The sequence below is a fragment of the Pyrus communis genome, chromosome 2, assembly GCF_041283825.1.
Source record: "Pyrus communis isolate YQ-2024b chromosome 2, ASM4128382v1, whole genome shotgun sequence".
Classification (NCBI taxonomy): Eukaryota; Viridiplantae; Streptophyta; class Magnoliopsida; order Rosales; family Rosaceae; genus Pyrus; species Pyrus communis.
The window spans coordinates 7,258,238-7,330,326 of NC_142566.1; the positions used below are offsets into that span (position 1 = coordinate 7,258,238).

A 72,089-nucleotide genomic window follows, 5' to 3' on the forward strand; every position below is an offset into this window, starting at 1 on the left:
GGAAAAGTTTAATGAGGCAGAGCTTGGTACCTTTGGGGCAACCTGCTTTGGTCACCTTCAAGGTGTGGATGAATTGGCCTTCAGTGGGCAATTGGCCATGACATGTCTCTCCGTAAAGTGGCAAATCAAGGGGTTAAAGACGGGCTGATCTATTTAATATGTTGTGAATTGACCCCAATTCACAAAGCAGGACTTCTGCCTCATTACCAATCTACTATGTGACGAACCTTATGACATAAAGATAGAGCCACAAAGGATTAGACTGCTAAGTGAGTAGCCACAAAGGATTAGGCTGTTGAGGGAGTATTTTCCAGAGACAGCAACAGTTACAATAACAACGGTAACTCCCAGTAATATATGGTTCTTATATATATTATGATTCTGTTCTAGTATGCTATTCAAGCATTTGGACATCTTAATCTTGTTGTATACGAGTAAAAGCTTATTAACAAGCACAGTTGTCAAATGACTCTTCTTTTGATGACTCGTGAATAAAAGCAACGCGAAAGTACTTTTTTTTTTTTTTTTTTTTCATTTTACTTTTTATTTACCAGTTGATGGTGCTTTGATGCCATATTAAATCCATAATATGGAGGGCGGCGGAATGAGTTATGATTAGACAGGTCCAGGGTTCCATTTGACGTTGAACTTGAAACTGTGATCACGAGGGTGGATTCGGTCATTCAGTCTAAAAAATATTGTGTTTGATTGCAACACCAGTTGAAAACTGATGCTCCAACTCTTATTTCAAAAACGTCAATTGACACAAGGACCAAAGGATGTGGCTTAGAAACTTGATTCTCGCTTGAGCAAATCGCAGCAATTGTTTGTGCTGCAGCTTTATGGAATACTTTCCAAAATAAATTTAGGAATTTGAGTGATTTTACCGTTACCAGTCTCGCCAACCAAAATCAAAGATTGGTTGGCTTTGAGAGCTTGCAAGAAGTTTCTTTTTGTTGCGCAAAGTCTTCATCTTCTCAAGAATTTCTTAGTACCTCTAGAGTAAGAACTTCCGGTCCACCTATTGATCACATTGCTCACCGCAGTGCAGCTCCTCTAGAGGTAGTATGAAATTCTTGAGAAGAACTTTTCTAGTTTGGCACCAGAGAGAACCAATCTTCGACTTTAGTTGGTGAGACTGGTAGTGTTAAAACAACCCAAACTCCTAGATTTGTTTTATAAACTGTTCCAATAATCTACAGGACAACTAGTTGTTTGTGAAGAAAGACAAGTGGTCGGTTGCTCGAGTGAGAATCAAGTTTCTAGGGTACATCATTAAGCTTGGTGGCATCTGAACGGATCTAGAGAAGATAAGGGGCATTCAAGAATGGCACACACCCATGAACATGAAAGAACATGAAAAAACTTAAGTTTCATCCATCCTCAAATTCACATAAGACGCCTCCTCTATTTCCCTTTTGTTTATTATTTTAAAGGATACTTTGGATGTGATCCTTAGTCCCTAACATTCTTTGACTAAAACCTTAATAGTATTCAAAGTTTGATCAAAGTCCCTTGATTTTGTACACATCATTATATTGCTATTAATATTTATATTTTTATAGTTTTGACATTACTTGTTTGATATTTTATGAGATTTATAATCCTATAAATTTAAAATCCCTCATTATAATAGTATTATAAACGACTACAATAAAAAAAATTCAAACATTTGGATTGAATAAATGGATAAAAACTATGTAACAATAAGAAATAATAAATGGCAAAAGAATATATCTATAGTGTTAAAAAAATTGGTACATTTTACAAAAAAAATTGGTACAATTCACGTATAACAAAGTGGTACATTAATAAATAAGAATGGGTACATTATAAATAAATTAGGGTCCAAATGAAAGATTAAAAAAATTATGAGTACAAATGAAATTTTAAAATATATGGGCGCAAAAAGAAATTAATACATGGGTACAAATAAAAACTAAAAAGAAAATACTACAAATTAAAAATAAAAAAAAAATAAAAAAGGTTGCAAATTAAAAGTTGGTACAAACTAAAAATATAAATATATGATACAAAGTTTAGCCGTAAAACATAAATATACCATATGTAATTTGACACACCCCGACCGGAATCAAGGTGTGATGGTCGTCACGTGACAGTGACGTAGCCATGTGCACAGTGCGTAAGCAAAAGATAAATAATAAACGTAAGAATAAATAAAAAAACCAAACTACTAAGTAAGCTAGTTAAGGTAACACACTAAAGCGAGACTAAGTGTGATAAAAATAATCAGAGCACAGAAAGCCAAAGCGCAGTCCAGAAGAACGAATACTAATTACACAACACCCAAAGGTGATCCTACATTTGTGATGTTCTGTCAGAACCACCGTCAAGTCCTCGTGAACCACCAAAGCTGCTTCTAACTAGAACCTGGAGGGGCGCAAAACAGAAAGTGTGAGTGGGCAAAAACAAAGCTTTTCAAAATCATTTCATTCTCAAAAGTTCTAACCCATCTCCGTAAAACCTGTATAATTTCCCAGAAAATAGAATATACACATATATAGAAAACATGTTCAAAAGTATGCTATGTTGAATGCCTCCACATAAACTGTAAGTAACCCAGGTAATGTCAATCAATGCAAGTAACATGTCAGCCGGAGTCACCTAACGTGACTTGTATGGCTGAATCTAGAGCTCAAATCCTTAACTCACTAACTATACCTGCACACGAGTTGGAACCACCTAAAGTGGTCTGTACAACAGAACTGAGTGTAAATAAATACGCTCAAGTGCTACGATCACGTGAAGACTGGGCGAATAATCGCAGGTCACCTACGAGTTGAAACCACCTATAGTCTGTACGACAGGACTGTGCACCTAACTTGGATCCAAGATAAGCGTGTGGTGCGGGAGGTGAACATCACGTGAAGGACTATGCCCTACTCTGGGCGGGAGCACTAACACCGGGGGTGCAAGTTATGAGCTCTCTATGCATATCACATAACCACTACGTCATAACCATAAACTATAACTTACCTGTGCATCCGCAGCACCAAACATACATATATGCAACTACTCATGCATAAATAAATAGGCAAACGCTATGCATGGCATTTAAAACATATAAACATTCCATTTCATTTTTTGGGAAAAACCACAAGTATATAGGTATATACGGAAAACCAAAAGCCCACTCACTGGTATGTGGAAGGGTTGTAACCCCCTTGCCTCGAGTGACTACGCTTGTCCTCAGGGTGGGTCTCACCTATATGCGAAACAACTATAAAAACGTCAATTTAAAGCACATAACCAAAACTAGGTAATAACTTCTCATACAATCCTCAAATGGGGTGTTTGGATATACCAACGTGATCTACTCAACCTCACGAACAACCTATATTTTTAAAATAATTTTCTGACCTCCCATGCGCCAGCCACACACGGGCAAGTGCATGGCACACGTGTGGTAACCCTAACGGCGTTAGGGAATATTCCGTCCAAAAATGAAATATACCGTTACATATACCTAATGCCTTTAGTATATTCCATCAAAGTTGACAGAATATTTGTTATCTTCTCTGGTGAGTCTCGCCGGCCGCCGCCGTCAGCCCCGCCGTCTGCAACTCGAATTCTCGTCAGAAACACTTTCAAGCCCTGAAATTCACAGAATCTCACCGGAGAAACTTCGCAAAATCCGGCCAACCTTAGAACTTGCTATCCCGACGTCCAAAATCCTTCAAACTTGTTCCCCGAGCTTCGTACGAGTATTCTAAAGCTCCCTAAGACCTTAAAATCTACTGAAACATTCGCAATGATTAGTGCATGAAAATTGGGTTCTCGGGTTTTCGAGGGTTTCAAGTTCTAAAAATGGTATAGATGAACTCAGGAGCTTGCAAGGAGTTCGAATCTTACCTTCTAGACGTCGATCCGTGCGTGAAAGGTTGGTTTTGAAGTTCGTCCGTACACTTGCAAAGGAAATGGGAGAAAATCCAGGAGAAAGAAGAAAGAGGGAGTCACGAGAGTGTGTGGTATGGGTGTGTGTGTGTCCTGTAGAGTCAACCACCAAAAACAACCAAACAACACACCAAAATGGCAAATACCCACCAAGGGCAAAATCGTCATTTCACACCTCCGGTACAATTAATTCGGGATGAGCTGTCACATAATTTTTCTATCATTGATTAATTATACAATGTCACATGATAATAAACACATGGGCACAAATATAAATAAAACTTTAAAAAATATGGGCACAAAAAGAAATTAATATATGGGTACAAATTAAAACTGAAAAGAAAATTGGTACAAATTAACAAAGGTTTGCAAATTAAAAATGGGTACAAACTAAAAATAAAAATATAAGATAAAAAATTTAGTCATAAATATAAATATACTAATTGTAACATTTTTAACACTAAGGGAATATATTGAAAAATAAAAAATATCTATTATTGAAATAATTAATGATGTTATTAATACCTAAGGACCTTGATAAAAATTTGAAAAGGAATAGGGTTTTAATCAATGGTGTAGCAAAAAAATGGATGGGAACCTAATTTCTCCTTTTTTAAATATCTATACTTCTATCCTAACCTTCCTCGTAGATCTGTTAAACATGTCTTGTTTGTTGTGCTCATGTCGTTTTTGTATCATATATGTTATCTTAACGAGTCGTGCGATGTCAAACTTGTTATCTTAATAGATGATCTGATAACGACCCAATTTTCTCACGGGTCGTGTCATTGCGTAACGGGTGAACGGATCATGCAAAAAATAACCATATCTAATGTCTAGATATAGCAAACAATATATTATCGGGTTCTTATCGGGTCACCCGATACTGGCCCAACTTGTTAATAGGTTATTAATGGGTGACCCCATAATGATTAGACTCATTAATGGGTTGAGCTGAAACTTAATTTTCATATTATTTTGTGTCGAGTTAATAAGATTGTGCAAGAAATTCTTAGGCCTACTTCCTTATCAAATGTCTTAAAAATATTAAACCTCACGATTATTCACATACGTAGTGTGCGTGCAATGCCAATATAAATTTAAATATGCATAGATATACATGGGTTAAGATTTGAAGACAAACACAAACTGTCTGTATTTTGGAACATTATTTATAGATCGTCTTTACAAAAATTAGACAAAATGACGAATACAGATTTCTATAAAGAGTTACTAAATTTAATTCAAAATAATCATATGATTTCAAATTTGTGCTATTTTTTGTAAACATGTCTTTTGAGCTAAAACATAAAAATAGACGGTTGAATATTGTTGAAATACATTACAGAATGAAGCCTACAAAAACATGTGTCTTCAAATCTAAATATTATATATTTATATATTTAAATTTCATAAAATCATATCAAAAAAATCTCTATGACAAATATCTTTTTCACCCACGAGCTTGTAATAACAAATGAATTTCTGATGACTTCTTTTTCTAATTAGAATTGCGTGATACTTTTTGAGTCATCAGCAGTACATGCATAAAATATTTTTCCTATGGTATACTGTATATGGGAATCATCCCAACTTTACTTTGCTTGTTTATATATGTTGTGTTTCATAAATTAATATAATAACAACAATAACAAGTAACTTCATTATTTTCAAAACATAATAATGCATCCTGGTTAAGATATTGGAGAAACTATATCTATATAAGTATTATTACTTTAGTTTAAAGTAGGAAAAAAATTGCACTATTCATCTTTGCTATGAAATGAGACTTCAATTTTAACTTATTCACCCTTTTGTCATCAACCATTTTTGGATTGGTCCTTTCTTCATAACAACTCTAAAGTAATTGAGTTGCATGTTGGGCCTGGTATGGTAGTGAAATGACCTTTTAGCTGGCTTGATTCCAAATGCAACGGCCACCAAATGTGGGCAATTTGGTCATTGTCTCCTTAGAAGGTGGGGTGGTTCCTCTGTCTCAATTGGTTGGGTTGAGAGGGTGGGTTAGCAAAATATCAAGGAAGGATTTGGACATTGGAGTAGACAAAGTGATTTTAGGGAGGGGTTTGGGTTGATCGAGAGCTTCCAAAAATCTCTCTCTAACCTTGAGCCCAAGGCCACCCTGCTTTCCATTTTTCATCTCTTGCATACTCAAACCTAGTTGCTCCACCTCTTTTTATAAAAAAGAATAGCAATAGTGACCGTTACAATATAAAGGAAGTGCCCAACTCGTGCAAAGCACGTGCAACAAAATGCCAACTGAATCCTAAATTTAGGGAATTTTAACGAAAAGCTACTGTTCATTTTAACGAAAAACTACATTTTTACACTAAAAAGTCAATTCTGATACTATTCACTTTACCTTTTATTTTGTTCATATCGTTAAAACTCAAAAGTTTTCAAATCCTTTTCATTAGTTTTCCTTACCTTTTATTTAATCTTAAAGCCCAATAGTTCTTGCCACTTTCCTCCCTTACTACTTCTTCAACTCCGATTCCAATCAAAACTTTTGCTCCAAATTTCGGTAGCGCCTTCCCCTCAACCTTCTGCCAACATTGCAAGGTTTTGATGATTCCGACTGTGTTTCAAAATTGGAAGGATACACAACATTGGGTCTTGACTAAACAAAGTTTTCACTGCTTTCTATTTTTTAAGAGATTTTCAAGGTTTACTTTATCTGTTTTAGTTAAACTCTCATACTCTTATGTTTGTATCTCAGCCACCAATTTAATTTCCCTTCCCACACCTTTGCATGTTGAAGTCCACTTCAACATAATCTCCCTAGAACCTGCGCGATTGGTTTGGGTTCTAGTTTTCCACGTCAACCCGACGAATCCGCCAACACCCGGCATTGAGGTTGGCCTCAAACCATTCATCATCATCTCAGTCCCTTAATAGATTTGCCGCTGCTTATGCAATTAATGATGTTTCTCAGTTCTATTAAAGGCCCAATTGAACATGGAATTTCATTCAGTCGCTCTTCCATGCATCCTTTGCTTTTTCGGTATTCTAATGCTGATTGGGTTGAGTGTCGAATTTCTTGCTATTTCATGGGCCAAATCATGTCTCTTGAAGCTCCACCAAACAACCCACCCGCCCAAGTGCCCACTCTTGCTTGTGCCGAATCTTTGTGGCTTATATTTGTTCTTCGTGAACTTCGGTATCACGTCTCTACTTCAAGTTTATTGTTTTGTGATAACTACCTCTTACTGTTGGATTACGGTTCAAAGTTAGGATGATGCAAAAACTGTTGGATTACGGTTCAAAGTTAGGATGATGCAAAAATTAGGTTTGTGTTGCTTGTTTTTTTTTTTGGCGTCCTAATTGGGTTTGGATTTGACATTTTGGTTGAATTCCTTACCTGATTGAGAGATTGTGTTAATTACCTATTTGATTAGGATTTAGATTTACTTCCAATTAGGATTAGTATTCTCATTGTAACCTAAGTCCTATGCATTATAAATAGGGCCGCAGGTTTAGTGTATTTTGTGTGCCTCACCATTAGTTTAGAGAGTTTTCTTTAGTTCAGTTTTCGATCGAGGTCATAGTTTGGAATCATGAGTAGAAAATTCATGGCTTATTCGTTTGGTAATTCAGTGAAAATCAATTTGTGAGTTAGAGAACAATTTGAGAGAATCTTCTCCATTTGTTGAGTTCTCTACTTGTTTGGTTTAGGGCTATAATTTGTAAGATTTGAGTTGTGAGAGTTAAACACTCTTTTGTAACCTCTGTTTGTTTAGTGAAATTCCTCACCATGCTTCGCCCGTGGACATAGACTTTGAGCCAAACCACGTTAAATCTCATGTTCAAGTTTTAAGATTGTTTGCTTTAGCTTTTGCATGACGTTGATATTTGGTACTTTGTTAGAATTCGCTTCCCTCTGTGCATAAAAGTAAAACACTTACATGGCCAGCAATTCGGTGTTTCATAATCGGACTAAGAATTAAGACTATATGTCACTCTACTAATTTACATGGCGGGAATCAAAAAAAAAAAAAAAAAAAGCAGGTAGTTTTGCCACGACAGTCTACCCTATCAGTGGCCGAAAAGACTCACAAAAACATTTCAGCCTCTTCCTGACCACCATCCTATAATTCATCGGTGCCATGAATCGAACCCAGAACGTGTTATGTGGAATACAAGCTTGTAATTCATCTCCAACTACTATTCCACCCTGTGATGGTTGGAGGGAATCCCTTGAGTTAGCATAATTCTTTTAAGTAAGGGAATTTGACGCTCGTTTATTATCCCCCGAGCCCCGAATAAATCTAATGGAAACAACAAACTTGAATAAACAAGAATGAATAAGAAGCTAAAAAAAAATGTGTTTTATCAATTCTCATCGGTTAATGACAACAATGTTGGCAAAATCTGTCACCCAGCTTCGTTTCCGTCTCTAAACTTTCTTTTTAGATGTGACTAAATCTGGCGAGGTGATTTGATGTAAAGTGGGCATATTCATATGCATTTCCCCTTTTTTTCTGGTCGTGCATATCCATTTCTTCCACATCCCTCACCACCCTTTCTTCCCATTCTTCATACTATTCTCTCTTGTATTTTCCCTCTATCTCCCCCAAAAAAAAAAAACTGATAGCGAAATAGGCATTAAAAGGGCACTGAGTTTTTATAAATCAAGTCTAAAAACAAAATAATATCTCTTGAAACTAAAAAGGATACGAATAGCAAAGGGTCAGCTTTTATTGATTGAGCTTTCAAACGTACAACAAAAACATGATTTGAAGTTAAGATAGAGCAGGATCACCATATTTCACTAGGATGTCCCTGTGCCAGAACACTATACTACACAAGTACAGCATGGTTATTTATCTAGAAATTTAGAAGCTTACACCTTTTGCTACTTTATCATTGTTCTTTGTCATTGCATTTCGAGTTGTAAGCGTTGTTACTCCGCCTTCTTCACAATCTCTTCCAGTGCTTCCCACAATTTTGGGTCATCAAAATCTTTAATAACAAAGGAGGCTCCGGCATTAATCAATGCTTCCTCGGGGTTCCTTGTGCCTAAACCCACTACCGGCATTCCAGCTGCTACTCCAGCTTTCACTCCCGAAACAGAATCCTTGACAACCAAAAGTAGAACAGAGATGAGTGCAATGTATGTCAAAATTTTACTGAAGATCGAATGCTATTGTTGATTGCACAGCACAAAGTTCTGAGAGACAAACCTCAAAGATGAAAGCATGCTCATTTGACAGGTTAAGCTTTTCAAGAGCCGTCAAGTAAGGATCAGGAAATGGTTTTGCTCGTACGCATTCCTCTCCAAGAACAACAATTTCAAAGAAATCCGTGAGCTTCAACTTTGATAATATTAGCTCGGCATTTAGTTTTGGAGCATTTGTTACCGCAGCCCGTCTCAAGCCTTGTTTTTCAATCCATTGGCGCAACCTAGGTAGGCCCTTAAGAGGTTCTATCTTTTCAGATATCAATCTGCAACATCACACTCAGTAAATCAAGTTGAGACAAGAGATAGGGTCCTTATATAATTGAAAGAGATAATTCCACAACTTGATACAGAAATAGAATTCCCCATTAGTCAAGGAAGATTGTAGTTGATACAGTTTAAGATAATTTCCTTCCATCCACAGAAGAAGTCTAACTAATAATACCAATGTGTTATATACCCGAAATGTATTTGATATCAAGCATGCAGTTTCTTGACAGATTTTTGAAGTTACCTTCGGAACATGGCTTCCTTATCTACCAAAAACTGTCTTGCTCTTTCGATATCCCAATCAGGAAAGAGGATACTACAAAGATACTCATTATGTCCTCCAGTTATCTTCTCACTGAAGAATTCCTCAGTGATAGGAACCCCACCATTAAAACCTACCTGTGGTACACCAAAGCGTGAGTCTGAGAAAAATGCTGTGTTTGTGCATATGTCTGCGTGAGAGAGAGAGAGAGAGAGAGAGAGAGAGAGAGAAGCCTACTTCTTGAAGCATTTCACGGAAAGCATAATAATGGAAGGGATCTGAATCACACAATGTTCCATCAATATCAAATAGAATTGCTTCTAGAGGTGCAACACAAGCTAGAGAAGATTTTCTGTCGTCACAAAATGGAAGGTGATTAAAGCAAGCAATCAGTCACAAAAACTGAAAGTATATGAAGGTGACAAAACTAAGATGCTATGTCTAGTGGCTTGGCCCAATGAAGCACAACAGTTTGTTCTAAAATAAATATTACTTTAGGTAAACATATATCACAGTTAAAAATCTTTAAATGCTAGATAAGATACCATACTTTCTTGTCAATTGTGGTGAGTCTTAACATTTTACAAAATGCATGCACAAAGATCTCTTAATAAAACTACCAATATTATAGGATGCAGAAAATTATCGCAGTGCTAAGAAAGATTATGAGCTTCGGCCTTTTGTCCCGCTTAGTGTTTTCTCGAGTTTAAGCTATACTAAGTTGGCAAAGTCAAGCTGATAACAAGTAACCAGAAGACAAATAACTTTGCTAATTTATCACTGTGCACACAAGGCAAATAGATTTGCAATCAAAATCCCCTTAGTCCCAGCATCAATGTCTGAAGGGTTGAACCCTTTGAGCTAATAAGAATGAACATATTTGTTAAGGCAGGATAAGGATCAAACTTTTTCAACTGTCCATTATATCAACCATTGATCCCCGACCCAAACCACAAGCAAGGGGAAAAGAAAGGTTTTTAATTAGACAGAACACAACTTTTCCCGAAGTCGACAAGGAGCGGATTTCCGCTTAGTATGCGGGTTGCCAAATGTTAACTAGGGCTCAAACACATACAGCTTTACATTAAAGGTCTAGTGGATCGCCGGCGAAAAGGCTGGCCTGTTCAACTTAAGCAATTTGCCAGCGATCCCACACAAAATTAAGAAAGAACAAATTGACAATTTTGTTTGTTTGCTTGTTCAGAATCAAGATCGGAATTCATAAGAACAATGCTATTCTCAAACATGCCGATTCCTGTAAACCGGAATTCAGACTAAATCACTCAAATTATTTTCATCACATAAAATGTTCATAGCTAATGAACAAGGACAGCAACGCTCTTCTAAATATATAATTTTTGCCCAACAATTATACTTTCCATGCAATACAACGAAAACTCGAACAAACACTGATTCCTACAAAATTTACCATTTATGAAATAAAATAACAAAATCAGCAGGAAATTTTGCTTTGGAGAACCAAAAATAATTTTTTTTTTAAAAAAGCAAGAAAATAAAAGAAATACCTATCGAGTGCGTGAGCATTTGATGAGAGGGACGCCATTGTTAGCGAGGGAGATCCGGATTTAGTGGGGTTGCGTGTGTGAGTTTTCTGGAGATGGGTTTTGGGAAAGTGGTGAGAAGGAACAAGACGAGAAGAAGGGAGAGCGAGCATGGTATGGAACGTTGGCCGACCTCTCCACTTTTATGGGGTTGTCGATTTTTTTTTAGCTTCTCTTTTCTTCTTTTGAAATGGAATATTCTATCTAAGAGTTGAAAAATGCCATTTTAATTTGAAAGAAGAAGAAGAATAAATGGCTTGAGCCCAAAAAAAAAAAAAAAAAAAAAAAAAAGAATAAATGCTTTTTATTTGGAAAAGAAGAATAAATGCCATCTTATTTCGAGAGGAAGAATTAGTGCCATTTTATTTGATAGAAAAATAAGGATAATACTACATATCCAATCCACTCCTTCTAAGTAATACGGTTTTATCTTTCAACTGAAAAATTATTTAAACAGTTTATTTTGAATATTTTACTTGGCATTCATATCTATTTTATACATTCGAATAATTCTACAAACTTTAGTTACAATGATTTTTTAAAAGATAGTCCGATGAAAATTCTAAAATTTGTACGATGAAAATACGCTATAAACTTTAAAATTAAATTTAAATAAAATACCATTTTATTTGATAGAAGAAAACTTCAATTTTAGTATTTTTTTTTTAATCTTATTTACAATAAATTTTAACAATACCTCTAATTGCAATTTGTAGGCTTTATTACACTTTTTTGCACTCTAAACTTTCAATTAATTTTGAATTTCCTAACTTTTACTTTGTGCGAAAAGTCTTCGCCCTGTTAGTTTACCAATTGAAACTCGTGCATGTAAGAATTTAAACCTAAATTAAGTTGAAATTGTGAATGTTGGATTAGGGGTTTTGGATGGTTTTAAAATGAACCACGTGTATTTCAGTTTTAGAAATTTACATGAGTTCTTAAAATTGTATTGGTGTAAACTTTTTGTCAAATTGATTTTTCAGTCCACCGTAACTAAATAATATGATAATTATCGATACTATTCTATATACTGATGTGGCTATGTGATGTCCACATTACCTTATTAAGAGTAAATGAGTGAAATTTTTGATGGTAAAGTCGACAATATTTTATTTTAAAAATGGTAGTTATTGTTTAATGTCGTAAAAGCAGTATGAATGTTCACTATAAAAGTAGTGAGATGACCTACATGAAAACTTTGTAAGATGGATGATTGAATTTCACTACTCATTTTTAGACTTTGTGAATAATGTTTCGCTTTCCTATTTAGGTGTGCCACTGTTTACTGTATAATGTCAAATGAAAAACCTCTATCTAAAGAAGTGAGATTGCATTAGTGGATACACTGAAACAACTTCATTTTTTCCTTGCAAAAAAACAAAAGCTCAAAAGTCAAAACAGAAAGCAGGAAGAAATTATACAAATTTCTCTCACTTATTTTCTTATGTATTCTTCTCCCTTTATCCAACATAAGTAAAGAAAACAAGACAGGGCGACTTATCATGTTCCACTTCGTTCTCTAGTAAATGTTCTCTCCTTTTGTTTTTTTTTTTTTTTGTTTTTGCCTATTTTTAACACATTATCTAGCACGGCGACCTAATCCTAACTAGTTTTGATCTCCTTTGCCAAAAATTGTTTCCCATAATTCGACATTGGAAAAGAGTCAAAGATGTTTAATGATATCTTCATGAGACAACATACATGGTCCTACTCTACTCCGAGAAACCCATAAATGACCAGAATTTTGTTGGATATGCATATATTGTTTTTCTCTTTGATTTACCTAAAGCCCACTCACAAATTGGATGCGTTCACTTATCGAAATACAACAATCTGGAAATACTTGCTCTCCATGAAGTCAATTGTGAATGTTTTTTTTGTTAAGATCAATGATTCATCACATCCAAAATTCATAACTTAAAAAGCACACTCATGTATTGCTCAAATGAAGAAAGGATTCATTAAACACGATAAGACCAAACATATATCTCCAAAGTTTTTCAACACACATAAGCTTTAGAAAGCTAAAGTTATTAAAGTCAAACAGTCAAACAAATTCAATCCAACAATAATCTAGCAGACTTGTTCAACAAATCTCTACCAAAGTGTACATTCTAGAAGCAGGTGCATGGTATCAGATTACGTCGATTTATTAATCAGTCAGATTGAAGTGTGGAATCAGGGGAAGCACCTGAGACATGTGTGTTGTACTCTTTTTTCTTTGACTAGAATTTTTCCCATTGTGTTTTTCATAGCAATGTTTTAATGAGGCAACAAAAGCACACTCAAAACTACATAAATGATCCAAGCAAAGTTGTATTCTTTTCCCTCAACTACGATTTTTCTCACTGAGTTTTTTTTTAGCAAGGTTTCAATGAGACAATCGATATTGATATATAGGCATCCAAAGAAGAGTGTTGTAAAAGTAGTATGAATGTCCACTATAAAACTAGTGGGATAGCCTACACAAAAGCTTTGGAAGATGGAAGATGGAAGATGGATGATTGAAATTCACTATTCATTTTTAGACTTTGTGAATAATGTTTTGCTTACCTATTTAGGTGTGCCATTTTTTACTATATAATGTCAGACGAAAAATGACACACCCCGACCAAAATCAAGGTGTGACCATTTCAATTATCAAAGGTAGTAACCCCTTGCCGTAAAACCTGTATAATTTCCCAGAAATTAGAATACATATATATATATATATATATCACAACCATGCTCAGAATAGGAAAATCCACAAGTATACCATGCCAAAAATCTCAGTATAACAAATTAGGTAAACTAGGTGACGTAAGTCAATGACAAGTAACATATCAGCCGGAGTCAGCTAATATGACATGTATGGCTGAGTCTATAGCTCATCCATCCAGTCGAGAGTCACCTAATGCGACCTGTACAACTTAACCAATAACTCAACAAGTATGCATGTGCACGAGTCAGAACCACCTAAAGTGGGCTGTACGACAGGACTGGGTGTAAATAAATACGCTCAAGTGCTATGATCACGTGAAGACTGTGTGAATGATCGCGGGTCATCTACGAGTCGGAACCACCTATAGTGGTCTGTACGACAGGACTGTGCACCTAACTTGGATCCAAGGTGAGCGTATGGTGCGGAAGGTGAACATCACGTGAATGACTGTGCCCTGACCACGGGCGGGAGCACTGACACCAGGGTGCATGTTATGAGCTATAGATACATCTCAGCATAATTGTGCAACTCACATCCACAATCTATAAACTCACCTGGAACTTACATGAACGCTCGCAGCATCAAACATAAATATGTGCAACTACTAAATGCATATTCTAAACATAAAACATTTGGCATGGCATTTTAAAACACAAGTCCATTTAAACACATTTTCTGGGAAAATACCAAGCATATATATATATATATATGTATACTGAAAACCAAAAGCCCACTCATATTTTCTGTTTTGCGCCCCTCCAGGTTTTAGGTAAGAGTGCTTGTTGGTGGCTTACGAGGAATTGACGACAGTTCTGACATATTATCACTAATGTAGGACAACCTCTGGTATTGTATAATTAGTATTTGTCCTACTAGACTGCACTTATGCTACCTATGCTCTGATACCAAACTGACACTTCCCGACCAAATTTAAAACTTGATGGGCAGCACACCTTGATTTTTGTCGGGATGTGTCAAAAAACCTCCAAATAAAGAGGTGAATTTGTGCCATTGTTACACTGAAACAACTTCAGTTTTTTCTTGCAAACAACAAAAGCTCAAAGCAGAAAGTAAGAAGAAATTATACAAGTTTCACTCACTTATTTTCTTCTGTATTCATCTCTCTTATCCAACAAAAGTAAAGAAAACAAGACAAAGTGATATTTATCATGTTCCATTTTGATCTCTAGCAAAGATTCTCTCTTTTGACTATTTATAACATTTAAACTAATTTTTATATTTTCTATGTTTACACCGTATAAAATACTTATTTTCTTTATAAAAAAAAATATTCTTTTATAGTTTATCTCTATTATTATATATATTTAATTCTACTTATACTCTAGAAGATTTTAACAACCACTAATTTTTTCGTTATTACTGTCTGCAAAATTTTTACGTACTTATTTATTTATTTTTCATGGCAAAACTATAACGATTTTATTAGCATTTTAAGAAAAAGTACAAACTTCAAATAGTGCATTATGGATTAAATTTGAAGGATCCTCGAACAAAAAGGACTCAAAACAAAAAATAACAACAACTTGACCATTCTATTAGCCACCATATCAATTTTTTGGGTGTGACAAGAACGAGAACACATCCAACACCAAAGCCAAAGAAACTTGAATTCTTACAACTAGAAATTCGATCACTTTATACTCCGTCACCTGGAAAACTATGCGCACAAAATTGCCAACAAAACGGGTAAGGGAACACTTTTTGCATACAAGCAACACCGACTTTGAAGACAAACTGTGAAAAAAAAAAATGGTGATCACTACCATTAAGATTCTACACACAAAATCACTAAGAAAGCTATCGGTTGCATCAGAATAAACTGCACCATGAGACAATTATAGACACCGTCATATGTGCACTTATATATTTTATTTGAGTGTTCATCAACAATTAAGCGCCTTAAGAAATTTTTTTTTTCAAACGCCTAAATTTCAAATGAAAAATATTTAGCGGTTGAATAAAGAAAAATGTTCATACATGGGTCTTTTAATAATTTCCTAATTTCCCAAATAAACAAAATAATGCCTTTATTGATACACTTCAAAATAAGTTCACCCAACAAAAAATTTTGTGACTGAACTTGCAAACTTGCCCTTAATTCTTATAGTAAGACCAACTCCAACAGTTTTTCTCATTAATTGGTTTTCGCTCAAAAGTTTAGCTAGATATTATTAAAAAATAGATTAGGCTACTTTTTTTCCTCGTAACTTATAAATTAAAATTTATGTAGATTATCTTAACATATTTTATGAATATTTTAACTAAAAAATATTTAGATTCCAATAAATAGTAAAATTACTAAACTACCCCATGAAACGTGAAAGCATGGAACAACGTGGTGTTAGCCTTTCTTTGTAATAAAATTATCTGTGTTTGATTTAAATACTTTTTTTTTAAAATTGTTTTAGCTGTCAAATTAAATTTTAGATCGTTAAATTTTTCTTATGATTAAATTTAATCATATTCGATCATAGTGTTGGATTTAATGTATCTATAAATCAATTTTTTTTTTTTTTTAAAAATTGACTATGAATCATTTAATTAGGGGTGTGCAATCCACACACTCCAAATTACTTCTCGCACATTCCTTCTTAATTTCTATCCGTTGATCTTCTTTAATTCATACAATCCGATTGCTGAAAAGTAGAAAGGTATGTGAAAAGTAAAATGGGGTGTGTAGATATCACACCCCTTTAATTAACCAACCATCCATTATTTCCAGTCGTTTGATCACAAAAAAAAGGCGTTGGGTCCCAGAGCTGACTGCCCTGCCGCCCATGTCACGTGGAAAAGCGTTGGGCGCGTTAGTGTGCCGAGTCTAGACTTGTGTTTGCCGCGTCCGCGTGCAGTGATGGGCTAGAAAATAAGCTTGGCCGGTTCTTTGGGCTAAAGCTGCCCAAACTTTAAGTTTTATCACAAGATTTGTTTTAGGCCCAATGATAAAAGATGGTCTACCTTTTAAACAATTTTTGACAAAGAAAAACAAATTAAAGAAAAAATATCAGAAATCCATCGGGGCCGCTGCCTCCCACTCCTCCGGTCATCCCCTCTCTCTCTCTCCCTTTTTCCGTCTCTCCCTCTCTCAACCCAGTCGATCAGAGACAAAGGAGTGCTAGCATGCTGGAGTGGACCATGACGACGAAGACGTTGGCGAACACCACCATGGTTGCTTTTTGGCTTTGGGTGGCCAATCTCAATTCGTAATCTTTTAGTGAAGGGAGAGAAATTGAGGTTTCGGATTTGGTTTTTGATCGTGGAGATGATGGAGTTGGAATTGAGAAAGTTGGAGATGGTAGTTTTTGAATTTTTCTTTCTCCCAAATTATTATTTCAAGGGTTAAAATCGACATATTACAGATTAACAAATTTTGTTGGGTGAACTTATTGAAAAGTTGGAGTGATCGTATCTTTTCACCACCTTTTAATTAATATTTTAATTACAAATTTGTTCAATCGTAAAATAATTAGTAAGGACATTAATTATCTGTTTTTATCTTATTTTTTATAATCAAAAGATTGGATGACACCCATGCTCTGTTTAGAGACAATTTGTTTATCTTAAGTTAATGGAATTGTTATTAACATTCCAAAAATCTAATTCTACACTCCAAATTCTCCATATTAGGAAAGAAAAATACACTTGTGAGGAGTTTAGAATGAGATTTTTGGAGTGCCAATATGTGACAGCCTGTCTCGAATTATTTGTACCGTAGGTGTGAAATGACGATTTTTCTCTTCGTGGGTATTTGCCATTTTGGGGTGTTTAATTGTTTTTGGAGGGTTGACTCTACATGACACACACACACACACACCCATCCCTTTTTTCTTTCCCCCGTGACTCTCTCTCTCTTTCTCACTTGTACGAACGGGACTCAAAACCCTTGCAAACGTGACGGATTGAAGTGGAAAATGGTACCTTTGTGTTCATGAGGACCATACGAGTTCAATCATACCAAATTCAGGTAAGGAATCCTTCGATTTCATGTCAAACCATGAACCTCCGATTTTGTCACTGTTCATGCACACTTGAAATATTGATTTGTAGGGAATTTGAAGTTTTTAGGAAGCTTAGTGAGGTCCTCAAGAAGTTCGGAGTGGTTCGTTGGGTGAAAGTGGACGTTGGGAAAGCTAGTTTTGAGGTTGGCCGGGTTTTCTCGAATTTCTCCAGCGAGATCCCATGATCTTTGAGGTTTCAAATAGGTATAACGTTGTTCTACTCATCTCCAGCTTTCCATTGGTGCAAATTTCATAGAAAATGGAAAAAGAAAAAAAAAACGAGTGAGAAACGAAGGTTTTAAAGATTTTCCAGTTTCCGACGACCGGCGACTCGCCGGAGACAAAGATGGAATATTCCATTAGTTTGGACGGAATATGCTAACGTCGTCAATCAGTTTTAATGGAATCCGTTAGGGTTTAACGGAATATTTCTGACGGCGTTAACTAACACTGTCAGTGTGACTATCATGTGGCCACGCGTGGGGGGCGCGTAGGTCCGTGCACTCACTGGCGTGTGGGGCCTCGGAAAATTATTTTAAAAATATGGAGATGTTCGTGAGGTTGAGTAGATCATGTTGGTATATCCAAACACCCCATTTGAACATTGTATGAGAAGTTATTACCTAATTTTGGCTATGTGCTTTAAATTGATGTTTTTATAGTTGTTTCGCATATAGGTGAGACCTATCCTGAGGACAAGCACAGTCACTCAAGGCTCGGGGGTTACGATCCTTCCACATATCAGTGAGTGGACTTTTGGTTTTCCGTATATACCTATACACTTGTGGTTTTTTCCAGAAAATGAAATTGATTGTTTATATGTTTTAAATGCCATGCATAGTCTTTGTCTATTTTAATTATGCATTAGTAGTTGCATATATTTTTTATTGGTGCTGTGGACGTACAGGTAAGTGCCAGATAAGTTTATAGATTATGGTTGTGAATTAGTGGTTATGCGAGATGCATTGAGAGCTCATAAACCTGCACCCCGATATTAGTGCTCCCGCCCAGAGTAGGGCACAGTCATTCACATGATGTTCACCTCCCGCACCACACACTCATCTTGGATTCAAGTTAGGTGCACAGTCCTGTCGTACAGACCACTTTACGTGGTTCCGACTCGTAGGTGACCCGCGATTATTCGCACAGTCTTCACATGATCGTAGCACTTCAGCGTATTTATTTACACACAGTCCTGTCGTACAGACCACTTTAGGTGGTTCCAACTCGTGTGCAGGTGTAGTGATTGAGTTGTGGATTTGAGCTCTAGATTTAGCCATACAGGTCACGTTAGGTGACTCCGGTTGACATATTTTCTGCATTGATTGACATTACCTGGGTTACTTACATCATGTGCTGAGTTAGTTGACATGGCTTATATACATACATATTTGTGAATGTTGTTACTCTGAGCATGGTTATGATATATTTATATATTCTATTTTCTGGGAAATTATACAGGTTTTACGGAGAGGGGTTAGAACTTTTGAGAATGAAATGATTTTGAAAAGCTTTGTTTTTCCCCACTCACACTTTCTGTTTTGCGCCCCTCCAGGTTCTAGTTAGAAATGCTTTGGTGTCTCACGAGGACTTGACGGTGGTTCTGACAGAACATCACAAATGTAGGATCATCTTTGGGTGTTGTGTAATTAGTATTCATTCTTCTGGATTGCACTTAGGCTTTCTGTGCTCTGATTATGTTTATCACACTTAGTCTCACACTAGTGTGTTACTTTAACTAGTTTATTTAGTAGTTTGGTTTTTATTTATTCATACTTTTATTATTATCTTTTGGTTCCGCACTGTGCATCTGGTCGACGGCCAGCGCGCCTTGATTTCAATTGAGGTGTGTCAGTTTGGTATCAGAGCATGGTTTGGCAGTCCTGCATATTTTGTGAGTGTTCTAATTGTTTTGGTGTCTTCTGTGAGAACTATGCCGCCTCATAGGGAACCACATCGCTTAGCTAATCCTAGTTTTCCCGATATAGCTCAGTTGGGGGAAGCTATTGCTACCGCTATTCAGTCTGCGCTCTGCCCTCCTCAAATGACTCCTCTGGAGACCATGTATAATTTAAAGCTGGATAAGTTTGAGGGTCATGAAGGATATGAGGGTGCAAAGCGATGGCTTGAGCATATTGAAAATACCTTTCGAGTGTTGCAGAGTCAAGGGAATCTTCTTTCTGAAAGGTGGGTAGAGACGACTTCTTGGTTCTTAGGTAAAGAATCGGCATCCTGGTGGGGATATGAGGTTCGCCATTTCACCCCAGAGGAAGTGGCTGACTGGGAAGTGTTTAAATAGGTATTTCGGAAAAAGTTTGTTCCCCTTGAGTATATTGATCGCAAGAAGCAATAATTTACCGAATTGAAATAGGGGAAGTTGACGGCGAATGAGTATTATCGGAGATTCATTGATTTGTCTCGTTATCATCTGGAGGTTGCTGCTAATCCGGTTGAGATGCTTTGTCGTTTCAGATTGGGTACTAAGAAGAAGTGGCGTTCTATGGCGACCATTACTCCTTACGATACTTATCAGGAGTTCTATGAGATTTTGTTGAGGATTGAGGATTATGAGAATATGCCTAGCGAGAGTGAGGAAGAAGAAAAGGATGGCAATCAAAGAAAAGACAATAAGGGCAAAGGTCAAGCATCTCAAGGACCTTGCAAGACTCAGAGTTTTAAGTGAAGTGAAGCCAGTTCCAGTTCTTCTAGCGTGCCACTGGTCAGGGAAGAGGTGGTAGATTTTCTGGGGGTCCTAGAGGCCAAAGACAAAAGGATACTGGTAGAGGAAGAGCTCCGTTGTGCTGCAGGTGTAACAATAGGCATTTTGGAGAGTGTAGGAGAGGCAGTAGTGGATGTTTTACTTGTGGGCAAGTGGGACATAGAGCTGTAAATTGTCTTCAGAATCAGCAGAGGCCCCATCAGTCTTTATTACCACCACCAGCGCCGATCCAGCAAGTTCCAAGGCCTGGTAGTTATGGTCAGATGGGTCGTGGTGGTGCTTACCATTATCAGAGTGGCGCTGTTCCTTATGCTCCAGGGCAGTATCCGTATCCCCATGATCTTTATTCTCGGAGTGGGTATCCTCAGTACTCTGGAGGTTATATGTCATATCCTCTCATTCCAGCGAGTGGATCTCAGTTGTACCAGGAAGGACAGCCTCAACAGGGAGAGATTGTTACTAGTAGTGTGGGATCTTCAAGGCTGTCTGGTCAGCCTAGTCAGAGACGTACTATGCAGGGTCGAGTTGGTCAGACTAATAAAGGTCGTGGTGAACGGCAGCAGACCCAGGGGCGCATCCACAATATTTCTCTACAGGATGCTCAAAATGGTCCTGATTTGATTATGGGTAAGTTAAATATTCTTGGTTATTTGCTAGAGTATTGATTGATTGTGGTGCGACACATTCTGTTATTTCTCATACATTTGCTCAAGTGATGCAACCTCACCTTACACCTCTAGGGTATGATTTAGAGTTTGCTATGCCTAGAAAGGAGAATTGTTATGTTGATTATGTGTATCCAGGATGTCTAGTGATGGTGGAGGATGTAGTTATGCCAGCTAACCTTATCCCATTAAATATTGTTGATTTTGATGTGATTTTGGGCACAGATTGGTTGCATTTTAATCGTGCCAATATAGATTACTACGGGGAAACAGTTACCTTCCATCGTCCTGGATTACTTTTTGTTACTTTTGTGGGCGAGCAAAATGGGGTGAGACATGACGTTATTTCTATTATGAGAGCAAAAAGGTTGTTATCAAAAGGTTGCCAAGGATACTTAGCTCATGTGGTGTTGAATGATGTTGCTCCTTGTAGCGTGGAGGATGTAAGGGTAGTCAGGCATTTTCCTGATGTTTTCCCTGATGATTTACCTGGATTGCCACCAGACCGAGATGTGGAGTTCACTATTGATTTTCTTCTAGGTATTAATCTTATATCCTTAACTCATTATCGAATGGCTCCTGCTGAGTTGAGGGAATTGAAAATCCAGTTGCAGGAATTAGTGAATAAAGGTTTTATTCAGCCTAGTACTTCACCCTAAAAAGCTCCAGTGTTGTTTGTGAGGAAGAAAGACGGGACTTTGAGGCTATGCATTGATTACCGGTAATTGAATCGGGTAACAATTAAAAACCGTTATCCATTGCCGCGTATAGATGAATTGTTTGATCAGCTTCGAGGCACCTGCGTATTTTCTAAGATTGATTTGAGGTCTGATTATTACCTGTTGAAGATCAGTTGTGAGGATGTCCCTAAGACAACTTTCAGGACTTGTTATGGTCATTACGAGTTTCTGGTAATGCCATTTGGATTAACGAATGCACCAGCAGCTTTTATGGATTTGATGAACCGAGTATTCCAGCCGTATTTGTATAGGTTTGTCATTGTCTTTATTGACGATATCCTGGTATACTTTAAGTCTACATCTGAACATGTTCGACATCTTACTTTGGTGTTGAAAAGATTGAGGGAACACCAACTATATGCTAAGTTTAGCAAGTGCCAATTTTGGTTAGATCAAGTGGCATTTTTGGGACACGTCATATCTGCTTAAGGTATTTTGGTGGATCCTCAAAGGTAGCAGCAGTGGAGAATTGGGAGCAACCACGAACCGTCACTGAGGTACGAACCGTCACTGAGGTACCATGGTGTTCCAGTGAGTATTGTCTTGGATCGTGACCCTAGATTTACTTCTAAATTTTGGGTGGCTTTTCAGGAAGCTTTGGGTACAAGATTACTCTATAGTACAACATATCATCCTTAGACAGACGAATAATCAGAGATGACCATTCAGACATTTGAGGATATGTTGAGATCTTTGGTGTTGCAGTTTGGCGACGCTTGGCATAAGCAGTTGGATTTAATGGAATTTGCCTACAATAACAGCTTTCAATCGAGTATCGACATGTCACCATTTGAGGTACTGTATGGTAAATCTTGTCGTACACCCTTATGTTGGTCAGAGGTCGGAGAAAGAGTTTTGGTGGGCCCTGAGATTGTAGATGAGACTACTCAAAATGTTCAGGTAATTAAGTCTAACTTGAAGGCGGCACAGGATCGACAAAAGAGCTTAGCGGATAGGCATGCCACTGACAGGGTGTATAAAGTTGGTGATTCGATGTTTCTGAAGCTTTCACCGTGGAGAGGTGTTGTGCGGTTCGGAAAGAAAGGCAAGCTAAGTCCTAGGTATATTGAACCACATCTGATCACCGAGCGAGGTGGTGAACTTGCTTATAGGCTTGAGTTGCCTTCTGAGCTAGCTAAAGTACATAATGTTTTTCATGTGTCTATGCTTTGTTATTACGTTGCGGATCCGTCGCATGTGATACCTCCTCAACCATTGGAAATAAATCAGGATTTGACATATGACGAGGAACCAGTAACGATTCTGGATTGGAAGGAAAAGGTTCTGAGGAACAAGACTGTGAGTTTAGTGAAAGTTTTGTGGAAGAATCACTCAGCGAATGAGGCTACTTGGGAGACAGAAGACCGGATGAGAGATTTGTATCCTTGTTTGTTCTATGGTTACTAGTGGTTTGTTTTGTTGTGTAATTTCGAGGAAGAAATCTTCTTAAGGTGGGTAAGTTGTGACAGTCTATCCCGAATTATTCGTACTGTAAGTGTGAAATGATAATTTTGCCCTTGTTAGGTATTTGCCATTTTGGGGTGTTTAATTGTTTTTGGGGGGTTGACTCTACAGGACACACACATACACACACACACACACACACACACACACACACACCTATTTTTCTTTCCCCCGTGACTCTCTCTCTCTCATTCTCACTTGTACGGATGGGACTCAAAACCTTTGCAACGTGACGGATCGAAGTGGAAAATGGTACCTTTGCGTTCGTGAGGACCATACGAGTTCAATCATACCAAATTCAGGTAAGGAATCTTTCAAATTCACGTCGAACCATGAACCTCCGATTTTGTCACTGTTCATGCACACGTGAAATATTGATTTGTAGGGAATTTGAAGCTTTTAGGAAGCTTAGTGAGGTCCTCAGGAAGCTCTGAGTAGTTCGTTGGGTGAAAGTAGATGTTGGGAAAGCTAGTTTTGAAGTTGGCTGGGTTTTCTCGAATTTCTCTGGCGAGATCATGTGATCTTTGAGGTTTCAAATAGGTATAACGTTGTTATACTCATCTCTAGTTTCCATTGGTGCAAATTTCATAGAAAATGAAAAAAAAAAAAAAAAAAAAAAAAAAAAAAAACGAGTGAGAAATGAAGGTTTTAAAGATTTTCCAGTTTCTGGCGACCGGCGACTCGCCGAAGACGAAGATGGAATATTCCGTCAGTTTAGACGGAATATACTGACGCCGTCAGTCAGTTTTAATGGAATCCGTTAGGGTTTAATGGAATATTCCTGACGGAGTTAACTGACGCCGTCAGTGTGACTGTCACGTGGCCACGCCTGGAGGACGCGTAGGTCTATGCACTCGCCTGCCCATGGAGGCGCGTGGGGCCTCAAAAAATTATTTTAAAAATATGGGGATGTTTGTAAGGTTGAGTAGATCACGTTGGTATATCCAAACACCCTATTTGTGCATTGTATGAGAAGTTATTACCTAGTTTTCGTTATGTGCTTTAAATTGACGTTTTTATAGTTGTTTCACATATAGGTGAGACCTATCCTAAGGACGAGCGCAGTCACTCAAGGCTCGGGGGTTACGACCCTTCCACATATTAGTGAGTGAGCTTTTGGTTTTCCGTATATACCTATATACCTGTGGTTTTTCCTAGAAAATGAAATTGAATGTTTATATATTTTAAATGCCATGCATAGTCTTTGCCTATTTTAATTATGCATTAGTAGTTGCATATATTTTTGATTCGTGCTGTGGATGCACAGGTAAGTGCCAAGTAAGTTTATATATTATGGTTGTGAATTAGTGGTTATGTGAGATGCATTGAGAGCTCATAAACCTGCACCCCGGTGTTAGTGCTCCTGCCCAGAGTAGGGCACAATCCTTCACGTGATGTTCACCTCCCGCACCACACGCTTATCTTAGATCCAAGTTAGGTGCACAATCCTGTCGTACAGACCATTTTACGTTGTTCCGACTCGTAGGTGACCCGCGATTATTCGCACAGTCTTCACATGATCGTAGCACTTGAGCGTATTTATTTACACCTAGTCCTATCGTACAGATCACTTTAGGTGGTTCCGACTCGTGTGCAGGTGTAGTGATTGAGTTATGGATTTGAGCTCTAGATTCAGCCGTATGGATCACATTAGGTGACAGCAGCTGACATATTTTCTGCATTGATTGACATTACCTGGGTTACTTACATCATGTGCTGAGTTAGTTGACATGACTTACATACATACATATTTGTGAATGTTGCTACTTTGAGCATGGTTGTGATATATTTATGTATCATATGTTCTGGGAAATTATACAGGTTTTACAGAAAGGGGTTAGAACTTTTGAGAATGAAATGATTTTGAAAAACTTTGTTTTTGCCCATTCACACTTTCTGTTTTGCGTCCCTCCAGGTTCTAGTTAGAAGTGCTTTGGTGTCTCACGAGGACTTGATGGTGGTTCTGACAGAACATCACAAATGTGGGATCACCTTTGGGTGTTGTGTAATTAGTATTCGTTCTTCTGGACTGCACTTAGGCTTTTTGTGCTCTGATTATGTTTATCACACTTAGTCTCACGCTAGTGTGTTACTTTAACTAGTTTATTTAGTAGTTTGGTTTTTATTTATTCGTACTTTTATTATTATCTTTTGCTTCCGCACTGTGCATATGGTTGACGGCCAGCACGCCTTGATTTCGGTCGGGGTGTGTCATAATAACACTTCCCTAAGTTAAACTTTAACTCATCTTTTCATCTCCTTTCATTCAAAAAAAAAAAAAAAAGAAAGACTTTTTCATTAAAGAGGTAGAAGATGATGCCTCTATGGAAGAGATAGAAGATAACGCTTTTACGGAAGACGTTGAAGATTATGTTTTAGATGAAAGGGTAGAAAAATAATTTTGGGTGTGATCATTTGACTTTGTCGCACTAGATATTTGAATTTGTCGTCGTCGAAGTTTTTCTTTATGATTAGTATTAGCACAAATTTGTGCCATCATACTTTTTTATTTGAATTTGCATACTTATGTTCTTATTCGAACAAATTTATAATTCATATGTACATGTATTAAAAGTTATTTTGGAAATAAAAGTAGGTAAGAAAATAACATTTTAATTTTTTAACTTTTTAAGGTGGGTGAAATTATAAAATAAGGTTTATTTTTATTTTTTTAGTGCATCAATATTTTTATACTAAGAAAATAAGTAGTTTAGCTAAACCACACAATGGACAATATAATTTGATATCTAATTCATCATTAACGAGTTTTGAACCTAAAATCTCAAAAAGGTTCAAATTCGCCTAAAAATAAGACAACGGGTTGGTTTAGCTGCTCTCCAAGTTTGGGTGCCAATAAACAAAAAGTAGTTGATAAACCTCAAAAACCTCTCTTATCAGTTGGCCATTGTTTTTCGTGGAACAAATACTTGAGAAGGTGGATTGATTGAGCAGGGAAAAGGATGAGCAGGGCTTGCAGTCTCTTCCAATTGTGGCAGACCCCTAACAGTTTACCACTCACACTCTCCAAACTTTCAAAAGGTTCTCTCTCTCTCTCTCTCTCTCTCTCTCTCTCTCTCTCTCAAAAGGTTTTCTTTATTGGCTATGGAATCCATGCTTGCTTCTTGATTACTGCCGTTAATTAGTTATTTTCTGCAACTCTTTTTTTTTTTTGCCATTACTGTTTTCTGAAATTATTTGAATCCTAGTGCAGGTCCGCACTTGATACCGAGTGCCCGAAATTATCCGGTTCTGTGCTTCTGCAAGGAAATACAAACTAGCACATACGAAGTTGTCAAGGGAAGCTATGTACCGTCAGCCGTTGTAAAACCGGAAAGCAGGCCGAAGGTATTTTTCCTTGCTCTCTGTATTTGTTTGATCTCATGGAATGGGCACATTTAACCGCACATAAGGATGAATTACTAGCGAGTGAAGCAAAGCAAGAAATGATATGAAATTATAAATTGGTCCGGAAAAGGGAAAAGAATGAGGAAGCAAAGGTTTAACATTATGTAATTATTACTTTCTAGTTTCATGGAAATAGTATAATTTCAAGAGCATTGCGTTATTAATTGGTTTGCTTTTGTGTTCTTATTACAAACTATATGTCTTTGACATTATGTATGAATACCTTCCCTCATTACTTCTACTACTACCATTTTCTTATTGGACGATAAGAGTACGAGAGGTTGGAGAGACCCTATGAATAAGTATCAGGGTATAGTGCAAATTAACATGAAATTCAGGATTTAAGCATAAATGATTGACTGCGAAAAGGGTATGACCTTCTGGAGCAGTCAACGAGGGAGTTGGGTTTTGTTGATCAATAACCACCATGAACAACGTCTTTGAAGTTTGGGATTTAGAAATTTCTGACTGTTGTTATTGGGTGTGCATCTCATACGATAGGTTGCAGGAATAGCTTCAAGGATGAGTTCGTTTGAGTAAATGATCGATCTTGTTCACAACTTGAGCAAGTTGATGTTGACGACTTGAGCTAGTTTGATATCTTAATGCTGTATGTTAGTGGATTGTTGTCAATTTGTTTACTTGGTATTCTAATGTGACAGAATAGGAAGGGCATTGTTCTCTCAAGTTTAAATAAGTTTCACGCTTATTTCAAATTTTATTTTATTTTTGTGATGAATACCTTCTTGCATCATTTACCACTCATTTCTTTTGGGACAAAAATATTGGAGGAAGTAATGATGGTACCATGGTTCCCAATATTGTAATTTTAGGAAAAATCACCCGAAAATCTTGAAGATGTTGGTGCATTCCAAAAGCTACCCATGGTGATGCCATCTGTTGACATTCTGTATTCGGCACTAAGGAAGGCTAAGAGGATTACACCAACAAAGGGTATTTGCAATGCGAATTTATATTATATCAATTTTAACAAAAATACATTAGATCGGAATTGCAGGGAACTTGGTTTGTAGGTCCCCTACTGCTAGTCTGCTGCCCATGATTTTATTATCTTATTTTCAGGTATTGCCAATATTGCAAAGCGAGAAAGAAATAGAGGTGCAAAGCAACTTGATGCATTGATGAAAGTTTGTTCTTAACTTAAGTTTGACATTTTATTATATTTTCTTTTGTACTGTTTTTATATGAAAGACTGTTCAATGATGACTGACTAGCTTTTTGTTTTCTTCTGCAGGAACTGGCAATTCCATTGAGAACTTATTCGGAGAATTTTCCAAATAAAAAGTGTCTTCACCCTTATGAACGGTCTCTTATTGAATTAACCCTTGGGGATGGAAATTATGAACAGGTACATACGGAGCAAATCATGGCCAATTTTCAATGCAGAATAAATCAAGGATGTTATTGCTGTAAAAAGTTTTTTGGAATAACATCTTGATATTCTATAATCATGTGGAAAACATGCTCTCTCCTTGTCTTTGTGAATGATTTTAATGTATACCTTTCAAACTAGTTTTCCAATTGTTTCTCCATGAGGACTGAATTATACTATTTTGTGACACTAAGAGAATGCAGACAGGTATTAGACTCTCATCAACTGGTTGGTCTTCAACTTTTTTATTTGATAATTACAGGTGTTGGGAAAGGTGGATGCTTTGAGGAAGAAGGTTGTGTCTATTGGAAAGGAACATGCATCTCTTTGTGCTAAGGTGGATACAATTCCCAATTCGAGCTTTCAGTGTGGAAATTTATGACCTTTGACTGAATTCCTTCACATTGTCCATCATGATTGCATATGATGCACTTATAGTTGGCAGCTTATGCTTCTTTCTGTCTATTCTCACACCTCCTTAATTTTTATGTTTATGCTCCATTGTATATAGCATTGAAACGTTAGTCAAAATTTAAGTGGTATTTTATGGTGTGTTGCATTATTCTTCCATGCCTGTTTCATATTGGCTTCCATTTGTTAACTGCTTAGCATTCTTGAAATTTCTCACCTACTTGTCCTTTATTAGCCTTATGAGGATTACCTGCATCTTCTCTTACCAGAAACACAAGCAATGCGTTCTGTAACTACTGTATGGATTTTACTCCACCATCCCCAGTCCATTTTTAATCTCTTATCACTGTTGGAATTTCGCATATGCAAAATGCTCGGGATCCTAGCCAAGATTAGAACATAAGAAAAAAAATAAAAAATTTGGAACTAATTTATTAATTCTAGAAGACAATATTTAACAAAGGCTTGTATATTTTGTGGCAGTCAACGACGAAGAAGGAAGCAGAGGCAAGACTAACTGAGGTCATTTCTATTCTTTACCCAAAAAAGAAAAACTCCATTTCAGCTGTGCAGATAGATATTTACTCTGTTACAACTATTTCTCCAGGGTATAAAGAAAGTTGAAGAGACATTTAATCGTGAAGGAAAACATGTTGATGATTTGTTACACATAGCCAAGGTACTTTGCTTTCTGAACTTGGTTCTATAGTGGTTCTTGTTTTGGGTTATTCATTTTTCATTTGAACTTAAGGAAGGCATGACATGTATAGTGTATTATGATAGTTAATTAACTATTTAATTGTTTCAATACACATCATATCTATCTTTTTGATATTTTATAGATATGGCGTCTGAGAATCTGATCTTGCACCACAAGATTTTCAATATTCTATAAAAATTTATGTCAGGAAAAATCTGTATCATTCAGTTTCCTTTAATTTAATGCACTGTGGAAGAAAAAAGTAAGTGTAGCCTATCATTTTTATCACTAAATTCTGTACCATTTTTAGTTGTCTAATTTGTTTTTTTGGTAAACAACAGGGGTGAAACACCCCAAAAGAAACTGCACAACATCAGAATTACAAATGTTCCAAGGCCTAGAAACCCCAAATAAGTCATCCATCAGCACAGAACTAATCCACATAGGAGGGTCATTAATCCAACAAATGCCCAAATCAAGGTTATAACTCCAGTTCTCCAGACTTGTCTAATTTTCCATACTAGTTCTCTAAGAAAGAAGAAGGAAAAGAAATCATACTACCTGGTTGCATCATACTTTCAATTATAATTAAAAACGTTTTCTCTGTGGATCCATGCCTTGTTTAGGAATGCATTTTAGAACCTTTATTGGGTTGATTTATGCAATTCTGGTTTGTCGAGTCATGGTGCTTTTTTCCCCCTTTTTGGAAGCCTGTCTGTTTTAACCATTTATACTTGCAGACTCTGCGAGCAATGCCGGTAGTTGATCTAGAAGCACCAACACTTTGTCTTGTTGGAGCTCCTAATGTTGGGAAGTCATCTTTGGTTCGTATACTCTCCACTGGGAAGCCTGAGGTATCCACAATTTCCATGACAAATATGATGTTCTTTTTGCAGAAAAATAGCCACTAAAGGTGTTAATGAGACAAGTTGAATGAATGGTGGCTAGATTGGTCAATTGTATCATTCAATTTCCTTCAGCAATTAGGAACCTTGAATATTGCTATTGGAGTTGGTATTTTTTTATATTTCCAGAAGGATATTTCGAATGGGTCTCCATTGGTGGTGTGTTGAAACCCATTAATAATCAAAATGCATGAATAGAAATCCGAAAAAAGAGAAATGCAAAGGAACACCAAAAGTGGAGTGGCCGAGAGAAAATTATCAAAATGATTTCTTTCTTAATAAAACTTATGGTGATCATCTGTAGGATTCAAGCTGGTTGCATTATATTATATATTATTATTCAGTGTCCCTAGAGGGGAAAAGCTTTTTCCCATTGACACTTCACTTCTATAAGTACGTATGATCTTTATCATCGAAGAAATTTGCATATTATGTTTAAAACTTTTGACGTGGTAGTGGTAACTAGAATGGAGACTAATGATTTAAATCCTTTTACCTTTCTTTTCGGAGAGGATTAGAAGTTAATCGTGTTGAAGGCAAATGCGTTTCAGAGGGCAGGGGTTTTCTTATTCGGTGTTCTGTGTACAATGTTATTCTACATTCCTTTAGTTTAGTATCTTTTGGTTCGGGGTATACTAGGGTGAGGTTGGGTTTGGTTTTTGGGATGTTGACTTAGTACCATGGAAGTTGTACTGCGAATCTAGAGTCTGTTGAGCAGCTCCTGTATGCATCGTATGATATTTGTGGCTGGCCCAATTGAGCATCTGTTTCTGTATGAAGTATGAAAATCTTATTTTTCAATTATTATTACTATCAAATTTCATCGTCTTTATCTCACCTTTTTCTTTCCTTTACTTTTAGGTCTGCAACTACCCGTTCACAACAAGGGGAATACTGATGGGTCATATTATATCAAACCATCAAACTTTTCAGGTCGGACAATTTCTCTAATATTTAGAATGATATATATTCTTGATTTTCAGTCTTAATTTATATCTAGAAGTTGACTACAGGTGACAGACACTCCTGGCCTGCTGAAGAGATGTGATGGTAAGTGACTGGCATTTGCTAGTTGTAGGTATCTTATAGTGTGGTTATGTTTAATTGTTGCACTCATTGATCCAAAATGCAAAATGTCAACGTTAAATGCCAAAATTTAATATAGTTGGTTGACACACTGGCCCATTCTGAAAACACAAGCAATTATGGTACATTGCTGAATGAACTGTTATGACGTATTTATAACCATTGCTGACTTGTTTGAGTAAATGGAACTTGGTTTAGAGTCTGATCAAATATATCAGGTCCGACAGGATTTTGGTTCAAATATGACTAGTAACTTTGAGGATAATTCCAACAGAGCATAGGGAAACCAATTTCTTTCTTTTTACTCTGCTTACATATAATTTTCAAGTCATTACAACACTCCAAATTTATGCAATCATTTAATTCATTTTCTCTCTAAGTTAACCCTATCTGGCGAACTTGACTTGAGCTTGTTCAGAACTGTCTCATTTCAGTTTTGTACAAGTTAATTTGTATATGAAAAACGCAGGAACTTGTGCTTCTAATGCAAATCCTTTGTGGACCATATATATGCAATAATATGATTTGACAACACATGATCAAAGAATAATAAGTTTTCTTCGCCTCTAATGGTTGGCATACAAGTTTTGTTTTCCACTAGATAGGCTTTTGGACAATATCAAAAGTTGGAAACTGGTAATACATACTAGTATATTTGACACTGCATCGGAGGAAAGGTATACTACTGGAAATTCTTGTCACTGTTATCCTACTCCGGTTAAAGCACCACTTGGGTGTAGTGTGTGTATATATATGCTATTGGAAATTCTTGTCACTGTTATCCTACTCCGGTTAAAGCACCACTTGGGTGTCGTGTGTGTGTGTGTGTGTGTGTGTGTGTGTGTGTGTGTGTATGGAAATTCTTGTCCTGTGTATGCCCTGGTTTCCTTTCCATTGAGGTTAGTTTTCAGTATAATGACATAGGTTATTTGGGTTCGGTAAGAAGAAAATGTTTCTTCACCACTCATTGGTACATTTTTTTTCAGTTATGTGACTGATTGTGGTCAAGATATGTTATGATAAATTTTTTATTTTCAGCTTGTCTGTGGTTGTGGTTGGTGCTTATATTTTTTGTTGCTCGATTGGTTTGTCATTGCATTTCCATTTTTTTTTTTTTCTTGCATCTTTCAGAGGACAGAAATAATTTGGAAAAATTGACACTTGCTGTCCTCTCACATTTACCAACCGCAATTCTCTATGTCCATGACCTCTCTGGGGAATGCGGGACCTCACCTTCTGACCAGGTATTGCATGGTTTTACGTACGACTACTGGATTCATTACAAGACGTGAAACATAGTTTTAATGGCATTAAATTGAATTAATTAAAATGGAAGGGATTCATCTCACAACAGATTGAGCGATGTTTGAGAAATAAGTCAGTATAGATACTTTTTTATGGTAATTCACCTCTGTAGAAAGTATTCCCCTTTACTGTTGTGCTTTTGTTCTTCCTTTCCAGTATATTAAATTCATGATTTTCTATGACGACCATGCAGTTTGTCATATACAAAGAAATAAAGGAGAGGTTTGGTGAGCATTTGTGGCTTGATGTTGTGTCCAAATGTGATCTGTTGCAAAAGTCTCCTGTGCTATTTGCCACTGATAATGGATATGATTCTGATCTTAAGCTGGAAAGGTACCGGAAATTGGGTCCCGATGGAGCTATTCATGTGTCAGTGACGAATGAAGTAGGGCTCACCGAGGTAATCTTTATATCATAAGTTCCCTCTCCAAATATGGTGTTGAGCGTTCAAGCCTTGAGCTCGGTTGTTTTTGAACTTTCCAAAAAGGGATAAAGAAGCTTTATACCCGGCCTTTCGAAACTTAAATTGGCCATCTCTTGTATTATGCGATTATGTGGTCTACTTCGTTATGAACTTCTTTCTCGGTGTTTGTAGTTTCATACCAAGTAAATAGGAAACAGAAGTATTTTCTTGTCAACTAACAATTCGCACTTGGATGTTTGCGCTGCAGTTGAAGATTAGAGTGCATGAGATGCTAGATTCACAGATGACGAGGATCCAAGTTCAAGAAAGCAACCAAGAAAAGCTTGAAGTTGGTACTTGAGAGAAAATTCTGAAGTTGAAAAATATCGGTGGTTGCTTCTCGTGGAGTGACAATTCGTTTACGAATGTGAGCCATCCCCAAGAAAGAGAAGCAAATTGTCAGTATTCTGCTTCCGAACAAGCGGAAGTCTGAAGACCTGCAGCATCCAAGGCAAGTGCTTGTATATATACACACACTGCTGACTTTTCGGATTGTTTGGTCCACTTCTGATCGTGATGATCCATTTAGGCAGCCAAGATGATTCGGAGAAGCTGAGTTAAATTCCTTGAATACGTATGTTAGAAAGGAGTACTGAAACGTTACACGTTTTCTTGGACAGCAACTAAGAGCATGTTAGTACGAAAGCTCGGTTTATTTATCAGTTTTGCTAACTTATCTTTCATGTACATGATAAATTACATGTTAATCTCGCCGGCTTAATTGTTAAGTCCTGTTTTAATATTGTCGTACGGATTACATGTAATTTCCGAGTTGGGTTTTCCTTGCTAAGGAAATATAGTTGGACGACGCTATTGCACTAAAAAAAAATTCTCAATCACAGTAATGGATGCATACTTTGCCAAAGCCTCTCTTGTAACGCTGAATGCATATAGAATTTCTCTTGTTCATGCCTTGTCTCTTCAAACTTGGCGATAAATTTGACGATACAATTGGGAATCAATTTCATTTGTGACCAAGATAGCAAAAATGAATGAAATTATACGCAAGCGCATTCACCCGGGGAAAAAATGAGTTGCGTCGTATCGATCCTTTTCACCAGTAAAATCATGCGTAATCACAATATGAGGTAGAACATTGCATTTAGCTATTTAAGTGCCGCGCTTCTTTGTGCTTGAGAGTATGTTCTCTTCATTGTATATTGAAAACATATTCTCTGTATTCACCGAGCCCTAGCCGGTTGCAGCTAAACTCTGTTTTCTAGTTTTTCCTGTTCCATTAGGCGTATTCCTCTGCTGTAAGCAATGGACTGCCTTTTGCTCAACCAAAGAATCAATTAATTCGAAAGCAATACAGCACCTGGGTAAAATATTAGAGAGTTGGGTACAGGTTGCCATTCCCTCCAAGGTTGCTCATGTTATTTAAACATGGAACGATTGACTCTGTCGATGCTGATATCGGATATGGGTTCAATGGGCTGATCATCGTCACCAATTGGAGCAGAGCTCAAAGGATCCCTACTGAATTCATCTGCAAAAGAAAATGGAAGGTCACACATAGCTAGATCAAAACAATGAACTGAAAGCCTGGAACCACGACCCAAAATTCTGATCACAAAAGGGAAGGCAATCAACTCTCACCGTAAACAGTATATAAGGAAGAAGGGGGAGGGGTGGACATGAAGTTGAGGCCACAGTAAAACCCCAGAGCTAATACCAAAGTCATCATAGCGTAAGCTGGCACGGCCAATGCCCAATACCTGAAAATAGCACCATAAATTCAAAAGAGCAATCTTGTTACTTTGTTAGGAAGTGCTTTTCTAATGGTTAAATCTGCTTCTGACTGTTTGGCAACAAAAAGTAAAAAAATGCTTGTGGGTTACAACAGCATAGTGCTATCTAGAAGAAGCACTTCAAATTGCTTTTTCAGTTATTTTTTAACAGACAGCAACTTCTTTGAAAAGCCAGGAAGCTAAAGCCACAAGGAACAGAAAAAGAGAAAACAGACGATAAAGGTGGGCAAGATAGAAGACGTTGTAATATGCTAAGACATCAACCCCAAAAAACTACTGGACTAGACAGTGCTCAACGGTGGACATGGCAAACGATTCCTTAACAAAACATGAACCAAGGAGGAAGGGGGTCGATTTAACCAAACGTCATAGTGCATCCTCCTTTTTCCATCGATGCAAAAACACTTCCAAGAGCTTTTTCAGTAAACACTTGGAATTTTTATAAACAATTTCATCTTGCTTTCAATATTAGCGCTCCTAACCAAAGCGCTTATAACGAATTCCCCAAAAGACCCTAATTTCTGATCCATAGCGCAAAGTTCTTGTTACTGACCCAAATGACTAAATTTCTCAAACTATGACAAATATTCTCGAAGTTGCAAGAAGCTAATCATCTAACCATTTGGACAAACAAAACAATGGAATCGATGGAGGATAACAATCTTGAACGAAAACTTAATAAACACGAACGATTGAAAGTGAAACCAGAGGGCACTGACCTGCTGGGATAGTAAAAGATCCCAATGGAATGCAGCCAAGACTCTGGAACATATGCCCACACCAAGAATATAACTGCTAACACAACAGCACAACACACAATATACCCAAAATAAATACATATATTAAAACAAGTATTTGTTTTCCGAACCGAAAAAGAATGAAGATTGGAAGCAGTGTTTGAAATTTTCACAAATTTGCGTTATTTCCACAAATTTGCATACCGATGTTTCCACTGATACCGATATTTAAACACTGTTTGGAAGATGAAGAAGGGGACCTGTAGCCACAACAGTAGTGATGGAACCAACAAAGCCATAGACTTCAGAAGGCTTGGGGCCATGAAACCCAGAAGCCTTATCATCTGGATCCACAAATGACACAGTTGCCCTCCTCTTCTTTGACACACTTAGGATTCTTCTGGGGCTGCACACAGAATATGAATCCTCCATTCCCTTCAATTCTTCTTCTTCTGGGTTTCCACCCAATTCTTAAAAATCTTGAAATTACAAGGAAAAATAAAAAGCATAAGATTGAAGAGAGAAGACCCAAAATTTAGACAGACAAACAGAGAGAGAGAGGGGGGTACCTGGAAAGGGAAAATTACAGATTCCCAACTTGTCTCAGCAAGCTGAGTTTTTGTGGGGCTGGGATTCGAACTGAACTCAGTTCTCAAAATTTTGGAAAGCAAATCTGAAAGCTTGAAAGATTTTCATGGAGGATTTCTGAAATTTATCAACCGAATTATGCATTTGACAGACGGACACGACGGAGGGAGGGAGGTGGGGCTCACGGCGTTGGGGAGTGGAAATTTTGATAACTAGCCATATTTTGTCCCGCAAAATGATTTTTAGCCTATCTTTTGCAATTTTACAAATTTAACCAAAAATCCATACAAAAGTTCGAAGTTGCCCCTCCATTCTTCTTTGTCTCTTCTACCCGCTCTTCCGACTCCCACCACCCCATTCCACCCCACCCTACCTGTCTTTTCTCCAAATCCACCACCACCGCGCATCCACTGTGACCGACACCACCAACATATCTCACTCTCTCCGTACGATAGAAGATTTCCAAAAATAAGAACCATAGGTTGTTCTACTTTGCTTCCATTAAAGCATTTCTACGTATTTTGAGAGCTCATTTTTTGTAAACCATTTCATTTTTGTTTCCGTCTTTCTTCAATTAGAAAAGCAGTCATATTCTACTATTATGATGCCACTTATTAGCTGCATGTCATATTTTTTACATACTGCGCAGCCGGTGAAGTTCTAGTTTCATGTTATTGGTGCACACAAGAGCTTGCTAATTAAGGCAGTAATCCACAAGTTGTTGAGAAACAACTAGTTTGCAAATTGTAACAGTGTAGCAGCAATTTTCTTTTGTCTGCAGGAAACTTTCAGATTACAAGTTACTTGACTACCATTGCCAATCTCAGGTATGCCACTTATGTTTCTTTACATCAGTTTTGAGTGCCTAACTGGATTTGGGAGAAGAGACGGTGGGGTGGGGCTATGGTGGACTGGTGGGAGTCGAAGAGAGGGGGGAAAGAGACAAGAGAGGAGAGGGGGCAATTTAGAAATTTTACATGGATTTTTGGTTAAATTTGTATGAATTGTAAAAGGTTGGCTAACATTGAATTCGTGGTACCAAATAATAATATGACTAGTTATCACAATTTCCTGTTGGAGAGAGAGAGTCGCACGTCGTTGCACTTGAAGCCTATTAAAAATACAGAGGGTTAATTACATTAACACCACGTGAAATTTATCGTGTTCTTAGAAAAACCCCTGACATTTGAACAATTACTCTAACAACTGCTGCAGTTTTACTTTACCTTCATATTACCAATTAAAAACGAATTTACCCTTGCATTTAATACTTGAAAATAAAAACGAAATGCTAGGAAAACCATATTTTAAAACCAAATGGATGTGTCATCAATAAGAAACGAACACGTTAATCGATACTTAATTAATAGTCAAATCATCTACAACTACATCATTTAATTTATAAATTTGATTTAAAAAATTTAGTTCCCAAGCATTACCCAATAAAAAGAAGTCCAAAAAAATGTCAAATTAAAAAATTACATGAAACACCATTAATTTCTTTTCTTGTTTATTATAAGTATTTTTTTTTATTTTCAATAATTAACTATAAGGGTAAATTTGTCTTTAAGGAGGTGATGTTAAAGTACAGTATAATTTCTCAAACTTGAGGGGATTTTGCGAAAACACGGTTAATCTCAAAGGGTGTTTAGTGTAATTAGCCCAAAATGTAATTTATTTTGAGTTGCAGGATTTACGTAAATGGCTGAATTATTTGGTTCGAAAAAGTTTTTGATTATTATTTTTTTAGAGTTCGGAAGAGTTTTGTATAGACATAGATTTGTTGGGCTAAATTAGTTTTTATTCGAACTCAAGGGCGCATTGTAAAGGGATTCAAACTAGCTTTTGATCAAATTACATTTAGGACATCTCCAACCGAAGGAGGGCCAAAGGGCCATGTTTAGCCTTATAACCTTGCAAGAAATTATATTTTAATGAACAATGCCATGCCATATTTTATACCATCTCCAACCGAGGGGGCCAAAGGGTCATAGGCCAAACATAATCCTTTGACAAAAAACTCATCTCCAATTGAGGGGGCCAAAAGGCCATAAGCCAAACATAACCTCCTCAATAATAATTATTTTAATTGAATTAATATGGTTAATTAAATTAAGGGAACTTTAACGAAAAGCTCCCGATATTATTCACTTTAACAAAAAACCACATTTTTACACTAAAAAGTCAATCCTGGTACTATTCACTTTACCCTTTATTTTGTCTTCATCATTAAAACTCCAAGTTTTCAAGCTCTTTTCATTAGTTTTCCTTTAAATTAAACTACCACATTAAATTAAGGTTTTCAGACTTATTTTGAGTGTCACCTGTCGCTAAATGAATAAGCCTCGAGATTTCTTATCTTTATATAATCTCAATAATTTTTCGGATAAGATTTCGAGTGACACATGTCGCTAAAGTGAGTAACTCTCCAAATTTCTTATCTTTATGTAATTTCAATAATTTTTCGGATATGATTTCGAGTGACACGTGTCACTAAAGTGAGTAACTCTCCAGATTACTTCTCTTTCTCCTTCATCTCTTTTGTTTGATCTTCCATTGCAGTTCGTCTTGAGTTAGAACATGGTCCATTGAAACACCCTTTGGCATAAAGAAAGCACAATAACGACGAAAGTGTGGTATTCTTACACCTACCACAAACCCATGCTTGACATTCTGACATTAGGTAGTCGTTGGAGGCTGGAGGGCTAGTTGGCTGGAAATGGCCAGCCCGTTAGCCTAATTTGGGGATTTTGGCTCAGTGAGGACACAAGCCCTTTGGCCGAGCCCTCGGTTGGAGACGATTTTCTTGTCATTCTGAGCTATTTTTAGCCCTATGGTCGGGTTGCTTGGAGATGGCATTACTATCTCAAAGTTAAAAGAGAGTCTTTACAATTTGTTGGAGTATCGTATACTTCAAATTTTTTAATAGATAGATCTTTGGTCAAAAATACAAAAATCAAGATTTAATGGTTAAAATACCTAGAGTATCATATACTGCCGAACATCAAAGAATCTTTGTAAAATAGAAGATACTTTACGTTGCTCAAGAGTATTTGATACTCCTAATCTTGTACCATAAGATAGGATGTGAATCATGAAAGGCTCATTAGCATGACGTACTTCTCCAATTCGTACTGAATTTGAAACCAAACTTCTACCCACCCCAGGATCCAGAAAAGGTAATAACATCAAATCTTATATATATATATATATATATATATATATGTATATTGTCAAAGGTAAAATTTTATTACCAACAAAGTAAATGTACACAAGTAGAGGCCCAATTACAAGATAAGCACAAAACAAATAAATGGACCACCAAAACAAAACAAAACAAAAAAATGCAAAAACGCAAACCCTAGCAGCTTGCAATCTCTATGTCGCCGTAGCACCATAGATCTACCAACACGAACCAGCCTGAGATCCAACCAAATGGCACCCTAGAAGTGATGGAACTAAAAGAAAATAAGGCTCCATCTTTCTCCAACGAGCACCACCAAAAAGATTGCAGCCATTAATCAAGGGAAGCCTGTGGAAATTCACATCTTGCGAGCAACAATGCCAAAAGGCGAACAAAGGGAAGGTGGTGGTGTGAACATCTGAGCCGAAACTCAACACACCTTCTGATAAACCCGCGACTAATCAGGTAAAGAAAAGTGATTGCAGATCAAGATTGATGTTGGATCAAGGAGTGAGGAAGCCAAGTGTGAAGGGTATGAATTGGATTGATGGGAAAATGGAAGTGAATGGGCATCAGGCAGTGGAGGGAAGTGGAGGACGGAGTTTGGGGCTATGGACGCTGAGATCGAAGGCAAGAGGGGTGTAAAATGGAAGATCAAGATAGTAGAATAGAATGAGCAGGGAGCTACCACAGACCTTAGCCACAACTAGGGTCGGCGGCCGCCGAGAAGTTATCAGTAGAAGATCACCCACCCAGTGGTGAGAAAAGCTCTCAGTGAGAGAGAATGACTCTCACCAAACAGGAGATAATACCTTTTCTACATCAAATTTCCCCTATATTCTTTCATCACAAGTTTCAAGCCAATTTAACAAGTATTACGATTAGTACTTAACTATTTTCTTTACTTTTAGGGCAAGTAACTCGTTGACATACAGTAATTAGTATTTATATTCAGAACCCTACTTACTAGAAAGAAAGCAAAATCTTTCCTATAAATCAGTCGTGAGTCATGCTACTTTTCAAATCTTAAACGTACGTGTCTCCTTCATTATTATCAGTTTTTTTAGTGAACCCTCACGCCCTTGTGTGTGTGTGTGTGTATATATATTTATTTATTTTAAGAGGATCATAATATATTAGCTGGGGCGATAACAAACGCCAAACGAAACTCATACAATAGTAGGTCGGGCAAGCTCAAAGGGAGGGAGGGGGCCTCTGAAAAGCCTTTTCTGGATAAAACCACCTGGTAAAAACTCCAGGGAAGAAAAAGAGGCCGAGCATGCCAACACATAAACCACAATATCAAAACATTAGCTTATTACATACTCCGAATTTAAAATTAAATTCGGATTCTACAATCGTACGAACAAAGTAGCAAATGGCAGGAGGAGTTAGTAGTACTGATCAAGAAAACAAAGCCTTCGAGATTGCCCTAGCAACCTAAAATATTTGCTGCAGTGATAAGGGGCAATGGGAGAAACTTTCACTATTGCATGGTTCCTGGAAAATCCATTGATCAAACAAAATTACACTTGATGCAGCTATTGATGGATTTGGAGGTTATCGAGTTTGACCAAGAACCGCTCCCTGATTACAAAGATGATCTTTTTCCCATGACGAAAAAGGATCAAGACGCCAACACAACGATGGCTGTGATCATGATGATACCGGAAAGAAAGAAAAGCCACATATGACGCAATACCTCTTTGAACAATGTTATGTGTCTCGCTTTGTCTCCCATCTTCCAAGTCCTTTAGAAATAACAATAACGTGCATGGTTCATATGCGACTCCCCTAATTTTCTCCATATAAAAGCCACATAAGCCATTTCGACGGAGTTTTTAAGGGAATTCACAATGGAAGACGTCAACTATCACTAAAAGTTAAGGGCAAGGTGGTTCATTATGACTTATAAGGCGATTAATTTGTTCAAGGGAATTACAACTCAGCCTCTCTCTGTATGTGGATGGTGATGTATTTAAGGGCAAGGTGCGTATCCTATTCCACCATTCATGGAGTGAGAATATTGATATGTCGTAGATATGTTATGCATATCATTGATTACATGTGGATGTGTTGATATAAGATGTCGATATAGATTTGATATGGTGTTTATATGGATGTCGACATGTTCTTGCAACACATTATAAATATAGCTCTCTATTTGTTTCAATAATCTCGCTCTGTGATAAAGTGAAATTGGATCTCTCTTAAGGAGGAACTCCATATAAATATAAGCACTCTAGCTCAGTGCACAACCTCCTGACTTTCATCATCAAGATAGACACTTCTCAGTTTTCTTCAAATTTGTTTACATTTATTAACCTGATTAATTTTCTTGAAGTGTAGAATCGTCACTTAAAGGTTAAAATTTAATTTCCAAGCGCAAATTTGTACTTGATAATCTATGGTATTCTGGTGGACTGAACTGTGGTGAAAGTATTTGATGGATAGTGCCCAGTTTAATTTTAGGTCCAGCATGTGTATGAGTCCCCAAATAATTCAGAGCTAACGAGTTTAATGGGATGTGCATATAAGTAAACCCTTGCTCATTCTTTACAATAATCAATTTCAAATAATAGTCTTTCCTCCGCCAATGTTTTTACTTTTTCTTTCAAATATACGAGGTATCTCACGTCATATTGATGACAAACTAATTTGCCTTTCATGTACATTTTTATTACATGAGGCGGTAACGTACTTTTGTCTTAAGGGTTAAACGGTACGCAAAAGTAAAGTTGATGACCCAAAAAAGATGCATGTGTGTGGGTTTAACTCAAATTGGAGGTTTTAAACTTTTGCTAGGTTTTGGACTATTTTATATCATAGCTACATAAAAAGAAAAAACTTATCAAAAGTCAAATTACATTAATAGATATGGGATTAGCTATGTTGACAAAAACAATGTGATTCTCCCCCTACACTAGGGTTGGCATTTTAGTAGGTCGACTGACCAACCCGACCAACCCAACGAATATGAGCTAAGTTGGGTTGGGTTCCAAACATTAGATACTTACTTTCGGGCAAAAACCCAACCACCGTGGGTTGGAGTGGATTGAAATATTATTAAACCGATCTACTTGAGTGAATATAATTGTTAAACATACTAGTAAATTTATTTATTTATTTTACAAACACTAGCATTATTGGGTTAAAATGTTACTTGTTGGGGAAAGGGGATTGGTGGGATCAATCCTACACCAGAGTGCATATACATTACTTTCTGCTACTGCAGTAAGGTGCCATCTAGTAAACATACTAGTATATTGAATGGATACTAAATCAAGCCCACACACAAAAAAATATATGAAAGAGAAAGAAGCTGGAGAGAAAAGTGTAGGAATGTGAGAGTGGATTAATTTTTCTTTTTATTTTCTATTTATTTATATTCGAGACATGTGGAGTGTAACAACCCATCCCTACTTTTACGATTTTGTTAATTTTAAAAGAGTGAATTGACAAAAATACCCAAGTGGTGAGATTGTTGACTTTTGTTGACCATCACTTTGTGATGCATACAAACTACTATTTTACCGTATTCTCGATGTACTTGACGATACGAGCACGTAAGTGCAAGCATAATCGAATTTGGAGTTACGATGAAGATTTTACGGAACTACGAAACTTGAGGGTGTTTTATGAAATTTGAATTTTGGGTATTTTATTATTTTAATATTTTCTGAAAGGATTTTTTTTATATTTTATTAAATTTTTAGCCCATGGGGCCCACGTGACATGCCCGACCCTAATATTCTCCAAACACTAGGGTAGGCACGTGCTGGTCGACACCAGAAGGTGACAAAGCCATATTAGGACGCATGAGAACTAAAAACAATTAATCGACATAAATAACACTTGTAAATTTAATTATAATTAATATGCAATTGTGGAACGTGTTCAGATCATACAACCAATCCGAGACACTAAAAAGGAATAATATAAAATTGAATGAACACAACGGATGGGTCTTCCACCGAGAGGACTCGAAGATGCCGATGTGGGAGTACCTTGACGCGGGGATAGTACACCTCGATTCTAAGTCCTGAGAGGGTGCAAAACAAAACATGAGTGGACCAAGTTGATGTATAAGTAATATTGAAATAGTTATTCATCAACGTACGAACCCCCAAAGTTTATGAAAACTTAATAGTATAATATGTAATAGGTTTTCCGAAAACCCCAACATGCCATAAAACTTTTCATAAAACATATATCGTATATAATGTGCTTAGTAATGTTATCATAATCGACCGAAGCCACTACATCACCCGACCGAAGCTAAATTTAAATATCTTCCGCCCGAAGGCACTACATCGCCTTGCCGCAGCCATATATTAATATCTTCCACCCAAAGGCACTACATCGCCTAGCCGAAGCCATGTATAAGTATCATTCGCCTGTAGGCCCTTCATCACCCGACCAAAGCCATATATAAGTATCATTCGCCCGTAGGCATATATAAGCACAAAAAATCATAAACATAATATTTCCAAAATATATCTCATCAGAGCTTAATAGCTCAAACATCATATCATAAATCATAGGAGCGTTATAGCTCAAATCATCATCATAATCCATGTTCATAAATATATAATCATAAATATTTCAAAGAACATAAATCCGATAAAGCATGATATTTCATAAAGCGTAAATCCAATTTACTCATAAACGTTTCATAAAACATAGTCATAAAATCATGCTTTCATGTATGCATTTCTAATAGTAAAATCATGCATTTTGGAAAGGGTTCACTCACAGATACTCCGTCGTCGAAGAGTCGTGCAAACTAGCGAAGACGGAAATGCCATAAAAACATACACCTAAGTACATAAAGGGTCCAATTAATAAAACTCTACTATAAAGATTGAATTTCAGAAAACAGACATCGTAAACGAACTTGGAACGTCGAAAAACATAAGGGAGGAGCTTGATGATTTTTCATCAAAAGCTGTTCTGTTTTTCAGCGAAAAGTAAAACAGAGATCAAATCTGAAATTTTGGTGTTCTGTGCCCTATATTGTTGCTGTAAGGCAATATTAGTGGTATGAAAGGTCGAATATGTCTTCTCCAAGAGATCTGATTCGGTTAGTTCCACTTTACAAAACTTAAGCAGTGATCAGATTCTACAAACTTCAGAGTCGTCTTCATTCACGGACTTAAAATCTTGGAAGTGAAGATGCTGTTAGTCGTGTCTTGCTTCAGGCAAGTAGATGTCTTTTTGGTGATCGAAACGGTCGGCTAGAGCAAGTCAGAGGGTGAGTCGGTCCTCTTCAGTGAGGTACTCTGTCTGCAGTGCATCATGGATGTGTCTTCGAATGAAGATCATTGTTTTAGCTTTCTGAGCTTCGTCGACGGGTTTGTTGTCAATAGGTGCCTCGATGGTGGCTCTAATACCCTTTGCAGTAAGATGGAGCTTCACGTCTTGAACCCACTTCAGGTAGCTTCTTCCAGAGACTTCCAGAGCTGTGAAATTGAGCTTGTTCAAGTTCGACATGTCCCTAAAACGGAGGGTATACCGAAACATAGTTTGTCATATGGGAATCCATAGACATACATCGTAGAACATTTGGGTTCTATAGACATGTATTGGTTTAATTTATGCATGAAAGCTTCAGGTTTCATGTGGTAAGTTTTGAATGAAAACTTCAGGTTTCAAAGGCACTAAATATGAAACTACAGGTTCAATTTAGTTTTATAAACAATTAGTTCATAAAGGAGAGGTTCTTGCAAGAACACATAATGCAATATGTTGATTTAAGTGCAGCAGATTTGAGTTACTGCAGGAACTCAAGTGTGAGAGCCTGGGGACTACGAAATGATGTTAACGGTTCAAAGTATAAAAATAAATTATTGAATCGTTAATGTCCAAAAGTGATCTTCAGGTCAATAATTTTGGATTAATTATCAGATTAATGGACTGTAGGTCACTTTTAATTAATTTAATAGATCGAGACCAAATGAGGTTAATCGTGCAAGCAAAGTAATGACAAATAGGTCATATTAGCTTCAGTTAGTGAAAAACCAAGTGATAATTAAATTAGAATTAATTAGCGTAAACCAAAGTACCCAAAAAAATATTTTGGGCATGATTTATAATGCGGGGATGCCAAAAAGTGGCATTAGGTCGAAAAAATAACACGGGAGTGGGCCTTGAAATTCGGCTGCAAGCTAATTGGGTCACGGGAGGACTTCAAGCCTCTAGCCTTATGGTCTAGGGAGCCCAGCAGCAGAAGCTGCTAGCTTTTGGGCAAAATACAAGGCACGGGGCAAGCCCAGCCCAAAGCTGGCTTGTGGGTGGGTGCTTGGAAGCCTAGCCGAAGCTAGGTTTCGGGTTTTTGGGCTTGGGTAGGTTAAGCCCAGCAACAAAGGCTGTGGGTGAGTGGGCTGAGGGATAGGCAAAGCCCCGCTAGCTATGGACTGCTGCGGGCAGGCCAAATCATGGGACAAGAAGAAGCTCAGCAGCAAAGGCTGCTGTAGTTGGGCCAGGGATGCGCGGGGCAAGGGCCAAGAAGGCTGCAGGCTTTTACCATTCCATGATGTGCACCATGGGGCTGGGTTCAAGCCAATGGCGATGGTTCGGCGGAGGTGCCAAGGTGGTGCGACGACTGTGCTGCATAGTTTCCCAAATTTTTTTCTTGATATAACTAGGGTTTGAAAAACCCTAAATTGTTTCTAATTTATTTATATGCTTTGACTCACAAATTCAACAAAGCAATATAATTGCGTAATGCATGAAACATATATATTGACAAATATATGAACCATATACAATATATATATTGAAAGGAAAATATAAACATAGGGGGTTCATGCATCATGGGGAATGCTTTCATGCTTCATGGTCGTTTCAAATATCTTCCTTTATTTTAAGCATACCTGATTGGTAGAAAACAAATAAAAGCCTTTGAATTTTGTAGAAGAGAGCCTCCTCATATGATCCTTCAGTTCTTTAGCTTCTAGTAAGAGTATACTAATAACGTGTTGTAAGCTTATTTAACTGAACTATTCTAAGGGAATAGAGAGGGGGAGGCCGGTGGCAATAAGAGAGAAAAGAGAGATGTTTAATTGTGAGGTGTGTTGTACACCCCATTATGCCTTTATTTATAGTACTATGATATGTTAAATCCTTACCCTTTTAGGATTACAATTCTTAATAGGATATTAATTACTAAAGAGAATATTCAAAGATATCCCTAGATATACTAAGATTTACACAACCACATCTCTATTCTAAATATGATTGCAACAATACATAAAATTTAATAACAAAAAAAAATGCACTTGTTTATTAATAGTTGATTTGAATAGTGAAACTAATTTATATAACATATAGTGAAATAAAATAATAGTTCAGAAGAATATATTGTAAAATATTGTTTAGATAAAAATAAAATAAAAGAATGCACCATTAGTGGCTGAAATAACGGCATTACCGTTCAAATTGAGAACTATATTTTGCAGACCATTTGAATAGTTCTTTGTTTAAGACAAATTAGACCACACCAAAGTTGCAAAAAATAAATGAGTTCCTGATTTTGTTGAATATAATGCTAATCATATAATGTTAAAAAAATGATTATAATTTGTTTACACTGCTTATTTGGGACTAATTCAAACAACCCATCTCTAAACTATCTAATTAGCAAACGGTTTAAACCGTAATCTGTCGTTTAGGTAAATTAATTTGTTGTCAACTGTCAATTAAATGGGAGAACAATCATTGAGAATTTAAAAAGATAACATGGAATTAACTAATCCAAGGTTTAATCCCATAGCCACCATGATCAAGTGGTTCAATTTGGAACCTTGTGTTTAATTATCCAACGTGAGATAAACAAATATGGTTTGACAATATTAATTCGTCTTTCCTAGCACTTAATGAAAAATACTGTAGAATTTAGGCCCAAAATCCAACATGTACCAGATCGACAGATGTCATTAGTTATGCTGTAATACTTACGTTTTATTCTTTAGCAATCTTGATTCGAGGAGAATAACTTGTTAAATTAATTTGAGGATAGAATAAAAGAGGGGGTCGGGAAGAGTGCTACCTTAGTATCCAAGCTTGTAGATGGCGCTTGGTTTAAGTTAGGATGGTGGTGTTTCGTTCAAATTTGTTTTCTGTTGATGGTGCTTCGTTTAACCAAGTATGTCGGTGATATATCTACATTTGATCTCTGCCGTTGTGTTTGGAGAAAAATCAGAATTTTCGTTGAATTTATCAACTGATTTATGCATAGGAGCGAAAAAAAAAGAAAAAGAGGGTTTTTGGGGGGGGGGGGGGGGGGGGGGGGGGGGTGGGGTGGTGGTGGTGGTTGGGTTTTGGTTGTCAAGGAAAAACAAAAACAGCAGCAGGAGGAGGGGGGGGGGGGGGGGGGGGGGGGGGGGATGGTGTGGGGGTGGGTTGGGTTGGGTTTTGGTTGTCAAAGAAAACAAAAACTAAAGGGGAAAACCCCTAAGACACCTCCCGCAAGAACATTGGAATCGGTCTTCAAGCATGTGATGCAGTTACTTGTATAATGTATTAGCCCTTTTGATTGGATTATGAATTTGATGCAGCCCGTAAAATATGAATGATAGGAAAAAACCTGAGTAAAATAAATCATGCCAGCTGAAATCCAGCAAGAGTGTATATATATTGTTCATTTCTTATCAGAACTCCTAGGGTTTCTACGGTTAGGTTACATTTTTTAGCATTAGGGTTATTTTATGACATTTTGGGGTTTGGGTTTGTAATCTTATTCATCTAAGGAAGATTCATGGTGTACGATCATCTGGGTCAGCATAATAAGAAGTGGAACCACACAATTTAAGTTATATTTATTTTTTTCAACATTCCAATGGCATATTTTAGTAGTATTTAATGTGAAACACTAAAAAGGTAAAGTTACAATATAATTGTCAAAGTTTACAATCACAAGTTACATAATGATGGTAAGGTTATAATTAGTAACTCCGGCACATAATATGAAATTGTATTATTGTACAAAGATTACTTTGCACATTGGAAATGTTATATTACGATGTGAAACTATGATATTATGCTTGTACATGATTACATTTCAAAAACATCGATCGCTTAAGGTCACCGATACCTTTCTTATTAAAGGGTACTGTACATTGAACCCTAAAGTTGTAGTCCTCAAAGTTAATCAAGGGGAAGGAAAACGAAAAACTAGAAGAAAAAAAAGTGAGAAACCTATTATTGCAAATTGTTAGATTACAAACATCCAACTCTAAATTAATTGACAACATATTTATGAAGTTTACGATTATATAAACTTTTATGCAATTATTATCTTTCACGCCCTTGCATGTGTCATAATTTGAGCCTAACACATGCACAACTTATATAGCCATGCACTCCTAAACAAGTAGGCAACATGTGGGGAGGCGAAACTCTCTCATACAAGCTTTTCTTGGGCTTCATATACTCTGAATAATGGAAAAGCCAAAGAATACCACTCAAACTATTTGAAGGTCATCATCGCTAGCTATGACTTACTACATATTTCAGAGTGCTTATGGAGGAAGCATGATTACTCAGGATCACTTTCGTTAAAAGCACATAAAAATGCTTTCAAAAGGCTTAAGTGCTTCAAGAGAAAACGCACCACCGATTATTTGGACCAGCATTTGGGGATAGTCAAAAAATTGCCAAACCAAACACACCTTTAATGGAAGAGCAAAATAATTAGTCTCACTAGTTTACTAAATTTTAAAGAAAATTGGAGTAATCATTTAGTCTTAAGTAAATGGTTTTTGAAAATACAGGAAAATTAGTAGACGTTTTAAATAAGATTTTTTTTGTCAATCGGGTGGTTGGTTGTTTGCTACTTTTAAGTTAAGCAAAACACCTAGAAGAAGAAAGCGACTTAGTCCAAAGTCTCCCAACATATTGCACTAAAAAAAGTTGAATTGCTTTTTAGGGATAAGGGATTTATAAAAGGTGGGTGAGTGCATGCTCTAATGTCTATATACCCTTCATTCGCATACAATTTGAGTCAACGTCCCCATTACAATCATGTCTATAATTTTAATTGAATATTTAATGTATATTTACAGTATAAATTTTATAATCTGAACCTGCAAAGTTATAGTTGATAGTTGATAATCCTATAGTTACGTATAAATTGAAAGTGATAATCCTTTAATGAAATGGTTCCATAGTTGACAACACACCAACAACTTTGTTACCCTTGTGATTAGCGTATACTTACAGTATAAACTTTTATAATTTGAACCTATAATGTGGAGAAACAAGTATTTTCGTAATTGAAATTATCTATAATCAGCGTCAATTTACTCTATCTATAATCAGCGTCAATTTACTCATAGGTCTTCATTTCTCTCTCCTTCAAGGGAAAAATGTTAATTGAGCACCTAATTCTACAATCGAAAATATTTTTGTAATATCAAGTCAAAAATAGAAGGAACCAAATCCATATAGTCATTTAACTGCTATTGAGTAAAAGACAATTACAATACTATTTCAATTAGTTAATTACGACAATGATCATGACGATATACAAATGATTAAAAGATGAACGGTTTGATTATAAGGGCTAGAAAATTGAAGGTAAATAATATTTTTCTTGCATATAAAATGGTTGTGGTCTTAAATATATGCGGGGCAAAAAATAGACAAGTCATATGTGGTGACATAATTGATTGTCTTCTTTTGTAATTTATAATATCCGATATAATTTGATGGCGTCACTTCAAATTCGTGTCTACTTGTTCTTACTTTATCATGATTGGGTCTTGCTCAATCGGCTAAACAACAAAAATACCAATGATTTTATACTTAAAGAAAAAGGTTGTACGGAGATACAATTCCTTGCTTTCTTCTCTAAACCTTAACTAAATTCACATTAATGAGATCTGCTAATCCAGTTGGGGTATGTACTCAAAATCTACGTTAAATGGGACAAAAAAGTATAACAATTGTCAAATTTTGACCTTATTATTTACTTAGTAGATCATTAAATTTAGGTTTTTTAGCCAAAATGATCCTTGAGATTTGCATAACATATCACTTTGGTCTCTGGGATTGAAAATCAATAGAAATGGTCTATGAGATTGTCCACCATTCATTATTTTGGTTCTTCCGTTAAAAACTTAGTTAAGTGTCCTGGAGCTCTTGGCCAAAAGTTTGGGCAATTTTCAAAGCTTTGTAACTCTATCGTTTCTTAACCAAATTCGACTCATAGTATATCAAAATGAAGATAGGAAAGTGTAGAATAAGATTATACCTATTTGGAAGCCCAATGGTTGCCGGAGATGGCCGGAAAATAGCTTGAAAGGTGACTGGTCCGCGGGAAAACTGGAAAAATCGTCGGAAACTGGGTGAACTTTAAACGTTCATAACTTCTTCAATACTCAATGAAATCCAGTGATTCAAGAACTAAAATCATAATTCTTGATGAGAACCACATCGAATTAGCCATTGAGAAAGATACCATTCTCTTCGTCTCGTTGAGAAGTATGATTTTCATTTTTGAATCACTCGATTTCGTTAAGTATTGAAGAAGTTATGAACGTTTAAAGTTTACCCAATTTCCAGTGAGTTTTCCAGTTTTTCCGCAGACCAGTCACCTTTCAGGCTATTTTACGGCCATCACCAGCAACATTGGGCTTCAAAATAGGTATAATCTTGTTCTACCCTTTCCTATCTTCATTTGATATATTATGGGTCGAATTTGATTAAGAAACGATTGAGTTACGAAGCTTTGAAAATTACTCAAACTTCCGGGCAAGAGCTCTGGGACACTTAACGGAGTTTTTAACAAAACGACCAAAATAATGGATGGTAGATAATCTCAGGAACCAAAGTGATGTATTATGTAAATCTCAGAGACCATTTTGGCTAAAAAGCCTTAAATATATTATCAGAAAAGTTCTTTTTATTGAAATCCACCGTAATTTTGTACCACGTAATGTTTTGATACAATAAGTTGATTATTTTCTTATTATTACACAAAATGCATTTCAAAGATAGGGCGAAGAACCGTAATTACATTAACTACTTAAGTAGGTCTACGACTGCTAAAGAAATGTACTAAGTAGAGAACGAAGCAAACCAACTATATTCTTTCCCTTAGAGTTGTTTGTTTTCCGCCTTTCGGATTGTAATACTATTTTAAGTTACACTAAAACGAATGTTTAAACCTTGAACGTAATGAATTAAAAAGAAAACAACTTGATCCACCAAGGCAATAGAATATAAAACTTAAAGTGATTATTTTTTGGCTTTTAATTCACTTATTTAAACAAGACAAGACAATAGAATATAAAATTTGAATAAACAAACAATACAAATAAGAAAAATATGGCAGCGGTCAGGGATCGACAGACTGAAATGGTCTTTGGGTACAAAAGTATTAAAACTGGATATGAGAAGTGTGATGGAAGGTTCGAAAACTCGTAAGGACACATTTAGGTTTAGGTTCAGCTTTAGGTGGGTGGTATTTACCACAAACAGACAATATTTTTTTTTTTTTTTTTTTTTTTGAAAAGAGAATAATTGATGGCAAGCACGATTATCTATTCATTTTAAGTCCAGAAAAGCTATAGGAATTTTATTTTACTCGTGGTTACAGTCAAGTAGACAAATCAACTCAGAGAATCGAATCCGAGACTTCTCATTTTTTTTTGTATTGGTAGCTGCAATCCGTTCTCTTACCACTAAACCACTTTCTGTTGTTCACAACCAATGACTTTGAATTTGTATAAAAACCTTGCCTGCCGACGGTGTGGTATGTAGGTAAGACGTATGACCTATATCTCTAACCATATACCATTGACAAAACGATGCAGTGCACGTCAAAATGCAAGTTGAGTCGCCATACATATACACGCAAGTAGGTCAAACACATCCGAAGTTGGGTGGCCAAAACATAGACCACAAATCGTTCAATTCAGGCCCAAGCGCAAGTATTCTCTTGTATTGAAACCTTAATTTTCATTTGAAGATCATTCTTATAAAAACTCATTCGAATTGGAGATCATGTAGTTATTCTTAGGTACCAAATGAATCAAGTGTAGATCTCAAGTAACATGTTAATGATGAACCATTCATTTATTTGATATACTTGAATCGATAAACAATTTATGTTTCAATGGTTTTTTGTGAGCATGATCTTCAAATGAAGATTAACAAATTGAACTGTTTTGATTATAAAATTTCTACCGTGAAGATACGTTATTTGTAAGTGGAGAAATAAGTTCACTCCAACTCAGAGAGGAAAAGTTTAAGTGAAGATACGTTATAACAGACTTTACATCTTATTAATCTGTATTACAATTCCATTTGACATATTCTTATAAAAGGCAATTTGGGTGTGCGACACGTACAATAAATTCGCTAGAACATGTTTTTCTTTCTTTCCCTTTCAAATTGTTGAGTCTTCACCACTAAAAGAAAGTGGATTAAAGGGATACATTCTCCCTCTAAAATCCTTCCATCTCATTCAAAACTCCCAATCAAAAGATAAGTGGCATCTCACTTTTAATTTCCTTGTTTCTTTTTCCTCTTTCTTTTTTTATATTTATTTATCACCAACTCTTTTGGAATATGGCGTCTTAGTTTTAAATTTAGATGAGGAAAAAGCAAATGAGAAAATAAATTAAAAGATAAGATAATATTCTTTATTTAATTTATTTAACTTATTATTATTAAGCAGTAAAGAACGAAAGAGTTCGAAACTATTATATTATAATACGTTAGGGGATGGAGAAATTTCAAACTCAAGACACATAAGTGGAAACTCAACACACTATCTATTACAATACTAAACCACATGCAAATATTTTTTACTTAATGTATATTATTTTTTTCATGCATATTGTCGGTTATATATATTTAGATAGAGAAATGAAGCTCAAGTGGACCTCACAAAAATATATTGCTGAAAAACGAAATACCGCTCGTTCTAGGGCTGTAAGGCCATCTCCAATCGAGGGCTGGCCAAAGGGCTTGTTTTAGACCTCTGGCCCTCTAGGATATTATATTTTAATGAACAGTAGTACATGGCCATATTTGACTCCGTCTCCAACCGAGGGCCAACGGGTCATAGGGCCAAACATAATTTATTATTTTAAAACTACAACTTAAATTCAAATCCAACGGTTAAGTGACGTCAGCTAGCCGTTGGTAGCTGACATCATGCTGACGTCAGTTAGTTGTTGGATTTGAATTTTTTTTTCTATAAATAGGCTGGATATTGGGCTATAATTCACACAACTTTGAATTCAATCTATTTCAATTCAATCTCTTTCAATTCAAGTTTGCAATGAATTCCAACTTTGGATCCTCTTCGGATTCCAATTGGGGGTCCTCATCCAATTCCAAATTGGAAGAAAAATGGGCGCAAATGAGATGAGAAGATGATGAGTCTGATGAAGAAGTTCAAGTAAGGCGCAACAAACAAAACAGAGTAGCAGCCATGGTGTGTCAACCAACTGAGGAACAACCTTAATGGGGTGGCTCTGTTGCTGGTTGCTCTTACAAACCATGAAACATAGCGATGACGCATGCCAAGAAATAGAAGTTATAGGAAAAAAATAGAATTTAAAAAAAATATATGAAATTTTTTTTGTGAAATAGAAGTTATAGGAAAAAATGGAATTTAAAAAAAAAAATAGGAAACAAATTTTGTAAAATAGAAGTTATAGGAAAAAAAATAGAGTTTAAAAAAAATATGAAACGAATTTTGTAAAATAGAAGTTATAGAAAAAAAATAGAAGTTATAGGAAAAATTTTGTAAAAAATAATAGCTAGCTGTTATATTCAAAATTTTCCATGCTATTTGTGTCGGTTATAACCGACACTATTTCTTTTATTTCTGTCAGTTATAACCAACAATTTTAAAAAAAAAATTCCAGCCAGCCCTTTGGCCATTTCAGATTCCGTGGGACCCACGAGCCCTCAGGCCTAACTCTCCGGTTGGAGACAGTTTCAGACTATTTTCGACCCTCTGGCCCTTTGGACCTTTCGGTTGGAGATGGCCTAAGTAGCCATGTATGTTCACTAGGATATAATCCATTGCTAACTAGGATATAGCTAACTAAAATGACTTATAGTTCTTAATAATAAAATGACCTTTTGATCCATCTATATTTTTGGAAGAATTATAATTTCTTATTGCAATAGTACGTAAGAACTAAATAAATTAAATTGATGCTAACCAATATCAATTAAAATATTGTTAGCAGTAGAAATGAATTAAATATCTGAAATCGTACTTAAAATCCCATATGCTTGGCTTTACCCCACAAAGGAAGGGAGATTTTAAATTTTGCCCCATCAAATTCGTAGCTGAAATATTCTCAACCATAGTGATGAAAAGAAGTTGAGCCCTTACATGACGGCATTAGTTCGAATCTATTCGATAGCTCATTTAATGTTTAATATAACAAATCTATTGCTTGACGAAATAAATTAAAAAAAATAAAATAAAATAAAAACCTAGGGCTTTCATTAGTGGTGCATTAATGTCTCCACCAAAATGACATTGGCTTAAATTCCGTCGGTATTTAATTTAACAAATATATCGCTTAACAAGAAAGAAAAAAAACCATAGGGCTTTCATTAGTGGTGCATTAACGTCTCCACCAAGGTGGTAAATCTAACCCAACGAATAGTTTTATGCAAACTCCCAACTACAAGATCCATACACAAAGATTGAGATAGGATTTACTTGCCACATAGGCCCCCTTTTCTTCACTTTATGACGACCATATTAAAGATCAGTTGGTTGTCAAATTACACAATGTGCAATGAATAACTAATCTTTGATCGAACTATATTTGTTTTCACTTTAGTTTAAGAAGGTCTCAGGGTTGATTCACATAAATAACAATCACGATATAAATTTGTTATGAGTTTGATATGTATCTGTGATTACTTATTTCAAATGACATAATTTTGTAATATTATGAATTTATGAGTCTATTGTAACAGTATTTGAAAAATATATTATCCTTTGAAAAAAAAAAAAAAAAATTAGACAGTCGTTAAAGTTGCTAAAACCACGAAAGCATTGTTAAAGGTCAAACTAGAAGGGATGAAAATTGAGATTTCAAATTTGTTACCGTATATGAACGAGTGTTGACTATTAATGGAAGTATAATACACGCAGAGCTTTGACTGACAATCAGTAGATTACCAGATAAGTTAAACAACCTCTGATTTGGGTAATTATGATTAAGATAGGTTTTGTCTTAATTGCACATTTCAACCTTCCAAATTTATTTCCTAACATGTACGTCTTCTTTCACCCACCTCCCTCACAAGTAAATGAATTATGACCCCAAACCCAGCACATGTTTTACCCTTTTTTTTTTATTTTATTTTTTTTTTTTTTTAAGAAAAAGGGGAACAATTAATAGCAAGTCATGGTTATTCATCTATTTGCAACCCGAAAAGGCTATGAAAAATTTTAACTTGTTTATAATCACAATTAAACAGAATTACTAACTCAGAGTATTGAATTCAAAACCTTCAGATTTTTTTGTTTATTAAAGAGGCACATTCCATGTCATTACCACTGAGGGCACATGTTTTACTTTTGACTCTGGACCTTCCTCCCTCTAGAGTTTTTTTTCTTTTTTCTCTCTCTAAATTTAATAATATACCGAATACTCATTTGCTTGGCCACCTCACGCACACAAATAAAAACTCCCACCCACCCAACTCTCTCTCTCTCTCTCTCTCTCACTAAAAACCCAAACAAAGAAGTAGAAGACAATTGCATCAAAAAAAGAAGTAGAAGACAAAGCTCCCCCTTTTGGCCAGTGCAGAAGAAGCCTTTGGGTTCCCCAGAAGACGAAGAAGAAGAAGATCCATCCCTTTCAACCTTAAGAACATCCATCCCTTTCAATCTTACACCCAGAAAATCAAATATCTTATTCCCTCTGAAATGCCATAAAAATCCCTCAAATTTCTCCGCATACCCACTTCTTATATATTCACATTTCAACTTAGAATTCAATTTGGTGGGTTTCCAGTGTAAATGTTTTAGATGAGGTGCAAGAAGCACCTCGCCGACCTCACCAGCACCCTCGGCGTCTGCGCCTCCTGCCTCCGGGAGCGCCTCGCCGCCCTCATCGAGGCCCAAATCCAGGCCCAGGCCCAGCTCTCGAGACTCCACTCCCGGACCACCGCCGCGGCGCCGTTTGATGAACCCAACCGCAAGTCCGACCCCAACCCTCCGCCACTTATCTTCCCCCGTTCCGTCTCCCCCTATGTCTCTCGAAGAAAATCGGACGATTCCACGTGGCACTACCACCACCACCGTCCAGATCACAATCAGCAACACCACCACCACCACCATCAACAACAGCACCGGATTCGATTCTACAGTACGCCTCAGGTGGGCCCTACATATACCAACGCCAACTCCACTATTGAAGGCTCGTGCAAGAAGAGCAAGACGCGGTTCTCGCTCTTATCGAGTCTTTTCCGATCCAGATCCGATAAGTCCTGGTCGGATCCTAGGGATTCGTCGCTACCGGCCAGGTCATCGTCGTCGGCTTCGTCGCCCTCGTGGTTCTCTTCGATCTTCGCTAGGAAAACGCGGAATCGATCGAAACATCTCTACGCCGACGAGTCCTCCGGTTTCGCGAGACCTCGCGGATTGTCACCGGACCTGACGCCCGATCCCTTCGAAGACTGCAATCGATCGCGGTCGGGAAGCTGTGATTCGTCGGCGACGACGCCGGAGTGGAAGAAGACGCCGACGCTGGCTCCGTCGTCGACGCGGAGGGCACGCGCCGGGCAGGGAAAGAACAACGTATCGGGTCTGGCGTTTTGCCTGAGCCCGCTGGTTCGAGCCAGCCCGAACCGGCACTGGAACCAGAAGGGATTGCCGCCGGAGATCGCCGGCGAGATTCGCGTAGCGGCGTCGTTCTGCAAGAACCGGTCAAGGAAGCTGGCGGATTTCGGTAGAGCCAATCCTAACCGTTGATCGTGCTTACTGTTGGAGAGCCCGTTGCAACCCGGCTGTTGTTTGTGGCGCTTATAGCTGGAAAGTACGATTTTACCCCTTCACCCTCAGTTGTTTTTTTTCTTTTAATTTTTTTGAAAACATATGGATGGTTAATTAAAAGGGATGCCGGTCTCTCTTTGTGTACACTAATGTCGTTACTTGTTGCTTATCAATATTACAGCACAGATTTTTTTCTATTTTTTGTTGTATAATTATCTTACTTATATTTTCATACAATGATTATTTTTATCATTTGGTACTTAGGTGTAGTAATTTTATTTTTTTTTTAAGTCAGAACTTTTATGTTTGATTTTTGTCAAATTAAATTATTATGAATAGCTGCTGTAGTAATTTTTCAAATTACAAAAGTGCCCTCGTTTATTATCGTTTTGGTTGATGCTGATGCTACACGCAAAAAAATAAAGGAATTTTAACAAAAAAAATTTGGTATTGTTTAATTTAACCAAAAATTAATTTTTTATATTAAAAAATTCAGTATTATTTACTTTACTTTTTATTTTATCATTATCTATAAAATTCAAAGATTTCAAATTCTTTTCTTTAGTTTCCTTCAAAAATAAACAACTAAGGAGCCAAATGTGTGGGGGGTGAGGGTGGTGTGATCAACGGCTGGTGGGTCCGAGCGGCCACTTAATATTAATGTAACATCGTCACCGTTCATTCACTATTCGATGGTGGTGGATCCCGCCAAACGCATCGTTGTGTCATTTTCTGTGTTTTAAATTTTGGTGGATCGGAGATTTTAGAATTAAGATGCTTAGGAAAAATGTAATAGGGTGGGGCCTATTTGTGGGCCCTAGTCGAACGGGCCTCACATGACCAAATCTACAGCTGCTGCTTTATTAACGACCTTTTTTTGGGACAATTATTAACGGCCATGGAAAGAAAATTTGAGTGGGGTCTCATCCTTGAGAAGCACTTACACCGACGGGTTTATTGTTATGTGATGTTTTAGTTTAATAATTTATTAATATATGTAAGTTTATTTCACATAATTTATTAATCCGAGCCAAAACGATGGCGAATTAATCTTATGTAAGTTGATCTTTTCATTCTAGGTATAAACCGATGTTTTTCAATGATATTTTAAACTATGGACTTGTTTAAAAGTGGTTTTAAATGGTTGAAAACATTTTTGGTGAAAATACTTTTGAAACCATTTCTTAGTAAAATGACAAGTGAATCCAAGAAAATCACTTTATTGGTGAAATCACATTTTCTCAAATAGCGGTTTTAATTATTTTAAAAGCAGTTTCAAATAAACCCTATTTCAACTCATGATAAAAGGAGATTCAAAGTCAAGTTAACATGATTTTGTAACCAATTGAGCAAACTCGCATATTTGAACATAAAGCGATGTTAAAGCTTCATTACTGTCCCAAATTACCACATTGACATTTTGATCTTCATTTTAAGGCATACATAATACTGATTTTGGTCCTTAGAGTAGTGAGCAAATTTCCACTTCGAAACTGTAAAATTGAAACTACCACCTAGTATGGTAAACTCAATATGCTAAATGTTGTGTAATACGTGTTTGTAGGTGTTGAATAGGGATTGCTTTTGATAATTTAAACTACCAAGTAGTTAGACTTTTTAAATAATTTTTATTATTATTTTTTTTAAATTAACTATTCACTTACTTAAAATTAATATTTACCGTTCTTTCAGATAACTTAAAAAAAAAAAAAATATGGTTGAATAGTATATTGGGTGTGGTGTTGTTTGCAGTTCGAACTTTGAAGGGTGTGGTTTTCTAGAGAATTGGATTGAGTACGGTCAATGTCCTTTTTTGGAGTCTTAAAAAAAAATTAGGGTTGTTGGTACTTTTCAATTGTCCTTTCCCTTTCGGGTGGCTTATTTGATTTGAAGTTATTTATGATTTTGGAGCAATGTGCTTGTGATTTGAAATTAAAAAGTATAAGATTATTTGATTTCCTTTTTTTATATTTTTTTTTAAATAATATTATCTGCATTAAAGTAAAGAAAAGTGAGTTTAACCTCGTAATTAACTAGTAATAATGTAGTTCAAATTCGTCTTTGGCAATAATTAAACTTAAGATCTCTTACTTACTAAGGAAAAAATTATTATTAGACTGTAGTACTAAATCGCATGATTATTTGATGTTGTTCCTTTTATTTTCTTTTGTAACAAGTTAAATCATGGTCTTTTTGCTTTTGTTTTCTTTTCCATTTTTTTGTTTCGTTTACTCATCATAGATCAATAATAATTATATTCTTTTATTGCACAAAACATGCAATTACAAGCAAAAAACTATGACAAGAAACTTCAGACGTGACTCAATCGATCCCCTCACAACTTATTAGAAAGGAAACCTAGGTCATTGTGACGACATGAAATGCTAATAAACCACATGTTTTAAATAATATTAGGTGGTTGGTTACTTGGAATCGGATAGGTATATATTGAACTGGAATGCACGATTATTACATATAAGATAAAACGACATCATTTAAGTGATTAGATACCTAATTTTCATGTGATAAATAGCTAACTTTAACGTGAGATGCACATTTTTCGATAAATTAATGAATAATATGTCAAAAACTAGAAATGGTGCTCATACCTTTACATAATTATTCATGATAAGTAAATAGTGCTAGCAACATTTGCATTTAGATTTTTTCATTTCTTCACATGACACGTGTCAATTTTTTTTTCACAAAAACATGACTTATATGTCGCTGAATTTATATTTTCTATTTCTCATTATTAATTCCTAACCAAAAGCATTAACGGTCTTTTAGCACTATTCAAATACACAAATTAGTGCAAAGATTTTTAGCACTCCCCTTAAATATTATCGGTTACAACTAAGATTTTCTCACTCAAGAACATGTAAATTAATGTCATATTATAATCAGTTGTAATTTATTTATTTATTCAAAGTCAAGTTAACATGATTTTGTAACCAATTGAGCAAACTCACATATGTGAACATAAAGCGATGTTAAAGCTTCATTACTGTCCCAAATTACCACATTGACATTTTGATCTTCATTTTAAGGCATACTGTTGACCTTAAAAACTACCAAGCCTACGTGGCTTGCAGGCCGAGTAACTAATGAACTAACTATGTCATTCGATTCACATAAAGCGATGTTAAAGCTTCATTACTGTCCCAAATTACCACATTTACATTTTGATCTTCATTTTAAGGCATACTGTTGACCCTAAAAACTACAAGCCTACGTGGCTTGCAGGACGAGTAACTAATGAACTAACTACGTCATTCGATTGATGCGGGACGTGCCAACTCGTCGGCTGAGCTCGGTCGAGGAGTAAAATATGTTGATGTTGCGTTGAGTGCGCTGCTGACTTCTTGATCTTAGGACTGCAGCCGAGGAAAGAACATGTCTCGACCTTCAGATTCTAGAGCCTGAAGACAAGGTTGCTGATCTTGCGAAGTTCATGGATCGTTGGCGTTGGGTTCAGTCATAGTGATTATATTCGTAAGATTATAAGCATGCTGAACCGGTACCAAATTATATGGACACAAATACTCAAAAGAAATGTATGTCTTGATGGTAAATGTGATTTGGCCATCAGAATGTCGAACTCGAAAACTTACCTGTGAGTATCCAATCATAAAACTACTAGGTGTTCAACGTGCCGAGCCCAGTAATTTGTAACACCTAACTTCGCCGAGAAGGTTGATGAGATGACATTTGCCAATAAGGATTCGAAAATCTTTCTCGACTGAGACTTGGATAGATAACCAATCAACCTCAACGCAGTGCTGTTTTATCCAAACTGAAGGTGCTTCGCGGTCGGCTGATTCTACGGCAACAGTGCTGTTTATCCAAACTGAAGATGTCACCAGTTGCCTTCACAGTGCTGTTTATCCAAACTGAAGATGTGTTGGCGGAAAAAGAAAATGAAAATCTCAAGGTTGTTGAGAGGTTTCGCGTAGATTGAGGGTTTGCGCATGACAGTTTGTGTGTTGAATTGGAGGGGCTTTAGAATGATGCACCCCCTTCTTATTTATCGTAGCCAATCTCGTCATGGCCGAACCAAAACGATACTCGGATTAGGGTTCTTTATCCTACTCTAACCACGTCTCGGCCAATCCTACCTCCATTAGGACTTTGAACCACACTCTTTATCCGACCACATTCATTTCTCAAATTTGAACGTCCTTATTCCATTGAGACTCCTTATTATACTAGGACTCGACTCATTCGCTCTTACCCAAATCAATCCTTCTTGCAATAGGACTTGGTTAACCTTACTGGGTGGCTTATGATCACTGGACGGCCCATAGTATTTTTTGGAAGAGCTCTGCACCGAACATAAACTCAAGCCTGCCCCAATAATATTATTTTGGGCCCAAACATTACCCCCTCGCTTCTGAGGTCTTCGGCGTAGAACTCCTTAGCTGAGTTTCGACCTTGAAGAAGTAAAATCAAACCCTTAAGGTATCTTTAAAAGATGATGAAAAGTCTCAAATATTCCATCCACCAGGCGCATTTATGAAGCACGATTACACGATCTTAATTTTGTCAAATGCTCTACCATGTGGCAACTCCTTAGCCTACTCATCTGGCATTAATAATGACCCTTGAAACGTGCGATCATCGAAATGTCACTTCGCCATTAATTCCGCCATCACACACAAACATGCATCCTCAAACCACGAAAACCTTGGTCCCTTCACCTGGGTCTTCTGAATATCCATTATGATTATCAATTTTTTTCGGTTGATTCTACCCGTTATTTAAAAAAAATTCAAATGGTTGATCTTCCTTCCAGATTGCCTATTGATAGGAGCATATTTATGCGACTTTGTTAGCCTATTTCCTTGCATTTACTTAGTTAGTTTATATTTATTATAGTGTTTAAAGCTATTTTCGTGTGTTTGTAGGTTCAATTGGCAAAAGTGGCAAGAAAAGGGCTTGGAATGGATAGCACATGCATGGAGCAAGGTGGATTGACGAATTTGAAGTTCAAGAAGGGCTAAGAATATGCTAAAGAGATGGAAGAATTAGTTCAAGACAAAGAAGATATGGAGTTCAACAAAGAAAGAAGGAACATGAGCCAAAATACCTTATTTTGTCTTAGCTTAATCCTAATCCTACATTACTTTAGTTCAGGGGGATCCCTAATTATATTAGGACACCTAAATATATGATTCTAGAAGGCTTAATCCTAATCCTACAAGGTTGCCGCACCTATTCCTTCTAGAAGACCATTCTTTGTCGTGCACTCCATTCCTCTTTCCTCCAATATCCTGCCGCATCTTTCTTTCCTTTTTCCTCTTGGATTCTGATTTTAATTAGCCTTTTTCCTTGACGATTTGGAGTGCAAATCTTTCCCACAAAAAAAAAAAAAAAAAAAAAAAAAGGCCCGTGCCTTTCTCCTTAGAAATATATACATTCTGCCGCACCAAAGAAGAGACCACCCCATCCACCACACACCATAACCTAATTTCAGAGACAAACACCTTGGTGCTGCAACTTTGTAAGGAATGAGAGGATAGCTTGGAGTCGTACCTGCCATTCAAGACTTTTTGGATTGTTGGAGCGTTTCTAGTTGTATTCAATCTTTTGTTTTCAATGTTTAAATTTAATTATACTTGTTGAATTGCGAACATGAGGAGCTAAACTCGTTTTAGCTAGAGGAGAATTCAAAGCCATGAACATATATGTGATATGAATTGATTTTCTCGAGTTATTGTTTCATAAAACATGAATGTGATTTACTTATCTGTTTGATTGATAACTTATTCTTGTATGTTGATTAAGGATGCATACTTAGTTTCCATGCATGAATTTGATGCTAAAATATAAGGGAATTTCACCTAATCGTTATGAACTTATATTTATAAGTAGTGGAAGTCACTAGTCATGATTGTGTTAAGTAAATCCATGGCAGGAGTATCATGCTTCTCATAGTTACGAATCTCTTATCAATGCTTATGATTTTCATAGAACTTAATGATCTTTGATATGTATCTCTATCATGTTGTTCATATAGGGAACTTGATAAGAATAATTTGATTGCGTCGCTGAGTCCAATTCAATGAAATTAGGGAAATCTGAGAGTTAATTTATGCAGTTCATAATTAATTTGAGGCATTGTCATTCATGGTTTATCGGAATAATAATTGGAAATCGATTTTTATGCATATGTGTCATGTGTGGAGAAGGACTCTCTAGCTAGCCTATCACCTATCAATTCATTCCAAATTTGTACCCTTTATTTAATTTCTGTAACTTGTTTGTTTAAGTTTTAAATTCGTCAAAAAACCAATCCCCCCTTTAATATTTCGTGTTTACTTAGCTAGGACCTATTTAAATCTATTTTCATTAGTGTTTTGAGTCAAGTTAAATCATAATTCATCCAAAGTCACCCTTAGTTTCTGTTTTGAGTCAATTTACTTGTTTTGTGCTGTTTTGAGTCATTCTAGTTTGTTTTGAGTCACTAGAGTCTAGTTTTCTGTTTTTGAGTCTAGTTTAGTGTTTTAGAGTTTAAAATTGAGATATTAGCATCCATTCTAATCCCCGGCCTATAACGATCCCTACTTATTCATACTACAACTACATAAAAAAGGTTTAAGTTTGTGTGCTATTTTATATCACATCACCTATAAATACCCGGCTCTTTTCCATTCAAACTTTATGCTTTCAAAATTTTTGAATCTTTATTGCCATTTGCTTTCATATCTCAAAAGATCTCGAAACCCAGAAAAATCTAGTCCCAGAAAATCCTCAAACCCATAAAAAATCATTGAATTCTTCTACAATGGCTTCCAACACTTTTATCACCAAGCTTTCTAAGGAGTGTGCGAAGTGCAAAGACTTCATCGACCGAAACGCTATCAAGACCTTACGATTTAAAGGTGATTCAGTTGCTTCCCACCAGATATTAGGACCTATTTTCAAGGACGTTGTCCCAAAGACCATTAATGAAATGCTCAAAGCTAATTGCTTGAAACCCTTGCTCCAGGGGTATGATTGGTCAAAGTAGGATTCGGTCAGGCCTCAAGGAGCTTGGCCCTTGACCACTGCGTCTTGGGTAGATTCAGTCAAACGCATGGAAAAGTTATTCAGCACAGAGTGAAACTCTTAGCATTTATGATGCTATTAAGCTCTCGACAATTAAGATTGTTATAGACCGGGAGCTTCTCACGGCAGCCCTGAGTTTTTGGTGCTCGGCTACCAACACAATGTACTCCCTCTAGGCCCTATTGGCCCGATTGTGCTCAACATATCGATCATCCTTGGCACTTCTTCATCTGGTCTTCCAATTAATGTCGTCATTCCTGGGTATCAATTCAACTTAGACCTTAAAGCATTATTTGAAGAACGTGCCATCGAAGCCCTAAAGAAGAAAGACCAAGAAGCCCCAAAAGAAGAAGTCCAGAAGTTGCACAAGAACTTCTTTAACTATAACACTCTCATCCACCACTTTGCTGGCCGAAGGGAAGAAGACCTTTGAAGGGAGAAGACGAAGCCTTCTTATTCTACTGGTACAACAAATTTATTGTTTGTACCATGTCGAATAAATGTTTGATAAAAAACATGCTACTGGCCGAGGCCTTGGCTAGTGATCACACCCTAGCTCTTAGCTCGGCCATCCTTGCCAACCTCACGCTCTGCTTGGCTGAAACGACCATCACCAAAATTGACCTGCACCAGAACGGCCTACTTTGGGTTTTCCAATTCTGGTTGTAAGTTTACTTCGCCACCTGAGGCCAGAAATCCCTAGCTTCAAGACCACTGAAGCGCTATGTCTCTGATTGGCTTCCAGACCAGCTCCTCCACACTTGGTCGAAAAAATCTTTAAATACTTCTTCGGCCTAGAAGATCTCTCTGACGATGAGTTCCTAATCTACCGTCGTCAAGAGTACCCCTCTTCCATCTCCTCAGTATGGGATGAGATCGAAGACACCGATCTTCGAGAAAACTAAGGGGTGTTCGTGCTAGTTCGCCACTTTCCCCTTGGTTGCTATGCTCGACGCACAAGTTAGGAAGTCTGCCACCCCCACTTTACTGCTTGGCAACTTGGCTACCTCCAAGGATGCCATGTGCCTCTACTTACTTCCCAATCTATTCTAAGTCGAGGACGTCTTTCTGGTTTGTCGGAAAAAGAATGTAGAGAGGCCAACTGAAATTTCAAGAAAGGTGCACAAAACTCCGCCTTCGGTCGAATGTCCTTGAAACTCACAGCACTAACACTTTTGCTGAATGGTGGGATGCATATGTCCAAGAATTCTTTAGCACACCGGTTGAGGATGTTGTCAAAAAGATCTTCGATGACCATCCAAAGAAAGCCCCGCCCCAAAATCCAAAGAAGCAACCCAAGGTATGCGTCCTTTATTTATTTTCATCATAACTTGAGTTTATTTTCAGTGAGTCGTCCAACAAAATGGGCTAACACCGCTGCGATGGTTACAACCAAAAAGAAACCCGCTCCTCCAAAGAAGACTGCAACTGTTCAAGCTCCCGCGGCATCTCTTACTCTAGTTGCGGCCACTATTGTGCCACTCACACCAAACAAACAACCTTGCCCTGAAGGAGAAACGGCTGGAAATGTTGCCCCGCCCCAAAAAAGCATTAAAAAAAAAAGCAAAGAAGGGTGAACGAGAGATTCTAGTGATCTTGAGTCAGAATACAGGGGCAATTGCTCCTAACGTTTCCCTCTCTCCTCCTGTTGTTGAGGCCTCGGCAAGGGGACTGTAAAATCCTCCAATGGCTCAGGCAACTGAAGTGCAACCCACTATCCCAGCCGTGATCCAACCAATCGTTGCCTCATTGGTCGAGGTACCTATCACTTCAAAGCCGGTTGTTACTTCTGCTATTGGTTTAGTAACTGCTGCCATTGGGAAAGCGGCCACTATGGCCGAGAAAAACCATCCCCCAAATCCAAAAAAGAAAACAATAATCATCGTGGAGGAAGAAGTACGACCATTTTGTTAGCAATTATCCTTCTCCACTTAACTGGATCTCCAGACTAATGAATAACCTTTCTCTGTTTATGAGGGCGAGAGTGAAGAACCTTTGTTAATGAAGTGCCCTCAATCGGCCGAGCGACCACCCACCATTCCTCAGTTGATGGTTGAAATGGCTGGCCAAGTCAACCCTATTGCTATTGAAGCGAACAAGGGGCATGAAGTGATGTTTGCTGTCGAGATAGAAACGACGGCAAAGACATCGATTCATTCCCAATATTAGAATCTCGGCATTCCTCCACAGGAGGTTACTTCGGCCTTCGTAAGAACCTTTCTTATCCTTCTATTAACTTTTTGCTTTAGAATTCTAAACCAAAAAGTTATTAAATGTCAGGTGCCCTATTACTCGTTTCATCGAAAATTCTATGTTGAAGGGTGTTATTTATATTTCCTGGCCACCTCAGTGGCCGTCGAATGTAGATAACCTTCATCGGCCATGGGAATTAGAAGCAATCTTAAACACTGGACTTAACCATTAAGCTCTCTAAGTTTGCACAATGAACTAGGGGACATGGCTGAAGTCTCATTTCGGCAGGTTTAAAACAAATTCCCTCTGTTATCTTTTTACGATTTTCCTTTTTTTTCCAAAATCTTTTCATGTGCAGCCTTCATGGGAAGTCGAGCTAGATGTTCTCCTCTCAAGTACCTCTGGAGTGGCCGGGCCATCTGCCACGTTGGCTAAGCTTTCCGTAACTATGGTCGAATCCAATGCCTTCACCTAGTTACAGAGACTCTTATCCCTTTTGGCCTCGCAAATCTTTCAATGTAAAGGCCTCGACTCTATGGGAGAATGCCTGAATGATCTTGTAGCTGGTGGTTTACTGAGCACCGAAAGTGTCACCCACCTGTCCAACCTCTTGGAGCGGACCTGACACTATTTTACAACATTTGAAAAGGCTTTCCGGGCCAAGGACAACCTAAAGGCTGCAAAGACTGCTCATGAAACCGGTTGATAGGAAATCGAGGCCATAAAAACAAAGAAAACGTGGCTAGCTGACCTTGATCATCAAATTGCCGAACTTCACCAGCAAAGGTGGGCCGTTATTTCAGACCCTAAAAAGAATTTTGAAGCGAATAAGGTTGGACTAACAGACTTCACGGCTAGCACAAGGCAAATACATCAACTTCAGCTCAATAGAAGAACAAGGCAAGTTGAAGTCACAATAGGTAAAGTAAGGTGGTTGGAACTAAAGGCCGCTCTTGAAGCCTTCATTCCTTCGACCCCTTAGGATTTTAGCTTTTAAGAATCTTTTGTAACTTGTATGCCCTTTTGGAAAATTAATGAAATGAACTTTTATTCTCGCATCTCCCAAGTGACTGGATAATACTTCTTTAAAAACTTCCCATTAATTGGTAGTTTATGAATTAGACCGGTTCATTCTTTAAGATGGTATGCCCTATTGCCGAGAACTTTGTGAACGACAAACAGTCCTTCTCAATTTGACGACCATTTTCCAAATCTAGGATCTTTGATTCTTACGGGCAGCACAGTTTGCCAAACCAACTCTCCCTCTCCGAATGTTTTTTGTCTGACTCGTTGATTATAGGCTCGCTCGGTAATTTTCTTCTGTGCCACTATAAATTATAAGTGTCAAGCCGAATTTCTTCCAATTCTTCTAACTCTTGTCTTATGGCTTGATTGTACTTAGCTCGACCGGTAACATCACATCATGTTCATAGGTTAACACGTATGGAGTCGTTCCAGTGGTTGATTGGAATAAAGTTCAATAAGCCCATAACGCTTTGTTTAACTTTAAATGCCATATATCGGGCATCTCTTTTACCATTTTTTTTAGAATACAGATCAAAACCTTATTCCTTGCTTTGGCCTGTCCATTTACATGTGGGTAATATGGTGTTGATTGCTCGAGTCGAATTTTTAGACTTGCTGTGTACTCCTTAAACCTGTCGGATGTAAAGATCGTACCATTATCTGTTATGATTGTTTCTGGTATGCCTAATCTGGTTATGATATTTTCTTCCACAAAATTACAAACCTCTTTAGACGTTAACTCGGCGTATAACTTTGCTTCAACCCATTTGGCGAAGTAGTCTATTGCGACAAGTATCTATGCATGCTTAGCTGATCCGAAAGACGACGTAATTTTGCCGATTACATTTGTGGCCTATCCTCTGAATGGCCAGGGTTTGGTGACCGAGTGAAGTATCTCCGCTGAGGCTCGTTGTATAGGCCCATGAATTTGACATTCTACACATCGTTATGTGCACTCGATACAATCTTTCAATATACTCAGCTAGAAATAACCTTGTCGTCGAAACAGCCAACGCATCTTGCACCCAGATTGATAAGCCCCATAAATTCCTTCATGTACTTCTGCAATTGCTTAGGCAGCCTCTCGCAGGCCGAGGCATAATAATAATAAACCATCGTCACCTTTTTGGCATAACTCGCTCTGATACAACACATAATTTGTGGCATAGACCTTTGTCCTGCGGTCGTGTTTATCACTGGGATTATCAAGATATCGCAAGATTGACCTTCTCCAGTTGTCTGGCATTGCCTCGACTGCGCAGACCTCTATATGGTTCTTCCGCTCCAACAATGAAGGTAAGGACATGACTTGTGTACGAATCACGCGATCGCGTTAGAGAACTTGCTGATTAACCAAGGCTGGGTATGCTTGTCATAACACAGGTATTTCTCAGCCTAGTTTACCCTCCAAGAGTTATACTCCAGAGGCTATTTGAGCTAATTAGTTTGCGTCAGTATTTCGAACTCGTGAAATGTGTTTGAAAGTAACGTCATTGAAAGACTCGGCCAAATAGCTGGCAACCATGCGATAAGGTGCCAGAGTGCAACTCATGCAACGAAAAGTCTCATTAAGTTGGTTAATCACAAGTTCGCAATCACCGACAATAAGGACACGAGTTACCCGTAAATCATGTAGGACACCAAGGCCGATGATAAGAGCTTCGTATTCGACCTGATTATTCGTACAATCGAAATCGAACTTGAGAAAAAAATACCAGTGGCTATGATTTGGGGATTGAATAACGATCCCAACATCAGCTGAGACTAAAGTACTAGAGCCATCAAAGTACATCGTCCAGTAATTATCACATATTTCCACCATGCTGATTTCAACGTCATTGCCCCCAAAACCATATAGTGAGGGATGTTGGGCCAAGAAATCGACCAACGCTTGGCCTTTGACAGCTTTTTGGGGCACATATTGCAAACTGAATTCAGACAGTGCCATTGTCCATTTTTTTATTTGGCCTTTTACTAGCGGCCAAGTGAGCATGTAACAAATGATATCGATCTGGGCGATGACCTGAGTGACCGATGAGAGCATGTAATGCTTGAGTTTTGATGCAGCGAAAAATAAGGCTAGGCAGAGCTTCTCAACGGCAGAATAATTAATCTCCAGTAGCTTAAGATTTTGGCTAAGATAAAAAATGGCCTATTCTCGCCCAGCATCATTGTCTTGCGCAAGAAGGCATCCGATGGATTCTTTGGCTGCTGAGATGTACAACTTGAGAAGTCTGCCATGTGTGATGGGACTAGGACGAGGGGAGTCGTGAGGGAGACCTTGATCTGTGTAAACGTCTCTTGGTGTTCTGCATGCCATTCGAAGAGGTTAGAATCCTTAAGTTTCAAGAGTGTGGAGAAGGATTTCATTTTTCCTGTCGAATTGGCAATGAATCGACGGAGAAAGTTAATCTTGCCGAGCAACGACTATAGTTGTTTCTTAGTCATCAAGGGTAGAGCATTGATGATTGCTTAAGCCTTATTTTCATCTACCTCAATACCACAATGATGTATAAGGAATCCTAAAAACTTGCCAGATGATACGACCAAAGCACATTTAGCAGGATTCATTTTAAGGTTGTGTTGGCGCATACGTAGGAAAGCCTGACGGAGATCATCCAAATGTGTCTGCCGATGTTGTGATTTGATTACAACATCGTCAATGTAGACTTCGATGGTGGTACCAATCAAATCATGGAAAATAGTATTCATGGCTCGTTGGTATGTGGCGCTGGCATTCTTGAGGCCGAATGGCATGACGACCCATTCGTATGTGCCGAGTGCCCCCAGGCAACGAAAAGCGATCTTATGGACATCAGCCTTGACGATGAAAATCTGGTTATAACCAGCATGTCCATCCATAAAGGATAAGATCTCCTGGTTTGCTGCCACATCGATTAACAAATCTGAAATTGGCATTGGATATTCATCTTTAGGAGTTGCCAGGTTCAAATTTCGAAAATCAATGCAGATACGCAAGGCACCATTTTTCTTTAAAATTGGGACAATGTTTGCCAACCATTCGATGTATCGAGCTGTCCGAATAAACCCAGCTTTTAAAAGTCGAACGAGTTCGTCTTTTATGCCGAGTTGTACTTCGGTTGAGAAACGTCGAGGTGGTTGGCGGAATGGTTTACACCTAGGTTTGATGCGTAATTCATGTTCGACTAGTGTTTGATCCAAACCAAGCATCTTATGGTAGTTCCAAGCAAAACAATCCTTAAATTCTCTGAGCAAATTACAAAGCTTAGTTTTTACATGTTGGGGTAACAAAGCACTAACGAACAAAGGTCATGGGTCTTCGGCCGTTCCAACATTTATTTCCTTTAAAGGATCTTTGAGTTGAGGTTGACTATCCTCGAGCTCGGCTGGTGCAGCCTGAACTTTGTCTAGTGAAAGTATTGGGTCGTTGTCTCATTCGACGAAAAATTTGACCAAGTTTACGCCCGAATTTGGTTGCTTGGAAATAACATACCAATGGGCCAGCAATCGTTCCATGGTAGATGAAACCGCGGCCCGACGTCTGTCCTGGCTATCTTTAGACATCAGTCTCTGCGATTAGGGGTGGGTTCAAAAAACCGAAAACCGAACCGGACCGAGACCGAAAAAAACCGAACCGAAAAAAAAACCGAACCGAAATTGTCAAACCGAACCGAACCGAATCTGACCGGTTCGGTTTCGGTTTTTGAGGCTCGGAAACCGAACCGAATTGAACCGAACCGATATATATATATATATATAATTTTTTTGAATATTTATAAATAGTTTAGTCATACAATCATAACAAAACAGAACCTGTTGCAAAGTTGGTTTCAGTGAAACTTTACAAGCATGGAGGCATGGGTTCGAACCCTCATGCCTCCAGGATTTGTGAGATTTTTTTTAATTTTTTAATCTTTTTAACAAAACCCTTAACTGTAACCCTAACCCTCCTCCTCCTTATTTTTCATTCCGCCTGGCCTATTAATATGAATGTGAACTTTCATATTTCCTTTTTTTTTTTAATAATTTTGGAGGGAGAAAGAAAAAAAAAAAAAAAAAAAAAAAAAAAAACCCGAAAAAAAACCGAAACCGAACCGAGAAAAACCGAACCGAAAAAAATCGAAAAAATTTTGAACCGAACCGAAAAAAACCGAACCCAGCCCTATCTGCGATCATATCAGCCAACCCAAGTCTCGCCGAATCCTGATGGACAGTCTCGACGCCTACCTCGATTGTTTTCTGGACCGAAATTCTAGTCGGCCGTCCTTCCTCGTTCAAACCTTGTAGAGTAATATAGTCGCCTTGATCATCGTAATACTGCGCCTGAATTATATTGGCTTCAAACAGCTGATTGTCGGTCGGATGAACCACAACTGTTTTGCCGTCCCAAAAGATGAGAACCTGATATAA

At 37.2% G+C, this 72,089-nt stretch overlaps 4 protein-coding genes across 5 annotated transcripts; 2 read left to right on the forward strand and 2 right to left on the reverse strand.

The window, feature by feature from the left end:
- Nucleotides 1–8,613: 8,613 nt before the first annotated feature.
- LOC137747135 (2-deoxyglucose-6-phosphatase) lies at nt 8,614–11,418 on the reverse strand. The gene is made up of 5 exons (XM_068487159.2): nt 11,171–11,418; nt 9,882–9,996; nt 9,627–9,781; nt 9,117–9,378; nt 8,614–9,010 (listed from the first exon to the last, which is right to left on the reverse strand). The coding sequence occupies exons 1-5, from the start codon at nt 11,317–11,319 to the stop codon at nt 8,837–8,839; spliced, it is 855 nt and encodes a 284-aa protein (XP_068343260.1). The 5' UTR covers nt 11,320–11,418; the 3' UTR covers nt 8,614–8,836.
- Nucleotides 11,419–26,342: 14,924 nt separating this feature from the next.
- LOC137748742 (uncharacterized) lies at nt 26,343–33,907 on the forward strand. Its single transcript, XM_068488921.2, has 14 exons — nt 26,343–26,550; nt 26,723–26,856; nt 27,750–27,870; nt 28,000–28,064; nt 28,172–28,285; nt 28,572–28,646; nt 29,204–29,242; nt 29,328–29,399; nt 30,161–30,274; nt 31,187–31,258; nt 31,339–31,375; nt 32,543–32,655; nt 32,910–33,116; nt 33,388–33,907. Exons 1-14 carry the CDS (start codon nt 26,472–26,474, stop codon nt 33,478–33,480), a joined length of 1,335 nt encoding a protein of 444 aa, XP_068345022.2. The 5' UTR covers nt 26,343–26,471; the 3' UTR covers nt 33,481–33,907.
- A 128-nt stretch (nt 33,908–34,035) lies between these two features.
- On the reverse strand, nt 34,036–36,410 carry LOC137748743 (phosphatidylinositol N-acetylglucosaminyltransferase subunit P). Of its 2 annotated transcripts, none has more exons than XM_068488923.2 (5): nt 36,237–36,410; nt 35,928–36,146; nt 35,650–35,722; nt 34,779–34,897; nt 34,036–34,668 (listed from the first exon to the last, which is right to left on the reverse strand). In XM_068488923.2, exons 2-5 carry the CDS (start codon nt 36,097–36,099, stop codon nt 34,556–34,558), a joined length of 477 nt encoding a protein of 158 aa, XP_068345024.2. In that variant the 5' UTR covers nt 36,100–36,146; nt 36,237–36,410; the 3' UTR covers nt 34,036–34,555. The 2 variants fall into 2 exon arrangements, with proteins under 2 accessions (XP_068345024.2, XP_068345023.2); XM_068488922.2 differs by having other exon boundaries at nt 34,036–34,698; nt 36,237–36,408.
- A 19,585-nt stretch (nt 36,411–55,995) lies between these two features.
- LOC137748512 (uncharacterized) lies at nt 55,996–57,625 on the forward strand. The gene has a single exon (XM_068488673.2). It carries the CDS (start codon nt 56,463–56,465, stop codon nt 57,405–57,407), a length of 945 nt encoding a protein of 314 aa, XP_068344774.2. The 5' UTR covers nt 55,996–56,462; the 3' UTR covers nt 57,408–57,625.
- The last annotated feature ends 14,464 nt before the right edge of the window (nt 57,626–72,089 follow it).

Coding starts and splice junctions, on each gene's coding strand:
- LOC137748742 (XM_068488921.2), top strand. CDS start 26,472: ATGAGCAGGGCTTGCAGTCTCTTCCAATTGTGGCAGACCCCTAACAGT. Junction 26,551..26,722: donor ACTCTCCAAACTTTCAAAAG/GTTCTCTCTCTC, acceptor ATCCTAGTGCAG/GTCCGCACTTGATACCGAGT. Junction 27,871..27,999: donor GAGGATTACACCAACAAAGG/GTATTTGCAATG, acceptor TCTTATTTTCAG/GTATTGCCAATATTGCAAAG.
- LOC137747135 (XM_068487159.2), bottom strand. CDS start 11,319: ATGCTCGCTCTCCCTTCTTCTCGTCTTGTTCCTTCTCACCACTTTCCC. Junction 9,782..9,881: donor TCCGTGAAATGCTTCAAGAA/GTAGGCTTCTCT, acceptor GGTGTACCACAG/GTAGGTTTTAATGGTGGGGT. Junction 9,379..9,626: donor AAGGAAGCCATGTTCCGAAG/GTAACTTCAAAA, acceptor GTGATGTTGCAG/ATTGATATCTGAAAAGATAG.
- LOC137748743 (XM_068488922.2), bottom strand. CDS start 36,099: ATGGAGGATTCATATTCTGTGTGCAGCCCCAGAAGAATCCTAAGTGTG. Junction 35,723..35,927: donor CACTACTGTTGTGGCTACAG/GTCCCCTTCTTC, acceptor TTGTGTTAGCAG/TTATATTCTTGGTGTGGGCA. Junction 34,898..35,649: donor ATCTTTTACTATCCCAGCAG/GTCAGTGCCCTC, acceptor TGCTATTTTCAG/GTATTGGGCATTGGCCGTGC.
- LOC137748512 (XM_068488673.2), top strand. CDS start 56,463: ATGAGGTGCAAGAAGCACCTCGCCGACCTCACCAGCACCCTCGGCGTC.